Raw genomic sequence first — 71,376 nt, forward strand, 5'->3', positions numbered from 1 at the left:
CTTGAGTCGGTCCCCGCTGGTCTGGGCGGTGGAGCAGCGCTCACTACCGGCCAGATCTATTAGGTTTATGCGGCTTGTTATCCTGTGGTCATGTTCTTCCCCCTCCACGAATTCAGTCTACAGAAAAAACAGTATTAGGAGAATTTAGTCCTCTATGACTTGCTGTCAATGTCTTTAAGAGGGAGACATAGACAAGATTACAAACAATTAATTTAAAAGCATCCATTTTTAAATTGCAGTCATTTATAGTGTTTATAGTGCCCAGATATCCACAGGATCTACTAGGAATGTATCAACCAGGGGCTGGATTGTGACAAAATGAAACAGATGAAATGATAGAGATTAAAACTCCACCCTACTGAGTTCTAGTAAGCAAACAACTATAAATGGAGAAAGGCTTAGTGCACCAGAGTATTGTTGTCTAGCATAACAGGAGAACACTTAAAATCAATACAAATGTCTAACAGTAGAGAAAAACTTAGAAACTGTAAATTAACGGGATATTACACTATTTAAAAAATTATCTCTGCAGGCTGGAAAGGTGGCTCAGTGGTAGAGCGCTTGCCTTGCATGCATGAGGCCCTGGGTTCAATTCCTCAGTACCACATAAACAGAAAATAAAAAGCCGGAAGTGGCGCTGTGGCTCAAATGGTAGAGTGCTAGCCTTGAGCTGAAGAGCTGAGGGACAGCGCCCAAGCCCAGAGTTCAGGCCCCATGACCGGACCAAAACAAAAAATTATCTCTGCCTAGAATTTTTTTTTTTTTGGGTCCGGTCATGGGGCCTGAACTCTGGGCCTGGGCACTGTCCCTCAGCTCTTCAGCTCAAGGCTAGCATGCTACCACTTGAACCATAGCACCACTTCCGGCTTTTTTTTTCTGCTTATATGGTGCTGAGGAATCGAACCCAGGGCTTCATGCATGTAAGCGCTCTATCACTGAGCTACCTTCTCAGCCCCTCTCTGCCTAGAATTTTAATGGCATAAAATTGTTAGAGATTTTCTGAATTTGCTTGTGATTATGAGACAGAGCGTTGAATAGTGGAAACTATGGATGAATTTTAAAGTCTTCTACTTTGTAATGTTTTCCCAAATACTGTATAATTACCATATATTACTGATATTATCTTATTGATATGATCTTATCAGTTATATATTAATTAGTACTAGTGATTAATTTGTATTAGTACTAGTTTTTAAAAATAACAACATATTGCTAAATATAGTTATTCAAAGTAATTATATAATTTCCTGAAATGCATTTGTGTCTATATAGTTTTATGACTGTGTTTTAACCTTTAGATTTACCAAAAAAAGAGTTAAACTATAGAAGTCATGGCTTCACTATCTTCCCGAGGAAAGTACTTGACAACCACAGTACCTTGGTCTGGGTCATCACCAGGGTAAAAACGGAGTGGGAGCGGGAACTTTTGTCATTCATGCCGGTAGCAGCGGTGGCTCTTTGCTTGTTTCCCAGCTCCAGCCAGCTCTAAGGAGAGAAAAAGAAGGTCACTAACATTCAGAGATGGTAATTAAAAAGAAAAAGAAATTAAGAAGCAAAGAAGTTAGGAAAGCACGTTTGTTTCTTATACACATTTGTAACATATACAGTGTGTAATTAGCTTAATAATTTACATTCCCATTGACTGTTTTTTTGTGTTGTTATTTGGTTACCTGAATCAGGATATAACACCCTTAAAAAGCTACTCCTAAAACTCTTAAGGTAACATGATATTTGGTGTTTATTTTCAACTCAGGAGCCATTTTTCTCATATTAGCATAGATAAATTGTACGACTTCATATATTGTGTTGATTAAGGTGTTACAAAAGCAGTTCACAAAGCATTAACTGGATTAACCCCTTATGCATGTGAACAGCAAAAAAGAGACAGTCGTAGAAATATTCATGAGCATCCTCTATCTAGTTAAAAAAGACAAAATGCAATCAGTCTTACCTGGATATCAGAATAAGAACTGACAACGTTCCTAATGTTTAAGAAGTAAGAAGATAAAATCAATTTCATTATTCTCACAAACCACTTATCTTTCAATATATAAATACTCTGGAGATACCAATGGGCTGATTCATAAACATTTCTATACTTTACTTTTTTTCTTTTGGTGATGGTACTGAGGCTTGCTCTCGACTTTGTGTTTGCTAGGCATTCTACCCCTTGAGTCATACTCCCATGCTTCATTTTCCCTATTCTTAAAGGGCAGGAAATGAGATAATACTTGTACTTTATCAAAAAATATGACTTTTGAAAATCAAGCACCTCCCAGACACTGGTGGCTCACGCCTGTAATCCTAGCTACTCGGGAGGGTGAGATCTGAGGATCACAGTTCAAACCAGCCTGAGCAGAAAAGTCTGTGAGCCACCAGAAAACTGGAAGTGGTAGAGCTGCTAGCCTTGCACTGAAGAGCTGAGGGACAGCGCCCAGGCCTAGAGTTCAAATCCCATGACAGACAAAAAAAAGAAAAAAAAAGAAAATCAAGCACTTTAGTATCTTAACATTATAATACTCAAATAAAAATCATACCACCAAAGGTTTGATTCTAAGATATACACAGGTGTACGCATGTGTAGCGAAGGTATGTAGAAGTCCCGGCTAAGATCTGAGAATCACAATTCAAATCCAGCCCAGGCAGGAAAGTTCATGAGACTGGTATCTCCAATTACCACCAAAGAAGCCAGAAGTAGAGCTGTGGCTCAAGTGGTAGAGTGTTAGCCTTGAGCACAAAAACTCAGGCTCGAAGTTCAAGTCCCAGGAATGGCACATACACACAAAAACAAACAAAAAAACAACCAAACAACAAGAAAATAAAGCAAAAACTTCCAGTGGCTCATGCCTGTAAAGCTAGCTACTCAGGAGGCTGACATCTGAGAATTAAGGTTCAAAGCCAGCCAGGCAGACAAATCTAAGAGACTCTTATGTCCAGTTAACCAGCAAAAAAGCCTGAAGCTGGAGGTATGGCTCAAGTGGTAGAGCATCAGCCTTGATTAAAAGGCGAGGCCAAGAATGTGAAGACCTGAGTTCAAGCTCAATACCAGCAAAAAAAAAAAAAAAAAAATAGCATCTTAATACCTTCCTTTCTTCACTTTTCAGCTTAAAGGAATAGGTATAAAAATCAGGTTTGAAGGAAGGTTTCAACTTAATGGGGAAAGAAAAGGTAAAAATAGGAGAAAAAGCAAATATTTTATTTCACACTCAGTTTAATCAATATGCTAAACCAGATGCTATGAAAAAAATACAAATATAAAAATGAACAGCTAACTGCACCCTGGTTGGAAAGAGCTAGAGCGGTCATCACTCCGGTCTCTCCCAATACGCAGTAGTCTCCTCCCCTCGCTCTGCCTGTCCACAGTGGTCTCCTCCCCTCGCTCTCTCCCTGTCCACAGTGGTCTCCTCCCCTCGCTCTCTCCCTGTCCACAGTGGTCTTTCCCCCAGGCTCCTGCTAAGCCAGACACTTACATGGACAATCCCTCAACATATGGTCCAGTCACAGGATGCTCTCTCACCCGCAGCTGGAAGAGGCAAATATGAGTTTGACACGTACTTCAGGAGATGCAATCTTAAATGATCACTTTTTCTACATTTTGAGTTAACTATGTGTCTTGACCCAGAAATAAATACAAAGAACCATAAAAGCATATCTGTATGTCACAAAGAAACTGCTTTATGACTCAAATTATTGATATACGCACAATATACAACAACATATGTCACATCACTGTTACTAATTTTTACTTTTAACTTAAGTCCTACTGTACCTATTTGCTTATGTGCTTTTAAAGTTCTCTAAAATACATTGACTAACTTTCAGACATTTATTTTTTCTTCCTTTTTACACTGGCATTTTAAGTTTTGTGAGCAGAAATTTTTGAACATTATCAAAGTCATAAAAGACAATGTTATTTGAGTTTCTTGATTTTTTTTTTTTTGAGTTTCTTGATTTTTGTCACGGTAAACTGCATGAGCTTGGGCAAAGGAAGTCACCTTATACAGTCATGTATTGTGCTGCAAATTTCCTTTGCAAAATTAAAACCTTTCCTTTATAAAAAGCTGAAAGGTTTTAAAACGCTGAAAGTCTATTTCTCAGACTATCTACAGCATATCAAATAAACAATCCACTGAAATACATTATTCGCCAATAAAAATACAAAGTTTGAAAAAATTTCACTACCTTTTGGCTGATAGACTATGAGTCTGTTTAATTTATATGAGCCAAAACAACATTTTAACATTTAACAACATTTTAATCTCTAACTTTTACACAATACTTGAGTGATTAGTTTTCCACCAGCGATAATGTTCAGTTTATTTCAATACCAATTAAGACTGGCGATCTTAAGCACTTGCTATCAATAAAAATATTTTAGTAAAAACTTAAGCCAAGGTATCCAGAACTCACATAATTATAAACCTTTATAAAAACAAAAAGAAAAGCAAATATGAATTATTTAAAACTTACTGGTTGCTTTCTCTGCCCATTATCACCTTTACAAACCAGAAGGTCATGAATTTTTTCATTATATACTTCAAAGAAGCTCATTTCAAGGTGATAGCTGACCTAGCAGAAATTGAAACAAGACGTTATATTTACTTTCAAATTCTTGGAATGGCTTATAAGTCACATATCTGACATGAGTCTAGTATCCAAATATATAAATTCTTGTTGGGCAGCAGTGGCTCACACCCATAATCCTAGCTACTTAGGAGACTGAGATCAGAAGATCGAGGTTCAAGGCCAGCCTGATAAAAAAGTTTAGGAGACTCTGTCTCCAAACTAACCATCAAAAAGGAGGCAAACTGAGCAAGCTGTGAGGCTCTGAGTTCAAACCCAGGTATTGGCACAATTTTTTTTTCTTTTTTGTTTTGCCAGTCCTGGGGCTTGACCTCAGGATCTGGGCGCTGTTACTGAGCATCTTCGTTGCTGAGCCACAGTGCCATTTCCAGCTTTTCCTGAGTAGTTTATCAGGGCCCAAGAGTTTCATGGGTTTTTCTGCTGGACTGTCTTCAAACTGTGATCCTCAGATCTCAGCCTCCTGAGTAGATAGGATTACAGGCGCGAGCCACCAGGACCTGGCTTCTTCTAGATCTTATAACAGGTGATAATTTAGCAGTTATGACTCTGATTTGTATTTGAGCATACCTCTTGGGTTTGTTTTTTGGCTACTTGAGCAAAAAGATCTTCACAAAATCTTGGAATTATTCCTAGTTCTTCACTAAATCCCATCATCCTGAAAATACATTATAAATAAGAAGAAAGTAACACAGATTAGGGATTTTAAAAAAATTATTTTGGGGAAAATGAGTTAGTTTCAGGGTTTTTTGTTGTTGTTGTTGTTGTTGTTTTTCTTTTCTTTTTTTTTTTTGCCAGTCATGTGGCCTGAACTCTGGGCCTGGGTGCTGTCCCTCAGCTCTTCAGCTCAAGGCTAGTGTTCTACCACTTGAACCACAGGACCACTTCCTGTTTTCTGGTGGTTTATTGGAGATAAGAGTCACAGATGTTCCTGCCCAGGCTGGTTTTGAACCTCGATATCTCAGCCTCCTGAGTAGCTAGGATTACAGGCTTGAGTCACCCAGCAGTTTGGGACCTTTTTGGGGGGAAATGGGTTAGATAGGGACCATGGGACAAGCTAACTACTTAAAAGTTCACCATTAATAGTTAAGCATCAGATTGGCCCAGATCTAAGACGTGACTCTAACCTATTATTAGTTCAGTGGCCCCGAACAAGACACCTGACCTCACTAAATCTCAACTACCTCATCTGCAGTGTGGGACAAGCAGAAGCCTCTATTCAGAGGCTGTGACAGAACACAGCAAAGCCTTCTAGCATAGTATGCGAAGACCTCAAGGAAGGCTAGTCCCTGTGCACATTCAGCCTGCTTCCCTCTACCACAGCTCCACTCGCCTTGGTGTTGTAGTATTTGTAATTGGCACTTGGTAATGGAGCACATTTATGGTGTACGGTGGGACCCTTCTGTACTTATACATAATGTGCCACGGCACCACACAAGGCAAGCAGCACCTCACACAGGTGAGAAAAGCGTTTTCTGTCTAAGTAATTTGCTTTTTTTTTTGTTAATCTGGAGAGAATCCTTTTTCTGAAGAGGTCCTGCTTTGGCCAGTTGGTTTGGCCCTTGTTAATTACATTTAGTTACAGCCTTTTCCTGAATACTTTAAGACATCCTGTTTCAAGCTCCTTGAATTTTAGTTACATCCTGTTAATTATGCCACATGCCTTTATAAATTGTGAACCTGAGCTCAGCCAATGTGAGCAGAGGGGCGGGGCCTGCTGGGTTAGGGGTAAAAAAGGAGCAGCCTACCCGCTCTGTGTGCTTGGTTGCCAGATGGTTGGCTGGTGGCACACCCTTCTGCAGGAAGTGGACTTTCCTTTTGTTGTCCTTATTTTTATGTAACACCCCTATATCCCGAGCTATTTCTTTTTTTTTTTGGTCCGGTTGTGGGGCTTGAACTCTGGGCCTGGGCGCTGTCCTTCAGCTCTTCAGCTGAAGGCTAGCACTCTACCATTTGAGCCACAGTGCCACTTCCGGCTTTTTTCTTTTTGCTTACGTAGTGCTGAGGAATCAAACCCAGGGCCTCATACATGCAAGGCAAACACTCTACCACTGAGCCACCTTCCCAGCCCCTCCCGAGCTATTTCTAGCACACATTATCATTCCTCTGAATTGGAAACAGTCCAGGGCCTCTCTGTTGGTTGTTTTGAAACTCACAGTTCACCATCATCAAACATAGTTCTCTTACGGTGCCACAGATGGCTTACTTTTTAAAAATTTGCTTTAAAATATTTTAGTGGATTTTTGAAAAAGGAAATCAAGTACTTTTATAAGGCAAAGTACATATAAGGAAGAGACAGATATCTAAGTGTCCCTAAGTTTGGTTTTGGTGGTTGTTGTTGTTGTTATAAAGGGATTTATATCAAGGGATTTACTTAAGTCAGGTAAAGAGTACATTTCTTTTTGGACACTGTAACCCTGTCACTCCTTAGTTCCCCCCCACATGCCACCCTCTTCCCCATGCACAAGTTCCAAAGCTTTTTTGGTAAGGTTTTACCCAGTAAACTGCTCACAGATTCTAACAAAGGAAAGATTTAAGTTACTAGATCTACCCAACATTTAAGATGCCTTACTGTTAATCATCCCAATAGTATTTACAAGACACCCTCTCTGGGCTACATTTATACAAGGAATACCAATTGTAGTAAAGTGGAGCCAAAGTTATTTCTGGGATAAACTGAAGTGCAGAGGTTCAGTGGCACCCAAGTTTGCAGAGCTGTGAGAAGAATGGGTGAGCCCTGCATCCCGATCTGAGTGGTTTCATATCTATGTTCTTTCTATCCAGCATGCTGGGTGGCCGTGTGTGCGACACAACTTACGTATAGGATTTTCCAGAGCCAGTCTGACCATATGCAAAGAGACAGGCATTGAAGCCTTCGAAGGCTCGCTCCAGGAGAGGCGCTGCTAGCCTCTCGTAGACAACCGGCTGGCTGGCATAGTGAGGGTGCCGGTCATCAAAAGACCAGAAGGAAACATCGTAAGTAAACGCGTAGACTCGTCTCAAGTCAGGGTGTTCCACAGTGACTTCTTCTCCGTTCATGAAGACTACCTGGAATGCCTTCTCTGTCTGCTCTCTTTGCAAAGAAGGGCAAAGGAAAAAGCCAAGTTACCGTGTGCGATCTATTCCCATAGAATGAGTAAATTCATCATTTCTCTAAGGTGAGAGAACTGTGGACTTTAATATGGAAAATTAGAGAACTTAACTCAAGTTGGTTTCCAAAATACTAATTCTATAAGATTCAGTGCTAATATCCTGAGAAAATGGAATTTACATTTTTTTTTGTAGAGAAATTTAACTTACTTTTACAAATCGTTTCCCCTTTTCCATTTTCTTAACTACATTTTGTTCCACGCCACTGACCAGAATTGACCTCTATGCTTCAGTACTAATCTGCAAACCTCTTTGTGTAATGAGGAAATTTGGGGGCTGCAAATCTACATAAAGCTGGCCTAAAATAGAAATGAGTTTCAACAAGCTGAATGTAGTAAGTTTAAATGCTAAGTCTCTTTGGTTGAGATTTTTTTTGGGGGGGTCCGGTCATGGGGCCTGAACTCTGGGCCTGGGCGCTGTCCCTCAGCTCTTCAGCTCAAGGCTAGCACTCTACCACTTGAGCCACAGCGCCACTTCCAGCTTTTTTCTTTTTGCTTATGTGGTGCTGAGGAATCAAACCCAGGGCCTCATGCATGCAAGGCAAGCGCTCTACCACTGAGCCACCTTCCCAGCCCTGTAAACGCTAAGTCTCTTTGGGCTACTGGCTGTCATTGTTAACCCATTAGTCCCTCTTCCACTAAATTTTCTTCCTTTAAAAAAAAAAAATTCATGTCAAATTCACTTTTAATTTATTGTATTTTAAGTTTTCAAAGTTCTTTAAAAGCCAGGCCCTAGTGACTCACACTTGTCATCCTAGCCACTCAAGAGGCTGAGATGTGATGATCAAGGTTTAAACCAGCCTGGACAGACAAATCTAAGAGACTCTTTTCTCCAAATAACTAGACAAATCGGAGAGACTATTTCCAAATAACTAGTGGAAATGGAGGCATGGCACAAGTAGGGGGGGAAAAAGTCAGTTTTAAGCAGAAAAGCTGCGCCAGAGCAACACGCTCTGAGTTCAAGCTCCAGTACTGGCACAAAATAATTAGTTAATTAATCAAATGCAAAACGGTACCTTTTGCTAAGAGGCCTCACTCGGACCGCCACGGTCACCTGACTGTTCTCGACTTTGAAGGGGTCTGTTTTGGTGGAGCTGTTGTTCACAACTGAAGTTGTGCCTTCAGGAAGGAGTGTATTTTCTTGGGACATGTCCCTTTTATTTGCAAGAAGAGAACTTTGCGACCTTTGAAGACTGGGCCCCCTGCTTCTCACCGTGGATGCACCTGGGCTTTCCGGCAGAGGCAGGCCGCGCTTCGGTGTGGATTTGTGCTCTGGTGTACATGGCACTGGGGGTCTTTTCTCCAGGCTTCCAAGTGTGTTCGAATGGCTGGCAACGACATTCCCAGTACTCCCATGTTGCACGCTTCCTGCTTTGCTCTGGAGAGGTTTCCCAGCCGAGTGTCCCCTGGTTTGACCCTGGGAATGGATAGGTACACTTCTGCTTGAGGACTTCAGTGCAGCGTTTTCATTTGTTCCCCCAGGGGTAGAAAACATTTCTTTGCGTTTCTCATCAGCGGCACTGGAGTCTTTGGTGAAACTTGCAGAGGAGGTGACAGAAGGGTTTCTATTACTACTTAGAACCTTTGCGTTTGTCCCAGTTTCCTGCGGCAGGCCTGCCTCGCCAGCTACCTTCTGCGTTCCCCTCCACCTCTCCACACAATCTGTTCTAGCACCCCGACGTTGCAACGTAAGACTGGCGTCTGCTGCAGGTCCAATTGTGTCCCCCAACTCACTCCCAAGTAAAGTTGACTCTTTGTTCCTCGTAGCTCTTCTCTGAAGGGTCAGTCTCCCCACAGGGTTGGGGGAAAGGGGCAGATCTCCTGATCTGTTACAGGCAGAAATAACGTAAGTGCTGTTTATGTCTCTGATTTTACTCGCAGGTGTCTGTGATGGGTCATGGTTTTCGCACTGTGAGGTGTCAGGCTTGGAAAGCAGCTTCGGGCGGCTGCTGGCGCTGACAGCACTCAAGGAAGAGCATTTCTGGGAAGGAGGCACTTTCAGGAGGGTACCAGCATTTCTACCAGCAGTAGTCTGGACTGACATCTTGGCAAGTGTTCTTTAAAAGAATGTGAAGAATCTAAACCCTTCTTTGGATGTTCATTTGATTTCTGGACACTTTGTTCTTGAAAATATCTGGTAAAGAAACACACACACACAAAGTAGATTGCATAAACTTTTAGGGGGGATCTCCCACTGAGAAAGTAAATTCCCAGAGGCACTTGTTAGAATCAGTCACAATCTCTATCTCAGCTACTGCTTCAAAGCTGCCCAGACACATCTTCAAGTCACCAGTCAACAAATATTTCCTGCCAGGATCTCTGATAAGATACCATAGACCTTTCCTTAGTCTTAGAGAGGAAAACACAGATTACCTTTGTATTAGGGCAAATATGTCCTAATCTCAGAATTTGGGGAGGGGGAATGGGCAGGAAGGATCTCAAGTTCAAGGCCAGCCTGGACAACAAAGCACAACTTGCCTCAAAACAGTAATAACCAAGTGTTAAAAACTGTGTCAACAGTTTGTTGTTTGTTTGTTCATAGTTTTGTGGTACTGAGGTTTAAATTCATGACCCTGTACTTACTCTACCCCTTGTGCCACTGTTCAGACATTTCTGTTGTTGTTTTTTTCAGAGAGGGTCTTGAGCTTTTTGTCCAAGGTATGCCTTGGACTGCCATCCTCCTACCTACTCCCCCCTCTTGAGAAGCCGGGATTACACATGTGAACCACACCTGGCTTCTTTTAATATTTTGCCCAGGTTGATTCTCAACTTAGGCCTCTAGGATTACTGAGTGTGAGCCACCAGACCCACACTGAGGACTAAGGGAAACTTTAGCACCTAAAGCAGGGTCTGGAGCAAAGCATTTTATAAACACTCATTGAATACTGGAATGACTACAGGAAAAGTTAAATCCTTGTCACCAGGCAGATTACCCACAAATAAGTATGCTGACTTTAAGTAGTATAAAGTAATTGCTTGTGTAAGGAAAACTGACTCCTCAAGATTAGGTAAGTAGCTCAGTATAGGGGTGCACACCTGTAATCTCAGGTTAAGGCAGGAGGAATCTGGGCAACATAGCAAGACTCTCCCCTTCAAAGAAAGGTAAGTAGACACCCTGCCCTCCATCAGGCAACAAGCTACACCAGGCAAGGATTAACCTCATCTATTAAGCAGGGAAGTTGAAAAGGAACAGAAGGTAGTGACAGCTAAAGCCCTGGGGCTTGAACTCAGGGACTGGGTGCTGTTCTGGCACAGTTCAGGAGCGTTTTTGCTCAAGGCTGGCGCTCTATTGCAACAGCTCCACTTCCGGCTTTTTTTTTTTGGCTTAACCAGCCAAATTGCAGATAAAAAGTTTTTACTAACTTGCCTACCTGCCTGGCTTCATAACTCAAGTCCTCAGATCTCAGCCTCCAAAGTAACTAGGCTTATAGGTATAGATCAGAGGAAGTGCCCACCTCTAGGGCAGCTCTTTAACATACGCCTCTGTGTAGTAAAACAACACACAGGCTCAACTCACTGCTGTAGAAGAACAGAAGCTCATTTTTCAAGTGACTCTTGGAAGGTTGTATGTGAACAGTCATCATCAAACACACAGCTCTTCAGGTCATTTTAGCATCTGGCATCGGACCTGCAACTAAACGTACAGAAAAGTACAGAATGCGAAGGCAAGAAGAGGGTCTGGAAAGTCGGCTCTTCACACAAATCAATACAGGAGGACTGTCGGGACATGGAGAAGAGGAAGTAGCCCAGGGTCCCACGGCTCTGCCGCTCCCCATTGGGTCTCCTCAAAGGGTCTCTCCACGCCCCGACTCGGGGACCCCGGACGGGGGAGAAGGGGACCCCCACACACCCCGACTCGGGGACCCCGGATGGGGGAGAAGGGGACCCCCACACACCCCGACTCGGGAACTCCGGACGGGGGAGAAGGGGACCCCCACACCCCCGACTCGAGGACCCCCACACACCCCGACTCGGGAACTCCGGACGGGGGAGAAGGGGACCCCCACACCCCCGACTCGGGGACCCCCACACACCCCGACTCGGGAACTCCGGACGGGGGAGAAGGGGACCCCCACACTCCCGACTCGGGGACCCCGGACGCGGATAGGCGAGGCCTGGCAGACCCAAGTCGGCTTCGGGACCCCAGGCCGCGTCCTGGGGACACAATGGGGGTCCCCCGCCAACGCCACAGCGGCCACCGTGGGGAAAGCACCTGCGAGCCCCCCCCGGAAGGGGTGTCACCCCTCCTCAGCGTCCCCTGCCATCTCGGGGACCCCCCCCACTCCCAACCCCACCCCATCTCCCAGCCACTCACCGCTGATAGAGCCGGCTCCCGCGACGGCCGCAATTTGAATGCGCGCCTCGCCTTCTGATTGGCTGCCGGACGTGCGTCAAGAGCCGCGCCCGGAAGCGCCGCGGATTGGGTTCTAGACGCCAGGTTCGCCCCGTCCCCGCCCCGCAGAAAACGTCATGAGCCAATGAGCGTGGAGCTCCGGCCGCAGGGCGTCCCGCGTGGGGAGGGGGGCGGGGCCGCAGCGGGAATCCCGCCAAAACGCGCGTCCGAGGACCATTGAGACTGGGGCGCCCGTGCGGGTCCTTGATGTGAAGCAGCTGGAGCCGGGCGCCGTGGCCCAGGCCGTGATCCCAGCCACTCGGGAGACTGAGGATCAGGGTTCAAAGCCAGCCCGGGCATCAAGGTCCGTGACTGTCTTGTTCTGGTTTCTCTAATTAGCCCGCAAGAGCTGGACGAGGAGCTGCGGCGCAAGTGGTCGAGCCCCAGCCTGGAACAAAACGGCTAAGGGTCAGCGCCCAGAGCCCCCCACAAGTCGGCCTCCCACCAGGACCTCACGTCCACCCCAGGAAGCACACCATCTGTGCAAGGCGGTGAGCTGTGAAGCGTGCTAAGTACCTTACGTGGTGTTTTTTTCTAATGTAATCCTGGAAATCTTACGAGGTAAATATTCATATTATTCCCAGTTTATAGATGAGAGGTGAGGTTCTGCATTAATAAACGTAAACGATCTAACAGCCTGCGAGTGGGATGTCTAGAAACAAGATTTAGTCCAGTTTCAGTACAACCTGGACAGAACAGAGAATGAGAAGAACCAGCATAAGAAAAGGATTTTAGGTAAATACATATTCTAAAGTAACAACATCTTAATGGGCAATAAGTGCAGATAATCAAAGTGTTTTGAAGGATAAAAAGAGAACCAGAAGTAGCTGCAACTGTATAGAAAAACTGGATGGGTAATAGTCATTCTTATCTTCCTAAAATTAATTAAAATCCAGCTATCCAAGGCAAACACACAAGTAATTCATATGAACATACATACAAGTGCAAACATTCAGATATTAAATACACGTTTTTAAAAAAATTAGGAATGAGTAAAAAAATCTCTTGTTTAGGTATTATGAATTTTGCATCAAAATTTAAAGTACACATTTCTTTCTTCTTCTTTTTTTTTTTGCTAGTCATGGGGTCTGAACTCTGGGCCTGGGCGCTGTCCCTTAGCTCTTCAGCTCAAGGCAAGCACTCTACCACTTGATCATAACACCACTTCTGGCTTTTTCTACTTATGTGGTGCTGAGGAATCGAACCCAGGGCCTCACGCATACAAGGCAAGCGCTCTACCACTGAGCCACCTTCCCAGCCCCTAAAGCATATGTTTCTAGGGTCACAAATTATCTGTTTTGAGTGAATCCTTTGTGTTTAGTACAAGGCCTGGTATACAGTAGATGTTTAATAAATGCCTTTCTAGAAAGGAGAACAATGGTGTATTGGAAGAGCTATAAAGATAGTCATCCCTTTTGAACAAGGTATGTAACCAAAAAGAGTTCTTTCTTTAAAAAAATTTTTCATGAATCAAGAGTTTGCAGGAATATTTTCTCTCTGTATTTAGCTTTAAACTGGGAAAAGTCCAAATGCCCAATTTCAAAAGCTTACTGAACGTTTGGAAATGAGGACAACTTACAACCATAATGCCCACTGAAGTTACGCAGTAACTAAATAAATCGAGTAGCACCAGACAAGGCCTGGTCTGTAAGCCCAGTGGCCGGGTGCCCCCGCAGACTGTGGGCTCTAGGTGGCGCTCTCACCCTGGTGTTCCTGGCAACTGGCAGGGACTCCATGGGGCCTTCACCAGGCCACCAGCTACCCACACTTCCTGCTTCCTTCTTTGTCTGTCTCAATGCACTCCAAGTTCAAGTCCAACGCCAGGATGCATACTCCACAAGCTCAAGGGCCACACATGAGCCATCTCCACCTTACTCAAGAGGAATTTTGATCTTTTGAGGTATTCTCCCTGAGATAGCATTTTCCTCTGCAAATCCCATCCAAAGCTGACTAGCAGAGAAAGCCACTTAACCTCTCGCAGTGACTCAGGCTCCGCCTTGGGAAATCACAGATGATGAGTGCACCCCACCCCGAAGACTCACTGGGAGGCTTAAACTAGATTATGTCTGCAAAGTGCTTGGCCCCGAGCCTAGTGCAGGATTCATGCTCAGCAACCGCTAGCTGCTGCGAAGAAAAGCCCCATTCAAGGCCGGCACTGAGGAGCGGGGCTTGTGCACTGCGGGGCTCTCTGTAATAATGATAATGGCACATTGGATGAAGGATGTGGATTATGATTTTTAATCCCTAGAAATAGCTGCAAGACGGAATAGTAAGTCCTTTTGTGAAGCGATTTCACTGAGCTCTAGTAAAAAAGTAGCAGAGAACAATGCAATACTGTCTAGGGGAAAGCTGTACTAATCTCTATTTTGTACCTGTTTGATTAAACTTAGAATGCTTCTTGAGATAAAGGGCCATATCTGTTTTGTGTGAATCCCTTGTGTTTAGTACAAGGCCTGGTATACAGTAGATGTTTAATAAATGCTCTTCTAGAAAGGAGAACAATGGTGTATTGGAAGAGCTATAAGGATAGTCATCCCTTTTGAACAAGGTATGTAACCAAACAGAGTTCTTTCTAAAAAAATTTTTTTCCTGAACCAAGAGTTTGCAGGAATATTGTCTCTATATTTAGCTTTAAACTGGGAAAAGTCCAAATGCCCAATTTCAAAAGGTCACTGAACATACAGACTTTGTATGGGAAAAAAGGAGTCTAGAAAATAACAATTTAGGCCAGTGCAAGTTCTGTAGAACAAACCACCAGACACTTCTCTATTATGTTTTTAAGCCTTGGCCAGCATCCCTCTGGTCTTTGGAATGTAACACTTTCTCCAACACTGCAAAGCAATCAGTGTCTTCCAGCTGCACACAGAGCAGCTGTTTAAATAATCATGTAGTTGGATGCCGGTGGTTCACACCCATAACAGCAGCTATTCTGGAGGCTGAGACCTGAGGACTGAGGTTTTAAGCCAGCTCAGGCACACAAATCCACTTGACTTTTATCTCCAATTAACCAGCAACAAGCTAGAAATGAAGGTGTGGAGCAAAAAATGACAAGTTTTAATTTCAGAATCAAAAACTTATCTCTGCTATCCAGTTAGGCTCAGAAGGAAGGAAGAAAAGATAGGTCCCAAACACCTGCAGTAAGAGCATGGAGGTGAGCAGGTGCTGGACTGGGGAGGGGGAGGGGCTTCCCCTGCTCAGACCTCCTCTTAGACCAGACAGGTTCTGTTGCAAGAACCAGACCAGCACACATGAACACTTCAGGTAGCCAGAACTCGGATTTGAATTCAGGGCCTTGATCTTGCTAGGCAGGTGCTCTATCATATGAGTCATGTCCCAGACCTTTTTGTTTTAGGTTATTTTCAGTCAATGTCTTGTACTTTTTACCCAAGCCAGCCTCATGCTAACATCCTCCTACCTATACCTTCCCGTGTAATTAGGATCACAGGCATAAGCCACCACACTTGGTTTATTCTTTTTTTTTCTTTATTTTTTGCCAGTCCAAGCTAGCACTCTTACCATATGAGCCACAACACCACTTCTGGCTTTTTCTGTTTATGTGGTACTGAGGAATCAAACCCAGGGTTTCATGCATGCTAGGCAAGCGCTCTACCACTAAGCCACATTCCCAGCCCACTTGGTTTGTCCTTTGGCATGGGGTCTTGCTAACTTATTTGGTCCAGGTTGGTCTCCAGTCATGATCCTCTCTCTATTCCTCAAGTAGCTGGGATGACAGACAGATGCCACCATGCCAAACCAACAGAAAACTCCTTAACCTGTCCCAAATCATCCTTACAGTAATTATGAAGGTAAAAGTAAGCAGTTTTATCAAAAATCCACCAGAGGGAGACAAACTGAAGGGGAATATGTGAAAAGAGTTCAGTAGCCAAGCCTTTTAGAAAAGGTAAGATTTAAAGAACATTTAAAGAATGTATTTGTGCGAATAGTCTCTTGTCCAGGTCCCCTCGCCTTGTTTGTTTTTCAGTCATTGAAATGGAACCTGGGGCCTGGCACATCGTAGGCCAGCTCTCTATCACTGAAACAGGTCTTGGTTTTTGAGACAGGAGCTCGCTGTGTGGCACAGCTGGCCACAGACTCCCAGTCCTCATGTCTTAGCCTCTGGAAGGCTGAGGTTATAGGTATGCACCACGATGCCCAATCACAGATTTTAAATGAGCAAATTGTGAGGTTTGTGTCCCTGCTTTGTAGGTGTTTGTACAATAACTAAAAGTAATGACTTCAAAATTCAAAGGACAAAAGCAGGAAGTAGAGCTGTGGTTCAAGCAATAGAGCACCAGCCTTGAGTGGAAAGGCTAAATGACAGTGCCCTGGCCTTCCCTGAGTTTATGCTCTAGCACTGGCATCAAAGAAAACGCAAAAGAAAACACCCCCAAGGACAAAGCCGAAGGTATAGGGAGTGTTAGAAGCAGTGCGCTTGAACCCGACTGCAGCTGAGACTCACGTTTCACAGAGAGATCTAGGGACGGTAGACAGGTACACTTCGCATAGGAGCCGTAGACAAGTTCCCTAACCATCCTAGCAAGGAGTTCCATCCCTTCCTGGCACAAGACACATAATCCTAGGGGCTGGGTGCCGTGATAGTGATTGCTTCTTTCCAGATGGAGGAAACTCATTTTCCAACCAAGTAACTTGCTTGCTGGCACACGCCTATTAAAGCATAGAGCCTGCTGGGAACTCAGGAGATTGATGGCCACGGCCTGAGCTCTCTGCCCCTCCCCTGAGTAGCTGCTTCCACGAAGGTTCTTCCTGCTTCTCACATTTCTGAGACACAAGAGTTAAACTGGAAGGACAGGAAGGGAGTTTTGATCTGTTACCGTTTGTCTTTTCCTTCTATATTCAAACCCCTGTTTGACCAAGAGTCGGGAGCCCTGTGCTAGGCTATGATTATGGTGTTTGTTCTGGTCTGGCTGCTGAGGTCTTTATTAATTCAGTTGTTGATTACCGAATGAAACCATCTAAAGACTCCTGTCAGTAATGTTAAAAGAAGCAATTATACTGAATAATCCTTCTTCATGTATAAATGAATTAACTCAGGGATTAGAGAGCTATTACAGAGCACTCTTTTGCTCTTTGAATTATGCTGGATTTATTCCAGGGAAGATTAATAAGATTTAAAAATGACTGTCAGTCCCAGAGCCTTCCAAGTAGCTGATTTTTACATAAAGGATGCTCTGGGCTTACAGAAAGCTTGTGTAGGAAGGATTGTTCTGGAAAGCCAACTCTGACCTCTTTTTGGGGGTCTTCTCCCTACTGGGCTTGGGCAACCTGTCCCAGGTCATTTTTGACATCCTGCCAAAACATGCTGCTGAATCCACTAACCAGAAAGGTAAGTTGTTCTCCAACAATAATTAGACTTATAGAGTAAGAGTGTGAAATGCATTTGGATCAGTCAGCTATCCCCTAAATAGTTTGTAAATTTTTTTTATGCAGAGACTTGGGCTTGAACTCAGGGCCTAGGTGCTGTCCCTGAGCTGTTTCGTTCAAGGTTAGTGCTCTACCACTTGAGCCACAGCTCCACTCCCAGCTGTTTGGTTTTGTTTCTGTAGTTAATAATTGGAGATAGGACTTTCCTACTCAGGCTGGCTTTGAAACATGCTCCTCAGATCTCAGCCTCCTGTCAAGCTAAGATTACAAGTGTGAGCCCCCAGCGCTCAGCAGTTTGTAAAACTGTTACTAATAAAGGTTACTACTAGTCTAGAATGTATTCATAGAATGAAGTCCTCTTATCACCGTGTGTGTGTGTGTGTGTGTGTGTGTGTGTGTGTGTGTGTGTGTGTGTGTGTGTGTGTGTGTGTGTGTGTGTGTGTGTGGTGCTGAGGCTTGAACTCAGGTCCTTGTGAAAGAAAGCAGTCTACTCAGTCAAATTAGAGTCTCTTCATCTTGTAACCAGTCACCATTTTGTACTTCTGTTTTCCTGATGCTTCTATTTCCTGGAATTATTTGCTTCTTGACTTCAAACTGTCAGCTGTGTTGCTTGTTACCAGACAGCTGTGCCAAGGGTAGAGTCCTGCTAATGGGGTGAAAAAAAGAAACAAAAACCAGATTCCCCCATCCCCATGGGAACTTTCCGCGGATCGCTGGAGTGCCTTCTGACTTCCTGTGTCACCCCTCACTCGCGAAGCCGAGGGGAACAGAATGAGAGCCAGCCTCCTGCCGAAGGCGAGGGGCCGCGTCACCAACGGGGCTGACAGAGAAGCAGAGCCGCCCCTGCGTGCCTGCGCTGCTCCGCACACTTCTGTGCAGTAAACAGCCTTGGCTAGGTCTTTGATATCTTCTGTCTGTTTTCCTGATGCCAGAGAGCTACTTTCTTTTTTTTTGTGGGGGGGTGTCCGGTCGTGGGGCCTGAACTCTGGGCCTGGGCGCTGTCCCTCAGCTCTTCAGCTCAAGGCTAGCGCTCTACCACTTGAGCCACAGCACCACTTACGGCTTTTTTTTCCCTGCTTATGTGGTGCTGAGGAATCGAACCCAGAGCCTCAAGCATGCAAGGCAAGCGCTCTACCACTGAGCCACCTTCCCAGCCCCAGGGCTAATTTCTTGAGCATCTCATTTCCACCCAAGAGGTCTATCTATTTCCAACTGAGTCAGTCTTGGCCTCTTGTCTGGCTTTTTGGTTCAAGGCTGGCACTCTACTGCATGAGCCACACCTCCACTTCTGGCTTTTTGCTGGTGAATGAAGTAATCAGAATCTCCTTTTGAATCCACACCTCAGCTTCAGATACGGGTGTCCTCTGCCCATCTCAGCTTCCTGAGTAGCTAGGATTATATAGGCACAGCTGCCTTTCTTTATTATTTTTATATCTTGCTTTAAACTGTGTATTCATTTAACTGAATTTTCTCGTGTGTGTGTGTGTGTGTGTGTGTGTGTGTGTGCGCGTGTGTGCGCGCGTGTGCTCTGTACTCCCATTTAGCTTTTTTTTGCCCAAGGCTGGTGCTCTACCACTTCAGCTCCACCTTCACTTTTGACTGTCTGGTGGTTAACTAGAGATAACAATAGCATGGACTTCCCTGACCGGGTTGGCTTTAAACTGTGATCCTCAAATCTCAGCCTCCTGAGTAGCTAGGATTACAGACATGAGCCACCAGCACCTGACAATTTCTCCTTTTAAATAAATTGCATAAAACTGGAAGAGAGGGAGAGGAGTGACATTGTCCAAAAAGAAATGCACTGTTTACCTGACGCAACTAAAACCCCTCTGCAGAGCACTTTTCAAATAACAATAAACTGTATGAAAAATATACTTATAAAGCTTGCTTTGTTATCTATTGTCTGCATTTTTCCAGTAGTTTTTAACCTAGATTTCCTCTGTCTTTCTAATTCATCCTCACCAACCCAATGTTCTCCTTACTTCTATGTTGTACATAATAAAAGGTCAGACAAATTTTTAAAGATCCCATAAAAAGACTTTTGTCAAGGGATTGCTTTTGTTGTGTATAATTATGAAAGGGGAGCTGCCAAGTAAGAAGCCACCTGGACTATAGGACATCTACATGAGCTCAGCCTCCCATTGGAGAGAGGGATAATGTCTCCAGTCTGCAGCTTCATGAATAATTCCACTCCCATCCACAGGCCTTTACCCGCTGACATAAGCCTTACTATTACTTTTTTTTTTTTTAATTTAGACCACAGTCAGTGCTCTGGCTCAGTGGGGGGGATTCATCATCAGAAAGAGTGATCCCCACCCTCACCCCTAGAAGCAGCAGCCCGAGGCACAGCGAACCCAGTGTCTGCTCTAGCTCTTCGCCGTCTCTTCTGGCACCCCGAGGAGCCCGGGACTGTGTGTGCTGTCCTCTGTGATGAACGCTGAGGGGTGGACTGCCTGGGGCCTGCTCCCTTCCATTCTCCCAGCTCAAGTAGCGCCCAGGGTGCCACATGCACTGGCCACACCCAGATGGCCATCACGGGACCCTCGGCCCTGGGGCTGGATTCCCTAGGAAAGAAAGTGAAAATGACGGCTGAGTTCATCGGTGGTCACAAGGAGACGGAGAAGCCAAGCGCCGGCCCCAGAGTCTCCCCGGCCTTCAGAAAGCCGCACCAAGGCCTTGGCGGGGGGCGGGGGGGGGGCGCAACCTGCCACGGGAGGAAACGCATCAGAAAGTCATCATCGACTTGCTTCTTTTCAGATTCAGTATACGTTTTACTCAGAACTCTGAGTGTATGGGAACAAACACATTTTAAGTGCCCAGTGGCAGAACAGATACAGAGCACTCTCTCTTTCCCTCTTTCTTTTCCTCTTGTTCTCTCTGTGTATCTCTCTTTCTCTCTTCCCTTGTTCTCATTACACTGTTCAGAAGGAAACAGAGTCTTAGGATGTGAGTTCAAAATATATATAGAGGGCTGGGAAGGTGGCTCAGTGGTAGAGTGCTCGCCTTGCATGTATGAGGCCCTGGGTTCGATTCCTCAGCACCACGCAAGTAGAAAAAGCCGGAAGTGGTGCTGTGGCTTAAGTGGTAGAGCGCTAGCCTTGAGCTTAAGAGCTCAGGGACAGAGCCTAGGCCCAGAGTTCAGGCCCCACGACCGACAAAAAATAAAAAATATATATATATATATTTATGACATTCTGGTGGAGCACGGTAGCTTGGGAGGTAGAAATGAGGAGCCCCTGGGTTGGGAGCATCCTGGGCATACAAGCCTAAGGGACTCAACCAATGCCTGGGCTCAGGAGTGTGTGCTGTCAGCTGGGCTGTGGGGACCCCAGGGCTGGGCTCAGTGGCCCAAACCTGTCGGTGACACAGAGAAGCAAAACTGGGACTGCAGCCCAGACTGGCAGGAGAATAAAGCAAGACCTTACCTCGAAGATAACCAACGCAAAAAGGGACTGGGGGTGTGGATCAGGCGGTAGAGTGCCTGCCTAGCAAGCACAAGGAAATCCAAAGTCCAATCCCCAGACCCACCCAAACCAAACAAAGAATTGCTTTGGGGCTGCAAGAGAGGGGCAGGAGTTCTGTCATTCCGGGTCCCCCTTCCCCGGCCTAGGGTTGATCTCTTGCAGGACACCAGTGACTTGCACTTGTGCTACTAGCTACTTGTGAGGCTGAGATTTGAGGATTGAGGTTTGAAGCTAGCCCAGGTAGAAGAAGCACCTAGAACTCTTGATTTCCAATCGACCACCAAAAAGCCTGAAGTGGAGCTTTGGCTCAAGTGGCAGAGCACCAGCTTTTTCCCAAAAAGCTAAAGGACAAAGCACAGACCCTGAGTTCAAGCCCTAGTACTGGTACAAAATACAAACAAATCTCACATAGATGTGGCAGGGTTCAAGTTTGTTCACTTCAGCCGGGCACCGGTGGCTCACGCCTGTAATCCTAGCTACTCAGGAGGCTGAGATCTGAGGATCGAAGTTCAAAGCCAGCCCGGGCAGGAAAGTCCATGAGACTCTTATCTCCAATAAACCACTAGAAAGCCAGAAGTGGCGCTGTGGCTCAAGCAGTAGAGTACTCACTTTGAGCTGAAGAGCACAGGGACAGCGCACAAGCCCAGAGTTCAAGCCCCACGACTGACCCCCCCCAAAAAAGTTAATGTTCACTTCAAATTTATTCCATTTCCATTCTCTCCAACCCAAGGCTCTCTCCTTATAATACATCTAGAAGTTTTATGGACCAATATACATCGGTAAAAAGAGAAAGACAGGGCTAGGAAGGTGGCTCAGTAGTAGAGTGCTTGCCTAGCATGCATGAAGCCCTGGGTTTGATTCCTTGGTACTACATACCCAGAAAAAGTCAGAAGTGGTTCTGTGGCTCAAGTGGTAGAGAACTACCCTTGAGCAGAAAGTGTAGAGACAGTGCCCAGGCCCTGAGTTCAAGCCCTAGGACTGGTGTGTGTGTGTGTGTGAGAGAGAGAGAGAGAGAGAGGTGGGGGGAGGGAGGGAAGGGAGGAGGGAAGGACATGGAGAGGGGGAGGAAGAGGGAGGGGGGAGAAGAGGGAGAGAGAGGTGGGGGAGGGAGGGAAGGGAGGAGGGAAGGACATGGAGAGGGGGAGGGAGAGAGGGGGGAGAGAGAGAGAGAGAAAGAGAGAGCAAGCACAGGCCTAAAAAGAATTGTGGGGCCTCCTTTCTGATCTTTCTGATTCCTGTAATTCTGCATATCCTGAGCTCAGAAAAAGCCAGAGGTGCCCCCTTAGGGATGGCAGAGAATTCAGCCAGACCCGCCCTCCTCCCCTCCCTCTGCTTCCCTTCTAATGCAGTTTGTTTTGGGGGAACTACACACCCAAGCTGGCACGAAGGATCCTAAATGAGACAGAATAATAACAGAAGCCGTTACTTCCTCCCTTCTAGAAGGAACTCCCTGGTTTGCAGGATGACTCTGGGTATCATTATCTCACCCGAGGGTGCTTTTCTCATTGTGTTCTGCAATTCTACCTGTTCAGGCTCCACCGACAACCGTGTTTTAGGGAATCGACTTTAAAAGCCTGACTTTCTTCCTCTCTGTGGGATTGAATTGCACTAGCCTCCTTTCTGCCCCCGTTTTCCTAAATCATTCCAATCTTTGGTAATCTGGTCCATTCCTGGAACGAAGCACCTGACTGCCCTTCACAGGGCCCTCTTGTAAACCTAGCTTCCTCCCTGGGGACCAAAAGGACCGGATGAGGTGATGAGAAAGAACCATGCTCCCGGGACAGGACAGGGCGGTCGGGGACGGGATGGGGGTGGGGGGCTGCTTTTCAGCACTGGGGGAGGCCTCGGAGTGGGGCCTTTCCTGGCCTCTGGTCTATTGGGTGCTGGGGGCTGTGTGAAGGGGAGGGGTTCTCACTCAGAGACAATTTCTTCTCCTGCATGCAGCCCTCCATCCTGCTCTAAAGGAATCTGCTCTGAGCTACGCGCTCCTTTCTGTTTCCTTTGCTTGAGAAGAGAAAGGTTTTGGCTGAGAAGTGAAATAGACATTGAGCATGGGGCTCCTTCTTCACCCCTCCCCCTGTGCCTCTCCTTCCTCCCCTCCCTCCCCTCCATCCTCCCCCCCTCCCCCCCAGCACTGTCCTGAGCACAGAGAACCCTGCTGGGTCGCATGGCAACTTACACCTCTGCATGCTGCATGGCTGTTTTCTTTTTGAGATAGGCTCTTGCTATGTAGACCAGGCTGGTCTCAAACTCATAATCCTCCTCCCTCAGCCTCCTGAGTGCCAGGATTACAGGTGTGTGCCACCATGCCCACTTGGCATTGGTTTTTCTTGGTGAGGTTGCTGGTCGGCGCCTGTTGCTGTAGATGGCTGCTTGTCCCCGCTCAGAGCCACAGACTGAGGCTCTGCCATCTGATTCTGTGCTTAACCACAGGGTGGTATCTGTTCCATGAGAGAACAATAAAGTGGAATTTGAATCCAAGCCCTTGTACCCCAGATTTGTACTCCTTGTAAAGCCAGCCTTTGAGGACGGTTGGAGAGAACGAGGTCTCAGAGGCCAGAGAAGGTGCTGGTTGGATGGGAGGTCATGACCTTCATAGCTGGAGGTCAATAAATCTGGGACCTACCTGTCTTTCTGGTACAGGTGGGGTGGAAGGAGGTGATGAGCTGACACCCAAAGATCACCCGTCAAGCCTCCAGGTGTCAGCAGGTGCTGGAGCCATTCAGCCTCTGCGTGTACTTCTTCCCTGGAGAATGGACCGAAATCGTCCATGGGGAGACCTTCTGACTATGTGTCCCGGCTTCAGTCCCACTCTGTGTCCATCGTCCTTTGGTAGGCAACACTTAGGAGGCTTATCACTAAGCTTTGTCCCCAGGGCTTTGGGGGGCTCTACGGTGGCTTAGGATAGTCCAGGAAATACTGTGTGCTACTGTGGACTCTTTTACAATGACACTCTAGAGCACACTGCCTGGGTTTGGTTCCAGCTTTACTCCTTCGCTGAACAGCTCTGGGTAACTTCATCCAGTCCCTTTGGCCTGTTTCCTCATCCATAAAGATAATAGTACTCACCCTAGCGAGTTGTTGGGAGGACTAAATGAGATCGTATGTTTGCCTGACACATAGCATTTAACGACTCCCCCCCTTGCTTCCTATTTCTTGACTCCTGAAACCCGATCATGTATAATCTATCCAAATAGAACATGTAATTGTTCTTTTAAGAAACAAAGAAAGAGAATTCGGGAATGGTGGGAGTGGCCTGTGGCCCAGCACTTAGGGACTTAGGAGTCAAAGGCAGGAAGAGTTGAGATGGAGGAACGAACCCACCGGTTCCTTCTCCAGCTCTAGTCACCTTGCTTTTCAACAGAGGAAATGGTCCCTGCTTTGCGGAGAAAGGAGAATGCCAGGCCCTGAGGGCAGCCATCTTGTCTCAGTGTATCAAAACCAAGCAGGGATGTGGCTCTGTGCCCTGTGCTAAAGGTCAGATCCCAGCTCTGCCTCTGACTTGAATGTGCGGAGGGAGCCGCTCTGATCCAAATCATGACGATTAAAAATGGAACCTAAGCCAGGGCTGATCCTCCCCGACCCTCCCTCACCAGTACTGGGACTTGAACTCAGGGCATGGGTGCTGTCCCTTAGCACTCTCTCTCTCTCTCTCTCTATGTAACTATATATATATATATAGTTATATATATAGTTATATATATATATAACTATATATATATAACTATATATATATATATATATATATAACTATATATATCTTGCCAGTTCCTGGGGCTTGCACTCAGGGCCTGGTCACTGTCCCTGAGCTTCTTTTACTCAAGGCTAGCGCTCTACCACTTGAGCCACAGCACCACTTCTGGGATTTTGCTGGTTAATCAAAGAGAAGAGTCTCTCAGGTTTTTCTGCTGGATCTGGCTTTGAATGGCGATCCTCAGATCTCAGCCTCCTGAGCTGGAATGGGTCCTCACAGGGTTCTTGGGAGGATGTAATGGGTTCATCGCCACAGGGCAGTACCGCTGGATGCCAGGACATGTCACCTGCGTTACCAGGATATGTGCTTCACTGCCTCTCCAATTCCTTAACAAATTGCTAAGTACATTTCAGTGCACAATAGTTCTTTCTCATTTGTCAGAGAAACGGGGCCTATTATTAGTTAGGAAGGAGCTCTGAGTGTATTATCTTAGCAGTAATTGAATCATTAGCATCTCTCATCGTGGATAATAACCTGGATCTACCTGAGAGCTCAATTAGCTCAACCCTCCCTGGTCCTCACCTCCCCCTCGCTTGCCTCCTGCTCTTCCCTGTTGATTGTGTTAGCAAAGTAATCCATCAGATCAGAGAATCAGTCACCCTTTGGGTTGTTACATTGCTTGTTTGCTTGCTTGCTTTTTTGCCAGTCCTGGGGCTTGAACTCAGGGCCTGGGCACTGTCCCTAGCTCCTGGTCCTTCCTCAGCACCTAAAGCCTAAGGCTGTATAATTCCAATGTGAAGAACATCAGGATTCAAAACCGGGCCTGACAGGGGTGGGAAAACATCCCTGAGCAGATTGCTTTGCTTTCTTTCAGTCACTATCTTTTAAATAAATATTGTCCCTGAAACCAAAGGGCAAATTAATGGTGAAATTGGAAAGAAAGGTAGTCAAATTGCTACACCTGGAAGAGCAGGTGGACCCAGTGTGCCAAGTCCTGTCTTTGGGGCCCTGACACAAACTTCGGGCATGGGTAAGGGAGGGACTGGAGCAAGGTGAAGGAGTCTTGGCCACACTGTGGCCACCTGGTTTCACACCTATACACTGCACTCAGCCAAGTGTTGCCGCTTCAGCCAGGCAATTTGGTTCCTGTCAGGAGCTGATGGGTAATGCTCAGGGGAGCTGATGGGCCTCTGTTTCCACTGTTCTAGCTTAGGGGCTCCTCCTGGGTGATCTGCCTGCAGGGCTCCACTGTCCCTGTAATTCAAGATGGTGGCAGCAGAGGGAATGACAGCACCGGTGGCGGCACAGGGCGTCCTTCAAGCTGGGGTTCACAATCTGTTGACTAAGATGTCCCCGCACATCTCAGCAATCCCTCCGTTCCTCTTCCCTTGGTGTCTTCAGCCTGGAAGGGCAGTGGCCAGCTTTGCAGGAACATTCCTTCAACGATTAGCATGGCTACTTGCAGAGTGGAGCAGGAGTCTGACTCACAGATTGAAGGCAGTAAGAAAGACAGACACAAGCCAGGCTCTGTGGCTCACGCCTGTAATCCTAGTTATTCAGGAGGCTGAGATCTGAGGATTGTGGTTTGAAGCTAGGCTGTGAGACTCTTATCTTCAATTCACTACCTGAAAACTGGAAGTGACGCTGTGGCTCAAAGTGATGAAACCTAGTTCTGAGCAAAACAACAACAACAACAAAAAACTCTACAACAGTGCCCAGGTTCTGAGTTCAAGCCCCACTACTGGCTAAAAAAATAAAAAAGAGACAGATACAAAATGGAGGGAAAGAAGCCATATCTCCTTTGTTTCTTCCTTTCTTCCTCTTTCTTTCTTTACTTCCTTCCTTCCTTCCTTTTTCCCTGGTGTGTGTGTGTGTGTTTTGTGTGTGTGTGTGTGTGTGTGTACTGGGACTTGAACTCAGGGGCTAGTGCTGTGCCGTAGCTTTCTCTCACGGCTAGCTCTCTCTACCACTGGAGCCACAGCTCCACTACCATCCTTTTGTCCATTACTTAGAGATAACAATCCTGGGCTGGCCTTGAACTGCGAACCTCAGATCTCAGCCTCTTGAGTAGCTAGGATTAGAGGTGTGAGTCACAGGCTGAAGCTATACTTTTACTCTGTTTTTAGCTACCCATTGGGCATATGCGAGCTCACCTGGAGACTTCATGCTTTTTAATCAAAGCTAGCTGTAAGTCCTGGCTACACATCCTCAAACCCAAAGCTTTGAAAGAACTTATTAAACTGGTCAATAAGTCAATAAGAAACCTAAGCAATATTTTAAAAGGACACACAATAAAAGTCTCTCAACTCTTCCCCCAAAGTCTATTCCCCCCAAAATGCAGTCTTTATAGAAAACGTTCTTTTATTTTTGTGGTTTCCATTTCCTGGAGTTCACTTAGAAAAGGTTATTTTCCATCCAAACATTTCTGCAGAGTTTATATTTTTGCAATTAAGACAGTGATAAATTGCTCTGATGGTTCAAATGTCTTCAAAAATCCTAACGCATTTATAAATCTCCTACCTTCCTCTTCCCAGAGCACTGAATTGCCTCATCCATGACAACAGAACAGTGAGTTCTAAAACATAGCCCTCGTTTGTGAACCCCCCTTCCCACCAGCTCCAGATTCTCACCCAGCACCTAAACTCGCTGTCATTCCATGTAAATATCCCTGGGATTCGAAGTGGAAGGGCAAAGAAGTGTAGGAGCCACAGGACTCACCCCTGTGGAATGAAAACTAGCTTTCTCTGAGCAGATTCCCTGGTTTCCTTTAGTCCAGAGAGCTCATCAGTGGAACGTCGCTTCCTCCTGCCAGCAGTTAATTGCTCCCCAGAAGTCCCGCCCAGGAATGAATGGGAGCCTAGGAAGCCAGAGGGATCCAGAATTAGGATGGGGGATTCTGAGTGCAATCTGGAGGCGAGGTGGTGCTTTGGAGAGGTGGCCATTCTGAAGGAAACCCAGGCAGGGTTTGGTGACTAAGCGGATCTGGAGACTAAGGAGAAGATGAGTCACCATTGCCTGGACCTCTAGCATGTCAGGGGTGGAGGCTGGGGAAGCTGTATGGATGGGGTGGGGGGGAGTTGGGAAAGAGGAATTGAGCTTTTTCAGAAGTTGCTAAATGTGGTGACTTAGCTGAAGGTGGTAACTTAAGGTGACTAGTGGAAGGCTGTGACCGGAGGTGATAGACACAGATGGAGCATCTGGAACCTGAAACCCCAAATTCTGAAATGTCCCAGGGCCCAAAACTTTGCATGCACGGACACGTGGATCCGAGGGAAATTCTACACCTTAAATCAGCCATGAGATGGTTCCCAGAAAGTCAGGGCAGCTGCTCAACCTCCATCTGTGTTGAGCGGCAAGAGAAGACTTCAGGCATGACAGACGCAACTGTTGTGAAAGTTGATTGGGAAAGTTTGTAGGCAAATTAACTCAGGACAGAATGACAGTGATTTTTATCCTGGACAAGTGTGAAGTATCAGGGGACTTACAGAGTCAAGTCCCTCCTCAGGACCAGTCTCCTCACCCCCCACCACTGTGAGTCTCCATCAAAACACAGGTACTCTAAACATGTTGCACAAAATTTCCCTCAGGCTATGTTTAAGGTGTCACCTCCTGAGTCGTTAGGATTACTGGGGAGCTCCTGTCTAATCTTGCTCGTCTACCCTGCCCAACCCTTCTTTATTCTGAAACATTCCATATATAGAGATAGGGATTTTAAAATATGGCCGGGTGTCGGTAATCCTAGCTACTCAGGAAGCTGAGATCAGAGGGTTGTGGTTTAAAGCCAGCCCAGGCAGGAAAGTCCAGACTCTTATTTCCAATAAACCACTAGAAAACTGGAAGTGGTACTGTGGCTCAAGTGGTAGAGCTCAAGCCTTGAACTGCAGAGTTGAGGGACAGCGCCCAGGCCCAGAGTTCAAGCCGAACGATCGACAAGAAAAAAAAAAAAAAAAGATATGAAGTATGGCAAACAATGTTCAGGCCAGGGGACAGTGGCTCACATCTGTAATTCTAGCTACTCAGGAAGCTGAGATTTAAGGATCACAATTCAAAGCCAGCCCAGGCAGAAAAGTCCCCCAGAGACTCTTATCTCCAGTTAACCACTGTAGCTGTAGCTCAAAGTGGTAGAGCTAGCTAGCTGGGTGTTGGTGGCTCATACCTGTAATCCTAGCTACTCAGGAGGCTCAGGTCTGAGGATCATGGTTCAAAGCCAGCCCGGGCAGGAAACTCCATGAGACTCTTATCTTCCAATAAACAACTCAGAAAACCAGAAGTGGTGTAGTGGCTCAAGTGGTAGAGTGCTAGCCTTGAGCAGAAGAGCTCAGGGACAGTGCCCAGGCCCAGAGTTCAAGCCCTACAACCAACCAAAAAAAAAAAAAAAAAAAGTTCAAGCTCCATAACTGACCCCCAACCCACTCCGAAAAGACTTGAGAGAAACTTAAGGCAAACCTTCTTCTCATTTTATAGATAAACAATGCAAAAGATGGAAATAGTGACTAATTTTCCCTAAATAAATGTAGAAAAAAAAACAAACCCTTGTAGGCTGTATCACAGGAACCCAGCATGGCCAAGTATTTATCTCCCTGAGATGAAATGAGAAAAATAAAGGTGTTATGCACATTTTTCCACAGTGAAAATTCACTCTAACCATTATTCTCGTGAGCCATTACCAAAGTAGACATTTGTCTTAAGTCTTATTCGTGATTTGGTCCAACGTCACGCACATTATGTAACGTCACGCACACGTGCCGCACATTATGTAACCGCTGGCGCTGCCAACAGAAGGGAAATGTGCTTCCTTATCTCCAGCTGGTTTTCACACTTTAACCTGAAGCCTCGGGTCACTGCAAGCCTGTCTCAGCTGCAACAAAGGAGTCTATCTGTCTGGAGTCGTCTGAGTGGAAGCTGCCAGCAAAGTCACCTTGGATGACTTTCCCCTTCTTGTGGTACACCTCTGATAACAGAACGAACTTTGTGTTGTGATGTGATGTATTTTGTGGTAATGGAATATACAACAGAGTTGTCCACAAATGGAATGTGTTGACATGAGCCCCACAGAAGAGCACTATGTGAGTAATCATATGGAGCCACCAGAAGGAAGTGGTATAGTTTTATCAGAAAACGCAATGGTGGACCCAGCTTAGATTCATTAAAGCAAATTAAATGGACCAATGTGAATCATAAATAGGTGCCAATGTGCAGTGTTTTGTTTTGTTTTGTTTGGTACTGATGTTATAAAATCACAAAAGAAAAACCTTTTAATTGTTGGGAAAAAAAAAACTCTGATGTGACAAATGTGCTTAGTGTTATTAGTAGAATGGTACTAAATGCCATTGGCACAGAATATTCCAGACTCTAAAAGCTACTTGTAATTAAAGCGTTTAATATATGAAAGACATTTGCTTCATTTGACAATAAGGCAGTCTAAAAGTTAATTCAATACAATTAGTGGGGGAGTAAAATGGATGTGAATCTATGTGGTTACTCATTTCAGCTAGTTAAAATTGCACAAACAGGCTGGGAGGAGGCTCAGTGGTAAAGTGCTTGCCTGGCACACATGAAGCCCTGGGTTTGATTCCTCAGCACCACACACACAGAAAAAGCCAGAAGTGGTGCTGTGGCTCAAGTGGTAGAGTGCTAGCCTTGAGCAAAAGAAGCTCAGGGACAGTGCCCAGAGACCCGAGTTCCAGGACTGTAAAAAAAAATTGCACAAATAATCTATCTCAAAACTGTATTTTATTGGTCATGGGGCTTCAACTCAGGGCCTGGGTGCTGTCCCTGAGCTTTTGTGCTTTAGGCTAGCGCTACCTCATTGAGCCACAGTTCAACTTTCAGCTTCTGGTGGTTAATGGAGATAAGAGACTTACAGCCTTTCCTGCCTGGGCTGGCTGTGAACTGTGATCCTCAAATCTCAGCTAGGATTGCAAGCATGAGCCACCAGCACTCAGCTTCAAAAATTTATAATGTAGTACACTGGTGTTCTTTCTCAGGAAGACGTAGCTCCTCTTACTCAGGAGACATGTCCTTAGCTTATATCCTTTCTTTCCTGCAGTGATACTAATTTTTAAAGTAATATTTTAAAATTATTTAAAAATTTTCCCCATCCTGGGCCTTGAAATATGGGCCTGGGTTCCGTCCCTGAGCACCTTTTGTTCGTGGCTAGTGCTCTACCACTTGAGCTACAGTACCACTTCTGGATTTTTCTGTAAGTAATTGGAATTAACAGTCTCATGAACTTTCCAGCCCAGGCTGGCTTCAAATTGGGCTAGCTTTGAACTGTGATCTTCAGATCGGAGCCTCCTGAGTAGCAAAGATTACAGGCATGAGCCACCCGTGTTTGGAAAAGTAACATTTTTAATTAATTAATTAATTATGCTTAACAAATATCAGGTGTTGAACTGAGGGCCTTGTGCTTGTTTGGTTTGCTCATTCAGCTGGTACGCTACTACCAGAGCCATTCCTCTAGTCTGGCTTTTTTGGTTATTTTGGAGATTTTTTTTTTTTTTTTTTTTGCCCAGGCTAGGACACAGACATGAGCCACCAATACCAAGCAAAGAATTAATATCTTAAGCCAGGTGCCAGTGATTCATGCCTCTAATCCTAGCTACTCAGGAGGCTAAGATCTGAGGATCATGGTTTGAAGCCAGCCTGGACAGGAAAATCTGAGACTCTTATCTCCAACTTTGAGCTGTGGCTCAAAGTGGTAGAGCTCTAGCTTTGAGTGAAAAAGCCCAGGGACAGTGCCCCAGGCCCTGAGTTCAAGTTTTACAACTGACCAACAAAAAGAACAACAAACAGAAAGGAGTAGCTTTAATTAGGGAAAAATAACAGTAGTATCACAGTTCTTTTTAAGGTTTAATACCAGATCTATAAAATTTGTAACAGAGCAAAACACCACATCACCGTACGCTGGAGGTCAACAGCTGAAATGTGGAGAAGCGGAAGAAGCAGGAGGAGGCGCTTCAAGACAGCAGGGAGGGAAGTAAGTTGGAGGAAAGCACTCCTGGCAGCCTCCTGCATCTCGCTATCTATCACCACCACCTCATTTACCTGCTGCCCTGGAGAAATGGGAGTTTCCAAAAGGGCGGCCCAACACACCCAGTGCCGTAAGCGTCAAGGTGAGAGCGGCACAATGTCATCGAAAGGTCAGGAACAGAGGCCAAACGGCCAGCTAATGACAATGACCAGTGAGGGCTTGTCTACCCAACAGTCCCTATTTTTGTCTCAATCAAGCCTCCTAAATGCTGGTTCACAGAGTCACCTGATTTTTCTGGGTATCCCACTTGTATTTATCAACAAGTGTGAGTCTAGTGAACCTCTGCCCTCAGAGCCAGGAGCATGGCTGCGTAGCAAGCAGGAAGCACTGAGTTCAAACCCTACCACCACCACCATCACCCCCAGAAAAACAAGCAACTAGTCTCTGCTCAAGTATTATCAACTTCTTTAAGGCACTTGATATGCATGAAGCATCGTGTTAATGTTTTTGACTTTAATCTTCCAATTCATCTTGGCTATAGGACTCTGGGACCTGAATAGTTGCTTATCCTTGACCTTTTGAAATCAAACACACTTGCCACTCAGCAATGAGCAGAGACCCAGAAAAGGTGTGGAGCAGAGTCCAGACAGTACATACACTTGGGGAGCTTCTGCCTTTCTTTGGTCCTTGGATAAAGACAATATGAACCATCTGCCTATGGTTCATCACCCTCAACCTGATCGGATGGGGAAGCATCTAGAAGATGAGGAAAGCACACCTCTGGGGTGTTGGTGAGAACATTTCCAGAAAGCAATAATGAAGTGGAAGACCTGCTCTGAATGTGAGTGGTGTCACCTCCTAGGCTGGGGACCCAGGTGCTATAAAAGCAGCAAAGGAGAGCATCCTCTTTCTGTGCTTTTTGCTGCCGTGCAGTGAGCTGCTCCACCCGCCTCCCCAACGCGACACGATGAATTGAAACCTCTGGAAGTGTGAACTTGTCATCTATGTCACAGAAGAGAAAGCCAACACAATACATATACTAGAGGTCCTGTGAGAGAAGACACTCCCACAACTCTCGAGATGATGCTGGAACTATAAAGCTTGTCTCGGGGTTAGATTCTGTGAAACGTGAACCAACGATTCCAGTTCCCCCAATGAGACCAGTCTGAAAGGGAGGAAAGCATAGAAATATGAAGGCTATTCTTCCTCCCAGTCTTTAAAGCTGTGTTGACTTAGCCAAACAGCATAAACCCAAAAGTGGCACAGAAGAGCAGCGTTAGCGTAGCATTCTGATAAGCCGTTTGTATTAAGTATACACAAAAGTCAGTTAATCAAACTGAAGAATATGAACATTCTGTACTTGTGTTTTAGAGTAGTTCTGACTGATTCGTTTCGGTTATTTGCTTTGGAATAATACTGACTGAGGCGCAATGCGCGTGTCCCGCGCTCACAGCACTGTGGTGATGTGAGTTTGTGAGGGAATGCCCTGCTGTACAAAGCTCTGGGCCTGACAGTGGCTCCGAGGATTACTTATTAAAAACAAAAACAAAACTTGTTCAGAGGAGAAAAAAAAGTATTTTATTTAACAATATAGCTTCTGAATTTGTCTTTGATTTATGAGAAGTAGGAAGAGAAATAAATACCATACCCAATAGGAATCTTAGCAATTTTAAAAACTCCCATCACGAAGAATTATTTGTGTCATGTTAATTCTCATTTCCAGCAGGGAGTAGTAATTCAGGGAAAGCCTGTTGTCCACAGAGAAAACGATGTCTGAGAGCCGCCTAGCACATCACTTTTGAGAACTGCTTTTATCGTGTTTCCTAATTATGTCCATGAGGTTGGCGCCCGTGACCAGATCACTCTGTGCCTGTCTGTCCTTCTGCTGCTCCTTCCTCTTCTGCTCGTGAAGGTAGGGGGAGTTTAGGAGCTGCGGGGGGAGAATGGATCCTGTGGGCTTTACCCTTTTAGCGACATCCCAGAAGAGCCTTTTGGAGTTGTTATTGATGAAAGTGATCGCCGTTCCACTTTGGCCCAGCCGCCCCACTCTGCCCACCTGAAAGGAAACGCAAGGGTGTGTGCAAAAGGCACGGAAACATCTTCCTGGCACCGGAAGGAAAAGGAAGACTAGTATTTAAAGACGTTTTATGCAGATGAATGCTCATTCAGAGAGATTTATTTGTGCTGGGAATCAAACCCAGGATCTTTTTTTAAAACAACTGTATATATATATATATATATATATATATATATTATTGTAAAGATACTGTACAGAGAGGTTACAGTTACATGAGTAAGGTAATGAGTACATTTCCTATAGAGCATTGTTACCCCTCCTTTGTTTTTCCCCTCCCCAGGATCTTTTGCAGGCTAAGCATGAACTCTACAGACCTACACCATCGACAACATCTTTTGAACTATGTACCGAACTATTGAGACGTCAATTTAGTGGACTGACATGAGCATATCTTTTACCAGCATGTGTGGTGTGTGTGAGTGTGTGTGAGTGTGTGTGTGTGTCCATGTATATGCATGAGAAAGGAGGCACAAAGCAGTGTTAGCAGGTGCTCAGGGCAGCATTATCTAATAACAAATAACAGAAACATCAATCAAGTGCTTGTTAAATAAACAATAGTACATTCCTACAACCCATTACCTTGCATTTGTTGAAACAGGACAAGACAAACATTTAGCAAGCCTGGCCGTGGAGTAGGGGACCCACGTGACACACTCACATTTGTCACATGATACCTACTGTTTACTCTGGCCTGGAGAGACATCTAGAGTACATTCAGTATGACAGGCTGAGAATAGCGGTGTGACACGATCCTCTTTCCATGCGTGAGGTTAAGTGTTCCTGTGTGTACCTGCACCTGTGTGCAGTTACTTGTGGGGCATGTATGTTTGGGGTATGTGTATCTATATTGACATTTTCTGCACAGTTACCATGGTAACCACTTCTCTGTAGAAAGGGACAGAAAAAGGTTTTATCTTATTTCCAGCCAGAGTTATTAAACAGTTGACAGAAAACAGACTTCCAATATTTGAGCAAATAACTCTGGGGGTATTTTCTGATGGGCATGTAAATGAGAGAAGAGAAAAAAGAATAAAGAGAGAACTAGAAATTGGGCACCAGTGGTTCATATCTGTAACCTTAGCGACTCAGGAGGCTGAGGACTGTGGTTCAAAGCCAGAGTGGGGAGGAAAATCTGTAAGACTCTTTGTTTTTTGTTTGTTTTTGGGTCTGGTCGTGGGGCCTGAACTCTGGGCCTGGTCGCTGTCCCTCAGCTCTTCAGCTCAAGGTTAGCGCTCTACCACTTGAGCCATAGTGCCACTTCCAGCTTTTTTCTTTTTGCTTATGTGGTGCTGAGGAATCGAACCCAGGGCCTCAGGCATGCAAGGCAAGCACTCTACCACTGAGCCACCTTCCCAGCCCCATCTGTAAGACTCTTATCACCACTAATCAACTACCAAAAAACTGGAAATGGAATTGTGGCTTAAGTGGTAGAACACTAGCTTTGAGCAGAAAAGCATAGGGACAACGTTCAGGCCCTGGGTTGAAAATCCAGTAAGGCACAAGACAAAAAAAGAGAGAGAGAAAGAACTAGCATCCCACTGTAGCATGGAGTCTGAGGAAACACCAGAGCCAGCAGAGCATTCCAGACATCAAGTGTTCTGAGGGAGATTCAAGCAACTGCACCTGGGGGAGTGACTGAGAACCCCAGGGTGAAGCTTTCCTCGCAGGGTTTGGAGAGGACACCGGGAAGGATGCCGAGGGAAGACAGCCACAGCTAGAAAGAGAGAAGCCATTGTTGTCTCTGGCAGCAGAGGAAAGAAAGGACGCTGAAGAGGTGACAGACGAGAACAAACAAGGACATGAGAGGAGATGGAGACAAGATTCCTAAAAAAACAAATACTTAGAAGGATCAACTTGATTTTGGCCAAGTATAGCAACTTAACACAAGCCTTCCAAACAAGGCTTTCTTTGATGACTCATTGGGAAAAAAAAAAAGAAAAAAAAAGAGAAAGGGAAAAAAATAGAGCACCTAGTCTCTAGTCTTTTTACACTATTTTAAGTTACTTACAGTTTTTTGGGTTTTTTTGTTTGTTTTGTTTTTGCTGGTCCTGGGGCTTGAACTCGGGGCCTGGGCTCTGTCCCTGAATCTCTCTGTGCTCAAGGCTAGTGCTCTACTACTTGAGTCAAAGCACCACTTCTGGCCTTTTCTGTGTATAAGGTACTAAGGAATCGAACCCAGGGCTTCATGCATGCTAGGCAGGCACTCTACCACCGAGACACATTCCCAGCCCTCCAGTTTTTTTTTTTTTTTAATGCATTTCAGGCACACACATGTAGCTATTAAAACCAAAACTGCTTGTATAAATATATATTTTAAGAGCAAAAACTATATAAAATTTTTGTACTCTTTTTTTTTTTTTTAGTGGTAGTATACTTGGGCTTGAACTTAAGAGCCTAGAGCTTGCAAGGTGGGTGCTCTGAAGCGCAGCTGCGCCTCCTGGCCTGCTCCGTGTCACTTGCTAGCATGCTGACCGTTCCTTCCCCAACACAAGCCCTGTGGAGCTAGAGGGTGACTCACCTGGTGCACATACTCGTCCATGCTGGGAGGCATGTCAAAATTCACCACCAGCTTCACACTGACCAGGTCAAGGCCTCGTCCCAGAACCCCGGTGCTCACCACCACCTCGTAGTCTCCGTCCAGCAATCCCTTTCCAAAAGAAAGCAACGAGGTACACTAGTATGCACAATTAGTTTATGTGGCTTTCTATAATTCTGATTTCTGCAGAGGTGTAGGTATGCATTCATGCACACATATACATATTTATTTCCAGTTCATTATCTTTGCTGGTATGGGGGCTTAAATCCGGGGTTTAACACTGTTTTTGTGCTCACTGCTGGAGATCTACCACTGGATCCACATCTCCAGCTTCATTTTTTTGCCAGTTAACTGGAGATGAAATCTTGAAGACTTTTCGGCCTAGGCTGGCTTTGAACTTAAGTCCTCTAAATTTCAGTCTCCTAAGTAGATTTCAAGCATAAATCATCAGCCTCTGGCTAGGATTACAACTCAACAGAAAGCAGCTGTGCGTAGTGGTGCTCACCTGTCAGTGTAGATACAATGAGAAGCTTAAAATAAGCAGACTGCAGTCCAGGCATACGCCTGGTAATACCCTATCTCAAAAATAACCAGCACATTCTGGGCATCTACCCAGGACAACATGAGGCAGGATACCGTAAAGACACCTGCACATCCGTGTTCACTGCTGCACTACTCACAATAGCCAACTTATGGAAACAGCTAATATGCCCTACAATAGGTGCGTGGATCAAAAAAAACGTGGTACCTACACACAATGGAATTTTACACTGCCATTAGAAAGAATGTCGTTTGCAGGGAAATGGATGGACCTGGAACAAATCGTGTTAAGCAAAGTAAGCCAAGCTCAGAGAGACCAATGGCACATGTTTTCTGTCATATGCTAGATCTAAAATACACGGGGACATGCTGAATTTTACAGGGCTCTAGGCCTCCACACTGAGACCAAAGGAGGGGGCACTCTTACAGGAAAAGCCCAAAGTGCGATGCCTGTGTGCCTCCGATCGTCTAAAATAATGTTTATCAAAAGGAAACCTAGGAAATGGAAACAAGCTCACTTTTCCTCTGCTGCTGTTTTCGTTTTGTCTTGTTTGTTCATTTATCTGTCTTTGAGGTAAGGGGCACAGAAATGAAGGGAGAAAGGGTGAACACAAATGAAGCAGTGGTACTCAAAAGACATCATGTTGAAATGAGCTACACAACTTGTGGGTGGGAGGGAAGGGGAGGGACATTGTCCAAAAAGAAATATACTCTTGACTTGTGTAACTAACCCTTTTGGTCTATCACCTTTATAATAACAATAAAAATTTTAAAATGTACTCTACCTGACATATATAAACTGTAACTCTTCTGTGCATCATCTTTATAATTATAATAATATTATAAAAATAAGCAGCACAAAAGAGGGGTTTGAATCTTGGCTCAGTAGCAGAGCACTTGCCTAGCAAGCATGAGGCTCTGAGTTCAAACTCCAATCCCTCCAAAAATACCCACCCCACGAACCGAAGCTGATAATATGGCATCTCCTGGAAATGAGTCAGAACAGATTTGTCAGAAAGAGAAGACAGAACGTCAAGTGTCTGACCTGCAGTATGTTTTTTCTCTCCATCTGTGGCTTCTCTGAATGTATAGAAGTGCTTTTTAGTCCTGTGATTTTCTCAACAGCTTCACTTAGCAGATCAGCTCCTAATTTGCAGTCCACAAATACTAACACCGGAGGATGAAAGAGCTTCTTATCCTGAAAAACCAGAAAGGTACTTAAAATTATTAACAACAAGACAGCATTTACAATGGGAAAGTTTTCCTGAAAGCTCGTATGAGCTAGTATTGAAGTTTATAGAATGACGGCAGAGGTGACCGTGATCAAGATGTACTGCACTCACAGATTGAAACCCCTCCATCCAACTACTTTAAAGATAGTAAGTAAATAAAGTTTATAAGCACAGTCTTAGGAAAAAAAACATATGTTGTTAAAATGAATACTTTCTTTGAAACATGTAGAAACAAGCCAGGCTCTGGTGGCTCACACCTGTCATCCTAGCTACTCAAGAGGCTGAGATCTGAGGATCATGGTTCAAAGCCAGCACTGGCAGGAAAGTCCATGAGACTCTTATCTCCAATAATCCACCAGAAAACTGGAAGTGGCGCTGTGGCTCAAGTGATAGAGAGCTAGCCTTGAGCAAAGCCCTAACTCTTAATTTACCCAACATGTTTTCACATGTAAAAATGTATCTGATCTTCACAGAATTTTGACTTGGGTAAAGCAGTTTATTATTTAAACATCTATGCCAAATTCCTCCAAAAGCTGCATCCAAAGAGCGTTCTCTGAGCCCCGTCTGCAAACATGGTGGCCCACTTTGCTTCGTGACTCACATTCAAGATTTCAAACAGTTTTTTCTTTTTGGCGGGGTCTTCCACCCACAGGATGATCTGGCGCACAGTGGGGCAGGGCAGATTCTTCTGGCCCGTGGTAATTCTCACGGGGTTGTGCAGCAGCTGGCCGGCCAGCTGCTCTATACTGGCTGGGATTGTGGCAGAAACCAACATGGTCTGGCAGTCATTAGGGACGTTTTCCAAAATGTCAAGCACTTGCTGCTGGAAGCCCATCTTTAACATGGTATCCGCCTAAGACAAAAGAATTGTAAAGTTAGGCGTGCTTGCCTCGGAAACCTAGAACCAACCAAGACAAGACTGATGTGAGTAATGACATTAAACAATGATAAACTCTTACACAGAAGAAGACCTTATCACAATGTCAAAAGATAAAGGAGGAACTAGTTGTTGTTGTTGTCTAATGCTGTTACTGGAGTCCTCAGGTTCTTGCTTATTAGATTTTTTTGCTCAAAGGCTGGCACTGTACCACTGAGCTACAGCTCCACTTCTGGTTTTTCGCAGTTCATAAGAATCTCACAATTTTTTTTTTTGTTTTGGTCCAGTGTGGGGCCTGAACTCTGGGCCTGGGCACTGTCCCTCAGCTCTTCAGCTCAAGGCTAGCGCTCTACCACTTGAGCCACAGAGCCACTTCTGGCTTTTTTTTCTTTTTGCTTATGTGGTGCTGAGAAATCGAACCCAGGGCCTCAGGCATGCAAGGCAAGCGCTCTACCACTGAGCCACCTTTCCAGCCCTCTCACAAAAAATTCTGCCTGAACTGGCTTCGAACCTTGATCCTCAGACTTTGGCCTCCTGAGTAGCTAGAATGACAGGTGTGAGCCACTGTCTCCCAACCAGGAAACCTTTATATAACTTAATAAACTGAAACCTAAATGCATACAAGGATATGCAAAAGATTGTTACTGTGGCTATGTTGACTGCCAAATACAATCCAGGTTCCTGTAACTTGGAAATAATAGATATTGAGATACTGAGTTATTTAAAAAGTCACTGTGTTATTTCTGAAGTGTCCACAAAGGTGGACACTTTAAATTCTGGAATACTTGTTTCAGTATTACTTAGGCAATGACAGTGTTGTGTCTCACTTCTCTGGGACTTTTAGTCTATGAGATGTTTTTGTCATCTTCCTTCTTTTCCAGCCATGCTCTAGAGGATGAGACACCTCGCCCATCTCATGGATGGTGAAAACAGACACACTTTGGTCTACATTGTCTCTCCATGCCCATTGGCACTGACTGCCACTCAGGGGCCCACAGGGCCACCAGGGCGCTGTCCTCCACCAGCACCCGGCACCATGTCCTTCCAGCACAGCTGGTGGGAGGTGTGGGAAGGTACACACGCTCTGCCTGCAGGAGCGGCCCATGCCAGGAGGGCTGGCACACAGGCGTGCACACTGAGCCTTGTCTGTATGATGGGATATCATCTAGTAAGTATAATCATAGACTATATTGTACACTTAAACTTCATTTTAGTACAAAAGCACCTGCATGGTACATTAACAGAGAAAACCAAGACCATGGATGCCCACGTCCACATAGAGAAAAAACAAGGCCCTCTGATTACGTATTATCAGCTACTTCTGCAATTCTTGTTCCTGATGATTTGATGTGAAGCATCGAATGTTTTGGAAAGCTTACCACTGAGACTATGAAACCTGCAGAATTTGTGCTTTGCACAAATAACGGTTTGCACTGGAAAAGACACTGACTAAATTGCAGTGTACTGCTGGGTACACAGGAAATAATTTTGGAGCCACTTCTGGTTAGAGGTGTGGCTCAAGTGGAAAAGCACTTGCCCAAGAAGTTTGAGGTCTGAGTTCAAACCCCAGTACTGCCCCCGCAAGAGTCACATCTATAACTTTTTAAAAGTCTCTGAATTTGTTTCCTTTTGGGGGATAAAAATGCTCCAAATATATAATAAAAAATTATATGACTAAGCCAGGCGCCGGTGGCTCACACATGTAATCCTAGCTACTCAGGAGGCAGAGATCTGAGGATCGAGGTTCAAAGCCAGCCTGGGAAGGTAAGTCCGTGAGACACTTAGAAAATTGGAAGTGGCACTGTGGCTCAAGCGGTAGAGCACTCACCTTGAGCTGAAGAGCGCAGGGACAGCGCCCAAGCCCAGAGTTCAAGCCCCACAACTGACCAAAAAATAAATGAAAAATAAAGATAAAAATTATATGACTATATTTTTCAAAAATTACATCACTAATGATTTTTGAACACTTACTTCATCAACTATGACCACTTTTATACCCGAGAGGGCTACAGAGCCCTGCTTTATGATATCCAGAAGCCGTCCAGGGGTTGCTATGATAATCTGAAAAAAAAGAATTTAAGAATTAGAAAACATTCCCTCACTCTATTTCTATTGAGTAGCTGTGTGAAATAAGCAGACCTAGTTCCTGCTCTCTGAAAACCTGACAGACTCCAGTCTGACCTAAAGCACAAGCTCATGTGTAAAGGATTAGTGGCAGTGAGCAAGAGTGGTCCAGGCAGAGGGAAAGTGTCAGCCATTGTTGAAACTAGGAGGCTGGGGAGCCTTACAGGTGGAAAGGGAGGAAGGGGTCTTGAGGACTGACAGGAACCAGGAACGTCTCTACAGGCAGTCCAACAACAATGGTATTTGGTTCTCAACAGGCCTAGGCCTAATACATTAAGAGAATGGAGCTGGGCACTGGTGGTTCACACCTGTAATCCTAGCTACTCAGGAGGCTGAGATCTGAAGATCACAATGCAAAGCCAATTCAAAGAGTCTGTGAGCCAGAAGCAGAGGTGTGACTTAAGTGGTAGAGCACTAGCCTAGAGAGAAAAAAACTGAGTAAAAGCTTAAGGTCTTGAGTTCAAGCCCCAGTACTGGCCCAAAACAGATGGGGGTACTAAAGGCTCTCAAAAGTTTTATAATGCACTAAGTGAAGCAGTGGCTTAACGTGGGGGCTCTTTGGTGAAAGGAAGTTCAGGAGCAATCCTGGCTGGAGCGTTTAATAATGGTGTATCTGTGCGCTCATCCATGAAAGGGAAATGACAGTAATTATGGCAGGGTTAAATGAGAGAGTACCTGCTGCAATGTGGCATCACAACCGATCTAGTAAATTCAGTTGTACTCGCACAGACTCTCAGATTCCAGGATCTGAATCCACAGAACTGTGGCACTCATCACAAACACTCCAATCAGTTTAAATCAACTATTCTCAGCTGAGTCTGCTCCTGTTTCTTTCTCTTTGCTCTGCTGGCTTGGAGGTTAAAAGCTTTCTTTTTTTTTTTTAATTAAACAAATTCATTCTTGCCTTACTTTCCCCTGGATTTTTGTTTGTTCTAAAGACAGGGATGTGTTTTGTAACGCAGGTTAGCATGGAACTCTCTATGTCGCTGAGATTGGTCATGAACACTCAATCTTCCTGCCTCTGCCTCCTCCCAAATGCTGCGATTACAAGCCTGTATCACCTTGCCAGGCAATATTCATGTAATTTAATAAAGTATATAATAATTAAAACTCCCCCTCCCTTTTATTTTGTCGGTTGTGGAGCCTGAATTCTGGGCCTGGGTGCTGTCCTTCCGCTCTTCAGCTCAAGGCTAGCACTCTACTACTTGAGCCACAGCGCCACTTTTGGCCTTTTCTATTAATGTGGTGCTGAGGAATTAAACCTAGGGCCTCATGCATGCAAGGCAAGCGCTCTACCACTGAGCCACCTTCCCAGCCCTTTTGCCCCTTTTTATTGAACGATCAAGGACAAATGTTTTAACACCAATCACATCGGCCCTCTACTTTCTTGCTTCTTTTGTTGACCAGGATTTTCCTTTTTTTCCTAACTCACAGATTGTTCATTGTTATTACTGGTTTGTTTGTTTGCTGATAGGATCTGAACTCAGGGCCTCACATTTGCTTGACTTGCTTGCTTGGCTAGCACTCAATTATTTGAGACATGCTTCCAGCCTGGCATTTTGCTAATTAATTAAAGATGGAGTCTCATGGATTTTTCTGCCCAGGTTGGCTTCAAATTGTAATCCTCCAGATCTCAGCCTCCTGAGTAGCGAGGATGATAGGTGTGAGCTACAGATGCCTGGCTGCTATTATTACTATTTTTATCCAATCAACATTTGTTCAGTTTTACCCACCTTTATCTGTTACCATGCCACATGCTCTGGAATCATCTTTTTTCTACAGCAGATCTTTGTTTCAAAGCTTTTTGAGGAAGTTATTGGTAGACAGTTGTGTTTATCTGAAAAGCACTTCATTTTGCCCTAGCTCTTGAATGATGTCTCGGGCGTCTTTTCTCAGAGGGAACAGGACTGGTGTAAGGAGTAGCAGAAGGGGAGGGTGACTTCTGGCGGGGGAGGGGCGTTGGCACAGGGGCTGGGGAAGGAGGGGGGAATGTAATGGGCATCACTGTCTGAATGGGGCAGGGGTGATGCTAGGATCCAGTCACAAACGGGAGGATTAGGCAAACCAATAAATACCTAAAGTGAAGCCAGGTGCCGGTGGCTCACGCCTGTAATCCTAGCTACTCAGGGGACTGAGAAATGAGGATCGAAATTTGAAGCCAGCCCAGGCAAGAAGATCTGTGAGAATCTTATCTCTATTGAACTACCAAAAGCTTGAGCTGTTACTCAGGTGGCAGAACATGGCCTTGAGCCAAAAAAGCTCTGGGATGGCACCCAGGCCCCAAGTTCAACCAAAACCTAAAGTGAAGTAGGTGGCAGGTTTCTTTCTGTCTGTTACAAATATGGAAACACAGAATTTGAAGTAAAATCCTGTTGTATACGATTAGAATTGAATTAGCCCTATGCAGGGAATGGACAGCACAAAAGCAAGGAGCACACGTACAGCCCAGATTCTGGTGTCTAAATACTGCTGTCAACCACAGGAACTAAGGTTCCATGGCGTAAGGCAGGATTCTAGGCCTGGGAAGGACACGGGACAGTACTGGAAGATGACGGGCAGAGGATCAAGAAGCCACCTTGAAGATGCTTCTGCTGATTAAGTCAGGGACCAGTGGGAAATCGTAAGTCCATACTGATGGAAGTAAATCAAAAAACTGTAAGTTCAGTCTCAAAGTACTCCTCTCAAAATATTTACTAACTATAAAGGTATTAACACCACCAGGAAAAGACATATTGCAATTTGCTACCTAACTGAACGCAATGGAAACAATAAAGTATCTCTTCTGTGATACTCTGTCAAAATACACAAGACAGGTGCCAATGGCTCATCCTGTGATCCTGGCTATTGAGGAGGCTGAGACCTGAGGTTCGTGGTTCAAAGCTAGCCAAGGCAGGAAAGTCCATGAGACTCATCTCCAATTAAGCCAGAAAGACAGAAGTGGAGCTGTGGCTCCAGTGGTAGAGTGCTAACCTTAAGGGGGTGGGGGGCGGGGGAAGAAACAAAAAAACAGAGAGACTGAGAGGAACCATTGTAGACTGGAAATAAAAGAGAGACATAGTAACTAAACGAAATATACAATTCTGAATTAGATTCAGGTTTCAAAGAAAAAACCAGGACTGCAGCAGTGTAAAAACCTGAATAGAGTCTGAGGCATGGTTGATATCAGTGTTAATTCCCAATGGATCCCAATGTGGTCATGTTAACCTCCCAAGTCCGTACTTATACTGCAAGTTTGTAGAATAATATCCTTGCAGAAATTACACTATAAAAAAACATATGGATGGGGTTGGGAAGGTGGCTCAGTGGTAGAGCACTTGCCTTGCATGCATGAGGCCCTGGGTTCCATTCCTCAGCACCACATAAGCAGAAAGAAAAGAGAAAGCCAGAAGTGGTGCTGTGGCTCAAGTGGTAGAGCACGAGCCTTGAGCTGAAGAGCTAAGGGACTGTGCCCAGGCTCAGAGTTCAGGCCCACGACCGGACACCCCCCCCAAAAAAAAAACATATGGGGGTCAAAGAGAAAAATGTTCTTTATACTGTACTACTACCTTTAAGTTTTTTTTTAATAAAAATTTGTGAAAACCACTGTACCCAATTGTATCTCATTAAATGTTGTGACCGAGGTACTATCATCAATGCATTAGGACACGGAGACACACACACACACACACACACAATTTTTGTGTGTGTGCCAGGCTTGAGCTTGGGGCCTCATACTCTCACTTGACTTTTTCGCGCAAGGCTAGTGCTCTACCATGCGAGCCACAGCTCTGCTTTTTGGTGTTCACAGACTTTCCTGCCTGGGCTGGCTTTGACCATGATCCTCAGCTCCTAGTTTCTTGAATAGCAAGGATTAAGTGTGAGCTACCACTGCACAGTGTATTAATTTATAAGAATGGCAATACAAGATAAACTACTAGATTTCTAAAACGAACAAAGAAAGCTGTTAGAGTAGCTAAGAGCTCTTGTATTGTGGGCTGGGGTTGACTCTATGGACTCAGGTGGTAGAGTGCTAGCCTGACAAAATATCACCTTTACATGTTTTATATGTTGGAGGTCCACATTAAAAATCACTGATCCAATGTTCCATTATCAACCTGTAATATCCTTTTTTTTTCTTTCTTTTCTTTTTTTTTTGCCTGTCCTGGGGCTTGAACTCGGGGCCTGGGCACTGTCCCTGAGCTTCTTTTGCTGAAGGTTAGCACTCTACCACTTGAGCCACAGTGCCACTTCCGGCTTTTTCTGTTTATGTGGTACTAAGGAACTGAACCCAGGGCTACATGCATGCTAGCAAGCACTCTACTACTAAGCCACATTTCCCAACCTCTCCCCTCTCTTTTGGTAACATATTTTCTCTTTTCTCTAGATCTGGGGACTGAAGCCAGGCGCTCACCCATGTTAGAGAAGCACTCTACCACAGAGCTACATTCCCAGTCTATCATCTTGTAATTTCTTTTTTTCTTTTTTGCCGGTCGTGGGACTTGAACTCTGGGCCTAGGCGCTGTCCCTCAGCTCTTCAGCTCAAGGCGAGCGCTCTACCACTTGAGCCACAGCGCCACTTCCTGCTTTTTCTGCTTATGTGGTGCTGAGGAATCGAACCCAGAGCCTCATGCTTGCAAGGCAAGTGCTCTACCACTGAGCCACCTTCCCGGCCTCATCTTGTAACTTGTTGAAATTATATTGTACATGTCTTAACTCTGCCACATCCATTTCATGTGACCTAGGTAAAAACTGAAAAGCTACCTAAGATCAACATTGTTCTTCAGGAGTGACAGAATCCCATCAGGTGCCTCAATTGCTCTCGAACTTTCAAAGCCCCTCGGTCAAAGGGGTGCTTACCTTCACATGCTGTCGCAAGCGGTGGAGCTGCGGGGGCAGCGGCAAGCCCCCCACGAGGAGCACGGTCTTCATGCGTGGCAGACCCCTCATCAGCTCCTTGGCCTGCCTTTCTATCTGGACGGCCAGCTCTCGTGTTGGCGTAAGGATGAGTGCACACGGAGTTTTGTTCTGTGAAGATGTGAAACGCCAGTCAGAAACACCACCCATTCCCGCTGACATGAACGAAAGCGTCACAGTGACTCCAGGAGCGTTTACCTCTTCAAAGCACTTCATCATTCACAGTCAACAAAATGAAGAACAGTAAGGGGAGGGGAAGGCTTGGGAGGGATGGGGGAGAATGTTGACAGGGGTGCTATCAATCAAGATCCGCTGGATTTATAAACTGCTTTGTTGAATGCCAACCCCTGTGTAAAACTACTGAAAGATAATACAGGTATAATAATCATTTTAAAGTTCCCCCATCAAAGAGGGCAGAGGTGGCTCACACCTATAATCCCAGCTGCCCAGGAGGCTGAGATCTTAGGATCACAGTTTGCAGCCAACTCCAAGCAGGAAAGTCCATAAAACTCTTATCTCCAATTAATCACCAAAAAAGCCAGAAGTAGAACTGTGGCTCAAGCAGTAGAGTGCCAAACTTAAGCAGAAAAACTCAGGACTAGTACTCAGGCCCTGAGTTCAGATCCTAGTGCCAGCACAAACTAACTAAATTAAATGAGACAATTAAATGCCCCCATATAACTAATATAAGCTGATAAAAAAATAGTTCAAAAAATTTCCCCATTAACCCAACTAGTTTGGGGCCTCCCATCTTTTGCTCATCACATGCAGATTTTTCTTCCAAAACCATCATAAATTGTCAAAATTAAAAAGTCATAAAACAGTCTGAGCATGCAGAGAGACAAACAGCACATTTCATATGGAGAAGCTAGATCTAAAATATACCCAGACATGATAAATTATACAGGGCTCTAGGCATTCACACACAGTGACACCAAAGGAATCTTACTCTTAGGGAAGGAACACAAAGGTGTAATGTCTTTGTGCCTCTGATCATATAAAGTAATATCGAAATGAATTCCAGGAAATGGAAACAGGAGTTTTTTTCTTTTTGGCCTTTTTGTTCATTTATCTGTCTTTGGGGCTGGGTGGGGGTGGAAAGGCACAAAAGTGAAGGAACAAAGGGTGGACCAATGCAGCATGGTACTCACTAGACACGGTGGAAAATGAACTGTACAACTTGTGGGTGGGGATGGGAGGGAAAAATTGGGAGAGAGCAAGGGAAGAGGTGACATTGTCCAGAAAGAAATATACTTATTATCTGACTTAGGAAACTGCAACCCCTCTGTACATCACCTTTATAATAACACTTAACCCCCCGCCCCCCCCAAAAAAAACCATTCTGAGCACAAACACATGTTCAGAAGTTACAGATAATGGAAAATTCTCTATTTTTGATTTTTCAGTGAAGGATGTCCAACTGGCAAGGTCTATGCAAATATTCCAAAGTCAGGAAAACTTCAAAATCTGGTTCCAAGCATTTCAGTTAAAGGACATTCAACCTGCTTTTGACAAACAATTTCTCAAAATGTGAAAGTGCTTTATACACTAAAAATTAATACGTCAAATAAAGCCATATTTTAAGATGAACTACGGATTGCATTAAAGGAATATTTTGAAGCCCTAGAGTTACAACTCTGATATAAAACAGCCAATTTCTTCAAAGTACAAAATCTAAGGAGGCCTAATGGACATATAAATCACAGCTGGCAGGGGGAAGATGGGAAGGAGGGAGATGGGAAGGGATGGTAGGGAAAACAGAGGAGGAGACAATACTTGATAAGAAATGCACTCCTTACCTTGCCCATGTAATTGTAACCCCTCTGTATGGTATTTTCACAATAAAAATAAAATAAATCACAGCTCATATTATCAGCAGGATAGCTTACTCTTTTAATAGAAAATATATACTTTTTTTGGGGGGGGGTCCAGTCATGGGGCCTGAACTCTGGGCCTGGGCGCTGTCCCTCAGTAATTCAGCTCAAGGCTAGTGCTCTACCACTTGAGCCACAGCGCCACTCCCGGCTTTTTTTTTGCTTATGTGGTGCTGAGGAATCGAACCCAGGGCCCCAGGCATGCAAGGCAAGCACTCTACCACTGAGCCACCTTCCCAGCCCTTAATAGAAAATATTTTTTAATGAAATGTTTAATAAGGAAAATAATATTTTGGACTTTCAACAGGGAGCTCTTTGGTTCAACCTCATAAAAAGAAAAATTCCATAAAATTATGTTTTGCCTACAAAGTACCAGGGAAAACAAAATCACTAGGAGCCCCAGTAAGCAAAGTGACAAATATTTCTGTTTTGTTCTGCTTAGCTTTGGAGGCACTAGGTTTTAAACTCAGGGCCTCTTGCTTGCTTGACTGCACCTCTTGAACCATGCCTCCAGTTTTGCTTTTTGCTGATGAAGATGGAGTCACCCAGACTTTATTGTCAGAGCTGGTTTTTGATCCTCAATCCTCCAGGTCTCAGTCCCCTGAATGGCTAGGATTACAATTAAGAATCATTGGTTTGGACTTGGCTTGCAAAATTAGCACTGTCAAGGATTAAACCGAGTAAACACTATTTGTGTTTGGGAGAAGACATGTGGACTTCTGAGTTACCTCAAAGACAGCTTGGATGATAACGGGAAGAAGGAAAGCAGCTGTTTTCCCAGAGCCAGTGTCAGCGCTGGCCAGGATGTCTCTGCCCAGAAGTCCCACGGGAATCATCTGCATTTGGACTGGGGTTGGCACCTCATAGCCCGATTGCTTCAAGTTGTGATTTAAGACCTCAGGGAACCCGCAGTGTTCGAAGTCAATAATAGGCCTAGCGACCCCTTCCCCTTGAACTGAAATCCCTAGCTGCTGCTTGAGATTTTCCACCTGGTCCTCCCGAAGGCTCGCAATAAAGGGGTGCTCTTTGTACTCATAGAAGGCAGCAAGAAGAGACTCGGGCTCTGAAGCCGTTTTCTGTGGACTGCTGAGGTTGAATTTCTCTTCCTGTCCTTGGACTTGCACAAGATGTTTGGCTTTGCACTCCAAACTGCACACATCTTCATCCGTCCTATCACAAATATATTCCCCATAACGACCACACACCACACACACCGGCTCCCCGGGTTCTGGCCAGCGCTGGGTTTTAGAAAATGACTTCACAGGCTCTTCAGAAGGCTGGCTGTCCACATCCTGCTCACAAACCTTGGCCAATTGGCCAGCGGGGCCTGATGGACCACTGGGCTTGTCTGCTGCTCTGGCTCCTTTTGTAACTGCAGGATCCACTGCAACATCTCCATCCTTGTCCAACCAAGGGTGCTTCTCTTCTGCCTTAATTTTCTTGGCTACACTACTTTGGACATCATCATTGGAATTCCTCTTGATTTTTAGAGATCTTGGTACAAACATCCTCCAACAGCCTGTTGAGTGAATTACATAATGAGCTTTGTTTTCCCCTCCATTAAGCTCGCATTAATGAGGTACCACGTGATTCTGTACCCCAGGGAGTTACCTCAAAGAAATAAGAGGAGACACGGCCTTATTTATACCAGGCTTTTCAAGAAGACACACACACACACACAGAAGCAGACACACTAACCCAACACAGACCTGTCATTTACTGACTACTTGGACTGTTAAAGTATCAGATATTATATAAGAAATCCTTGTATTACAGCTCACAAAAGAAAACTGGAGGGATACTTCACAATCAGACTCTTTTAACTCAAAACCACAAAGCAGAGGGACTGAGTGCTTTTCATGCCAAGCAGTGTATTTCTTCACCTACTCTTACAAAACCCATATAAAGTGGTTAGAAATATATGTGTGTGTGTGTGTGTGTGTGTGCTATATCACACGTCACAGAGCATGTTCTAGCATGATATTATATACGTACACGTGATACAGGGCACCTGCCTGGGGTCTCCCCACCCCACTATGCATATTTACATATAAAACTCATTCTATACGTGATCTCCATGTTCGAGGCTCTAGAGCAGGAAGTCAGTGCCCGGGAAAGAACACTTTTAGTCTAGTTTCTAGGACCATCCATATCCTAATACTTTCCTTAAAAACAAACACTTAAAATAGAGTTCCGGGGTTCCATTTCCCGCAAGCGTTGCACCGGAGCTGGCGGGAGGGCCGGGTTAGCTGGGCGGGGCCTGCGCTGGAGCCGGGAGCCGGGGACAGAGCCCCAGGGCCGGGCCTCCCCCGGGCCACCGCACAGGCCCGGGCCGGGCGCGCGCCCCCGACCCCGCGCGCGACCCCGCGCGCGCGACCCCACACCCTCCCCAGGCCCCGCACCCCCGGCGCGTGCGCGTCACGGCGCTGCTAGGAGACGGACCGGGGAGGGCGGGGCCTCGGGGTCGGTCGGAGTTGCGGCCCCTGCGTAGACGGCCAACGTGACCTATCCGAGCCGCCCGGGCTGGCGCACGCTCACCCGCCTAGGCCTGAGGCCGCTCCCGCTCTCGCTCCGGGTCGCTGTCCCCGGCGAGCCCCGGTCCCGACTTCCTGCCGACGAGCCCGGACACCGCGCGCACGATCCGCTTCTCCGGGTTTTGCGAGTCTCCGGCGCGTTCGCGCGGCGTGAGCGCGGAGCGGCGCCTGACGGGCGGGGCCCCAGCTCCGCGCTCGCCCCGCCCCTTCCCGGCCCGGGCTGGCGCAAAGCGCGGAAACCGGATGTTCCGGACCGGCTCGGCGCGTCGGCTCCGGAGCGGAGAGCGCACGTCACGGAGCCGCCGGAAAGACGCAACGGGGAGGCGCGCGGGCCGGGCGCGCTGGAGAGCGGGAGCGTGCGGGGAAGGCGGGGCGCCTGGGACCCCCCGGGTGACCCCACGCCCGCGCCCGGCGCCTGGGTCCTGTTCTTCCTCATTACAGCCTTTCCAACAACAACAACAACAATAATAATACCACTCACCTTAAGATTAGTTTACATGACGATTTAAATGCACCTAGTGAGGCCGAAGGAGGATATTCCTGGGAGACTAACCCGAGCGAGGCGCCCTGCCCAGGTGCACCTGATCTTGTAAAATCGTCGTAATGGACCCGAACTCCAGGAAGTGGAAACGAGGCTTTTCTCTCTTCTTTTCCCTTTGTCTTGTTCATTTTTCTGTCTTTGGAAGGGTAAAGAGGAAGCACAGAGACGAAGGGACAAAGGTGGACACATTAGCACTGGCACTCCCTGGACACTTAGGTTGAAAATGAACTACACAAGGTGTGGGTGGGGATGGGAGGGGAAGCCTGGGGAGAGGGGAGGGGTGGCGATGTTTAAAAAGTATTTGCGCATGGATCTAAGATGTATGTCTGTAAAGGTATAAAAAAAAAACTGATTTCCCCTGTTAAGCAAGTAACTGTTTTCATCTTGTCTTTGGGGATCTCAGATTTCCTTATGCATTTTGGAACATGCATTGTGAAAGATCTTAAAGGACTTTTGCAACTTTTTTTTTTTTTAATTTCTGGGTTTTGGTTTTGGTTCTCTGGTAGCAGAGGTTGAACCCAAGGTCTCCCACTAGGCTCATTAGGAACTCTACTACTTGAGACGTGTTCCCAGCCCATGTAAAAGTTTATGTTTTTCAATACATAAAAATGCAAACATTGTACTCACTATCTTGCCCATGTAATTGTAACCCCTCTGTACAGTATTTTCACAATAAAAAAAGAAAAAAATGCAAACATTGTGTGTGTATGCATGCATATGGTAAAACATGTTTTCAATTTTTTTGCAATACTGGTGTTATGTCTGTTAAGTAAATTAAATCAGTAGGTTTAGTTACATAGATGATAAAAAGAACACCACCAAGGGAAGTTTATTGTATTACCGAACTGCTGCTCCCCCGTGCCAGGTGGATGAGCACCTGGTGGAATCACTGGAGGGCTGTTTTGCTGGGCCCTAACCAGGGAAGGGACGGGGGAGAAGGTGTGGCCAGGTAAGGGAAGGTGTGAATCACCTGATGCTGAGACCCTCCCACACTCAGGCTATGACCTCGGAGGAGGAGGAGGGGTGACCGCCCCCAGGTGTACCAGTAACCTGGTACAGGTAACTGTGACACAGGTACTGGGCAGAGAGGAGGGAGGGGTACTCCCCACCTTACATTATCTTCTATTTTTTGGGGGGGGGTCAGGTCATGGGGCTTGGACTCTGGGCCTGGGCGCTGTCCCTCAGCATTTCAGCTCGAGGCTGGCGCTCTACCACGTGAGCCACAGTGCCACTTCCGGATTTTTTCTTTTTGTTTATGTGGTGCTGAGGAATCGAACCCAGGGCCTCATGCATGCAAGGCAAGCGCTCTACCACTGAGCCCCCTTCCCATCCCCAGATTATCTTCAATTTTTTAAAAAAGTTTTAACTTTGAAGAAAACTTACAAAGAAAGTTGCAATTCTGCAGCAAAGCCTATCTATCATCTATGCCTTTCACGTAGATTCTGTTTTCTGTATTTGTGTGTAAGAAGGATTCGTTGAACAGTTTGTATCTATGAAGATGAAGATACTGTCTCCATGTGTCCAGAGAGCAATCTTCAAATATAATACTGATAGTTGTTATACGGTCTATTTGTGTGTGTGTGTGTGTGTGTGTGTGTGTGTGTGTGTGTGTGTGTGTGTGTACGCTGCTGGGCCTCCTGCTCCTGCTTAGCTTTTTTTTTTTTTTTTTAACCAGTCCTTGGGTTTGAACTCAGGGCCTGAGCACTGTCCCTGAGTTTCTTTTGCTCAAGGCTAGTGCTCTACTACTTGAGCCACAACACCACTTCTGGCTTTTTCTGTGTATGTGGTACTGAGGAATTGAACCTGGGGCTTCATGCATGCGAGGCAAGCACTCTACCACTAAGCCACCTTCCCAGCCTGATTAGCATTTTTTCTAAAGTGGCTTTCTATGCCATAATTTATCAAGATTCTACAGCAAACGAGTCTGTTTCAGAACTCTGTTTTCTTCCAAGTTGCCTATCTCTGTACCAATCCATCCTGTCTTTGTGTGTGTGTGTGTGTGTGTGTGTGTGTGTGTGTGCTTGCGCACGCTGTTCCTGGGGCTTCAATTCAGGGCCTATGCACTACTCCTAAACTCCTTTATGCTCAAGGTTAGTACTCTAACACTATAGCCACAGGGCCACTTCCAGCTTTTTCTGAGTAATTTATTGAGATAAGAGTCTCACGGACTTTCCTGCCTGGGCTTTGAATTGTGATTCTCAGATGTCAGCTTCCTGAGTAGCTAGAATGTCAGGCGTGAGCCACCAGCACCCAGCTCATCCTGTCCTAATTACTGCTTCATTGCAGGTTTTGCTATCTGGTTGAGCAAGTTCCCTCACGTTCGCTTTCTGAAAGAGTGTCTTGCCCCACCAGGCAGCATCCATCTGTACTCTAAGGACTTAAGAGGCTGGGGCTAAAGGATCATGAGTTGGAGATGAGCCTGGACTACATACACACAGTGACCCTGTCTTATAATCAAGAAATGTGTCTTGGCTCTTCTTGGGCTTTACTCTTCTGTATACCTTTTAAAATTAATTGTTAACATTAAAGTCATGATGTGGTAACATTTGGAAATGCATTATTATTATTTTGGGGGGGGGTCCGGTCATGGGGCCTGAATTCTGGGCCTGGGCGCTGTCCCTCAGCTCTTCAGCTCAAGGCTAGCACTCTACCACTTGAGCCACAGCGCCACTTCCATGTTTTTTCTTTTTGCTTATGTGGTGCTGAGGAATCGAACCCAGGGCCTCAGGCATGCAAGGCAAGCGCTCTACCACTGAGCCGCCTTCCCAGCCCCTGGAAATGCATTATTTCTATGGAATGAAGAAGATAGAAGAATGTTAGCCTGGTATGGTAGTATGTGCCTATAATTGGGGCTGAGGCACAACTGCAAGTTCTAGGCCAGCCTGTCTACATAGGAAGACCCTGTTTCAAAGAAAGATAATAAGAAAGAGAAAAGGAAGAAGAGGAAGGAGGAGAAGAAAGAAAAGTTCTGCTCATCAATAGATGGATGCGTCGATGTGTATCAGATAAATTAAGATAGGTTGTTCAGGGTTTTTTTCCCCTCCATCTTTACTAATGTTCAGATTTTCCACTCACCCATTAATAAAGTAATTAGTTACTTTCCCATTAACATTGTAGATCTGTCCGTTTTTCCCCAGTGGTACTATTTAGTTTTCTGTATTCAAAGACTACTTTTTTTAAATGTTTTGTGCTGGGGCTTGAACTCAGGGCCTTTTGTCCTCCCTTGGCTTTTTTCACACAAGGCTAGAGCTCCACCACTTGAGCCACTGCTCCATTTCCACCTTGTGGGTGGTTAGTTGCAGGTAAGAGTCTCACAGACTTTCTTCCCTAGACTGACTTTGAATTTCGGTCCTCAGATCTCAGCCTCCTGAGTAGCCAGGATTACAGGCTTGAGCCACCAGCACCTGGCATGAAGGTCGTATTATTTTAGATCAATGTGTGAAGCACGTTAAACTTTCATGTATTTTAGTGTTAGATGTGAATGTGCTCACCCCCGCTCTTATGCCTGCGGGTGGAACGCTCTTACACCTCCCTCCTCCATAGCCAGCTGATTTGGGGATGCTTTTAGAGGTAGGCGCTTACCTGACAGGGCAGTCCAGTTCTTCATTGGAGATCTCTGTCTGGCTAGGCATTGTGCAAAGCACTGTACCAATGGCATGTTTACCTAGCAGTTGAATCACACAAGGTAGGTATTTTATTCCTAATGTGCTATGAAGAAACAGGGTCATTAATCAATTTGCCTGGTTAGAGGCAGTGGAGGAATTTAATTCCAGGCATTTCGTCCTAACTCACTAGATCACACTGCCCCAAGGTCTGCTTTCTGTCAGACCTAAAACTATGTCTCTCTCATTTTCAATCAAAGGATGTGGTAACTACCATTTTTACCTTTCCCCATACTTCCCAGCTCTTTGAAAACTGGGGAAAGCACTCCAGTTAAAACATGTTCCCCAGGAAGACCAGCTTCCCTTGATATCAAGCAGATTTCAATGTTTCCCTCTGATTCATATTTACGTTACCTTGGGGAAAATTGTCTGTCTTGATGGATGGAGTGATTTAATATGTGTGTGTGTGTGTGTGTGTGTGTGTGTGTATGTATGTGTGATTTATTCTTAGTGCAGTCTAATAAACTCATTTATGCATGTGAATCATTGAGGATTAGGCTGGGTGAAGCCAAAAGGTTAATATCAAATCCTTCACTTTTCAGGGCTAACAATCAAATCTCAGTACCAATCAGGTCTCAGTGTGGCTTGTGTGGCTTGTGTTGCTCTACTCCCCATGATATTCTGTCTACTGCAAAGCCCAGATTCAGATTTCCCAAAGGTCTCATCCAAGAAAGCTCTAATGAAATTTCTGTTTTTGTTTTCTTCACAAAAAGGTCTTCTCTGAAATAGTTTCATGGTGGTCTTTTCATTGTAGACCTGCAGGAAAATTACTTGCAGCCGTAATACCACAAGGTAGGTCACATGGAAATCTCAGATGACATTTCTGATACTTTCTTATTAAACTCTATGGCAAGAAGAGACAGAAAAATACAGAGGAGTGACTCAACTAGACGAGGGTTGTGGAATGCACACATGCTCTGTATCCAGCCTGAGAATTTCCCTAAGCTGCGGCTTAGAACAGGAAATGCTGCAATAATGTGGGCTGACCTGTATGTTACTCTGATATGCTGTTGAGACATGTATCAAATCATAATGGCTCACATTCTTTCATCCCAGGACCTTTCAGACTCATACCTATCAGCTTATAGCTACTCCTTACTCTGTTCGTCTATGACACTTAGAAAGTGTGTCTGAATTTACATCCGGGTGGAGACAGGAAAGCACAGGTTGATAGCATTGGGCTTGCCATTGAAAAACGTTTCTACTTGTTTTTCTGTAATGAATCAGAACAGAACTTGGCTTCTGTTCTTTCTGCTGGCAGCACTTTTTCCCGATCACTATTATAATCAAGACTTTAAAGTCTAAGCACTGAGTTATGTTCTCATTCGGCAGATTCATGGACTCTACCGAGTAGCAGACCTGAAATAAAATGATATTAAAGAAAGTCAGCCAGGCCCTGGCAGCTTATGCCTGTAATCCTAGCTGCTCAGGAAGCTGAGATCTGAGGTTTGTGGTTCAAAGTCATCATGGGCAGAAAAGTTCATGAGACTCATCAATAATTAACCACCAAAAAGCCAGATGTGGATATGTGGTTTAATTAGTAGAATAATATTCTTGAGTGAAAAATCTAAGGGACAGTGCCCAGGCCCTGAGTTCAAGCCCCAGGACTAGCATACACAAAGAACTTATAGGATGAACAAATAAATAGATAAAAGAGAGAAAAGAAAATGTTATCTAAGCTAGGCACTGGTAGCTCAGGAGGCTGAGATCTGAGGATTGAGATTTGAAGCCAGCTCAGGCAAGAAAGCCCACCAGATTCTTATCTCCAACTAAGCACCAAAAAAGTCAAATGTGGATCTGTGGTTCAAATGGTAGAACTAGCCTTGAGGGGGAAATGAAAAGCTTAGGTGCTGCCCAGGCCCTGAATATAAGCCCCAGGATGACAACAAAAAACAATTCACAAAAAAAAAATTAACCATCTGAAGGATGAAGAGGAATGGAGACAAATGATACAGGAAAGTAAAAGAAGCAAGAAGGACCTAAAAGTAACCATATGGCACATCCAAGGAACTGAAGGAAATTGGGTATCAATCAGTCCATGTAAGTCAAGTCATACTGCAGTAACAAATGATCCCGACAGCTCAGTGACAATAAAGACGTGTTTCTTATTCATGCTATAATGTGGACCGAGGGTTGGAGGAGGTTCTAAAATGGGAGAACTGATTGTAGGAGATAAAAGTGGGGCAGAGAAGTAGGAAGTGGAGGCTGTCTAGAGAAGGGGACTTGAACCCAAGCCATTCTGGCAATGAGGATGTGAGAAGCGAACAGAATCTTCATAGGAGGAGGAGGCACTGACGGGGAAGGTGAAGACACTCACACTCCGCCAGCCCGCAGCGCTTCAGAAGGACCACAGAGCAAGGCATGACAGTTGAAACATCGACGGAGCTGAACATACTATAACATGATCGATACTTAAACCACAGACCTCAGGGAATTTATGATCTCAGTATATTCACAGAAGTGCACAGTTTGGCAGTGGAGTTTCTAGGTGCTAAGTCAGGAGATGCCTAATGTCTGTTTTACAACTCCACATTTTTGTGGTGGTTCTGGGCCTTGAACTCATGGCCTAGGCACTGTCTATTAGTTGTTGTTGTATGTTTGTTTGTTTTGCTAATGTTACTCCTGTACCACTTGAGCCACACCTCCACTTCAGGCTTTTGGGTGGTTAATTAAAGATAAGAATCTCATGGACTGTCCTGCCTGGTCCTCAGATCTCAGTCTCCTGAGTAGCTAGGATTACAGGTGTGAGCCCTGAGCCCGGCTAGGATTAGTCTTCATTGCTTTCCATACACAGCCTCTCTGGCACTTTATCAACATTTTTCAAGTATGATCATCATTTGGGTCTGCTCTCCACTGACTATAAGACAAACCAGCCTTCTATGTAAAACTAAGAAAGAAAAACACTCTGCCAGTTAGTTAAGATGGCACTGATTGTAAGATGAATCCCAACTTCAGAGATCTAAAATAAATAAAAATGAACATCATAAAAATTAAGACATTAGCATCTTCCTCCTTTTCCTCCCCATCCTCCCTTCTCCTCCCTCCTTCCTTCCTTTTCTCTTTTCTTTTTTCAGTTGTCCCCTTTTTTGCCTTGTGAATTTAACCTGTCCTTCTGTATTACTTAGGATTAGGCTTTCATACAATAAGGAACTTAATGGATTTGTGGGGTTTTCTCATATTTTCTTATTTTTTTTGTTTGCAATTATATAAAATGAAAATGCATAACAAGTGCTTAAGTGCCATTTGGAGCTACAGAACTGGGTCTGGTGTGGTGGTACATTCCTGAAATCTCAGCATTTAGGAGACTGAGGTAGGAAAGGCGGATCATAGTCCTAGACCAATCAGGGCTACTTAGTGAGACCCTGCATAATACTTTAATAAGCAAGCAAGCAATCTATTGGATTAGGTAGGAGTGTGTGTGCACACGGAGAAGAGAGGGGCTTTGGGACCAACCTCAGCACTTACCAGTGGAAAGAAAGAATTGGCAATGTGTCTGGAATTGGTTTCATTGGAGAAGAAAATCCTGGAGACTTTGGCCCAAAAGCCAAAAGAAGAAAGTGCTCAGAGAAAATGAGAGTATCTAACACTGAGAAACACAAGTGGCCACAAGCTCTGGTCACATGGAATCTGCTGGAGGCTTGGAGGGGAGGAGGCTCAGGGGAAATGGAGCAGGGAGAAATGGGAGGTGAAAGGTGAAGTCCGCTCTGGTTCTGTTGGGGAAGGGAGAGGAGGAGCTGGTCTGAGCCTGGACAGATGTAGGAGATCAAGGCCCTTGTTTTTCTCTTTAAGATTGGAGCGCTTCTGGCACACTGTGTGCTGGTGGAAGTAAACCCTGGAAAGGGGAATGGGGAGACATGGATAATAGAGGAAAGAGAGGATCATTACCAAAGCCCGCAAAGATGTGAGCTCTGCGGGGCTGTGACACACGCGAGAGCATTTCCCTCAGAACTAGATAGCTCAGGAGGAGAGGCACAAGGTGAGCAGGTGGTCCTTGCCTGCTTTTAGGTCTTATTTACCCCCCCCACACACACACACGCACGCACGCACGCACGCACGCACGCATGCATACTCAGCATTGGGCTGTAATTGGGCCTGAGGAGAAGTGGTATATTCAAATAGTTTGAAACACTAAGGTGGGAATTGATTTTTTTTGAAGAGTGGAAAAGAGAATATTTCAAGAACTCTTAGGATTATGGGATGTGCGGGGCACGCGCAAGCGCAATTCGGGCTGTGAACTTCAGGTTTTCAAGGGACTTGCAAGGGGGTACTATTATTTCTAGGGACTTCAGGATGTGAGAGCATGGGTAATGGGTAATAATAAGGAAAGTGACAGTCTGTTCTATTGATAGAGACGTGCACATGTGCACGAGCAAGTAACTGTGTGTGTGTGTGTGTGTGTGTGTGTGCTTGAATTCAGGGCCTTGCTTCACTCTCAATTAACTTTTTCACTCAAGGCTAGCATTCAACCACTTCAGCCATACCTCCACTTCTGGCTTTTTGCTGGTTAGTTGGAGTTAAGAATCTCACAGACTTTTCTTCTCAGGCTATTTTGATCCAAGACCCTCAGATCTCAGCGTTCTGAGTATCTAGGATTACAGGTGTGAGCCACCAGCAGCCTACTAACAAAGATACATGTTGAAAGCTCTGTGCTAGCTAAGAAGTCACTTATGAAAGACCATACATCCATGGTAAATCTATTTTTATGAAATGTTCAGGAGAGGGGAACTATGAGAAAGTAGATTGGTGTTTGTTTAGGACTAAATAGGAGGGAAAATGGGAAGGGACTGCAAAGGGATTTCTTTTTGGGGGTGACAGAATGTTCTAAAATTAGGTAGTGATTGTACAAGTCTGAAAGTACAGTTAAATGCACTGAAATGACACTCTTTTAAATGTGTGAATTACATGGTGTGTGCATGTCAATCACACTACTAAAAGTGTTAATGGTACTTATGTCCAAATAATGGGCTCGTGGTGGGTTTTTTTTTCTCCCATCTATATCTGTAATTGTAGGAAAAAAGAAAGCTATTTGTGCTTAATGATTTAATCTCAACAAGGTAGTTTCTTTAGGTATTTACAAAGGTTCATTGATCTAAGAACATCCTTCAGTTATTTTTCCTTCAAGAAAACTGCTCCAAGGCCAGGGGCCAATGGCTCATGCCTGTAATCTTAGCTACTTAGGAGGCTGAGATCTGAGGGTTGTGGTTCAAAGCCAGCCAGGGCAGGAAAGGCTGTGAGAGTCTTATCTCTAATTAACCACCAGGAAGCCACAGGTGAGGCCATGACTCCAGTGGCAGCAGGCAAGCCTTAAACGGACATGGATTAAGGCCTGAGTTCAAGCCCGGGACCAGCCTCCCCTGTCCCCCAAAGTAAACGACTCCATTTTCCATCCCATCTCCCACACGGTGGTTCTCTACTGTAAATTAAAGGAAGTTTTTTTTTTTCTTAAAATAATGGAAATCTGTGGGTGTTTCTATTTTTCCCACTTTCTGTGGTGATTCATTGCAGGCTGAACGCCTCTCCATTTCTGACTTCTCATTGCTTGCTGCGTCATACAAACCTTCTGCACGTTAAGATTCTAACTTAGATGGCAACACCTTGAGTGTGTGTCCTCAAATCGAGTGTAATGCTTTAATCCCACTCAGCACGTCACGTCCTTGCCTCTTCCTTTCTCCTGTGAGCGGTTCTCCTCTGGATATAATCCCTTCACAGTGACCAGTACAAATGGCAGTGAATACCGGATGCAGGGGCGGGGGGCGGGGGGGGGAAGCTTCCATTTAAATTTGACAGTATAATAATATGCTATGAGAATTAAAATCTACTGTGCTCAAATAGATTATTTATGGTCTTGAAAGATTATGTAACAGCACTAGAATCAGGGATTTCCTCTTAATTATAACGTATGTGGTTGTACACATTGATTACTTTATTGAGGGTGGATGGATCAATCAGTATTAACTAACTGGACCTAAAGAAAATAACTATTAACTCACGTTTGCCTAAAGAGATTTGCCTCATTGAAAGGGAATACTACCAAAACAATGAGAAAAATCCAATGTCATAGTAAAATACCTCATTTTCCTCTTAGACATGGAGCATGAAATTAAAGTTGCACTGAAATTGGAGAGGACACAGTCCACAGTTCTGAGATAACTGATGGAAAAGCATTTGCAAAAGTGAAGGGCAATATAAGATATGAAATATTATCATTATTATCACCCAAAGCAAGTAGACTACATAACTCCCACTACCCCTTTTATTGATGGTACCTGGGTTTGAACTTGGCCTTGTGCTTGCTGGTCTGCACTCTACCACTTGAGTCATACCACCAACCTAGCTTTTTGCTGATGTTTAAAATTGTTATATAAAGATGATGTACAGAGGGGCTTACAGTTAAGTAAGTCAGGTAATGAGAACATTTCTTTTCGGACAATGTTACCCCTTCCCTTGTTCTCTCCCAGTTTTTCCCTCCCATTCCCACCCACAAGTTGTATGGTTCATTTTTAATATGGTATTAGTGAGAACCCCTGGTGCATTTGCTCACTTTTTGTCCCTCCATTTCTGTTCCCCTCTCACTACCCTCCCAAAGATAGATAAATAGACAAACAAGACACAAAGAAAACACAAACAGCAACAAAGAAAAAAAACCCTCTTGTTTCCATTTCTTGGAGTTCATTTCAATAACTATTATTTTATGTGATCAGAGTTTGCTGATTATCTTGAGATGGAAGCCGATGGATTCTTTTTTATTTTATTTTATTTTTTTTTATTTGTCTGGTCGTGGGGCCTGAACTCTGGGCCTGGACACTGTCCTTCAGCTCTTCAGCTCAAGGCCAGCGCTCTACCACTTGAGCCACAGCGCCACTTCCGGCTTTTTTTCTTTTTGCTTATGTGGTGCTGAGGAATCGAACCCAGGGCCTCATGCATGCAAGGCAAGCGCTCTACCACTGAGCCACCTTCCCAGCCCATCTGGCAGAAGTTTTTGCATAACATTTTATAGTTAAAGATTTTTTTTTGTTTTATTTGAATTTTTGCCCTTGAAGTCCATGTTAGGCAAAGCAGCTGTTTTGTAGAAAGACCTAGAAATAGGATATCAAGATAGTACCTCCAGTTTTATACCAAAGAGATTTCATTGGGCGAAAGTTAGGGACATCAATGACTATTTTGGTCCATCTTTAATCCTTCCTGTATTGATCGGTCAGCTCTGACTTCTGCCTGGCTTCGAAAGTGGAGCAGGGAGACGTGGAAGCAATGAGGTGGGCAAACTGAGCTGCCATCAGGAAGTGCTTGACACTGGGCGGTTCCTCCCATTCATGGGTGGCTTGCTCCAATACTCCCAGAGGCTGCCTAACCCACACACTGCAAAACCTCATGTACACGTATGCCTGGATAATGTGTTTTGGATGTGTGTGTGTGAGTGCGCGCGTGTGTGTGTGTGTTTGCCAGTGCTAAGGCTTGAACTCAGCATGTTGGGACTGTCCCTTAGCTTTTTTGCTCAAGACTGGTTGGTCCTCTGCATTTGAGATGCAGTTCCCCTTCTGGCTTTTTGGTGGTTCATTAGACATAAGAATAAGAGTCTCACAGACCATGATCCTCAGTTCTCAGCCTCCTGAGTAGCTAGGATGACAGGCGTGAGCCACAGTGTCTGGTTGACTTTTCTTTCTAATAGCTTCTTTTCTAAGGGCTCAAACTCTCTTCTCACCCAGGCCCAGGATGCTCAATCTGTGGTTCTCAAAAAAAAAAAAAAAAGCAGTCCATTTTCTTACCACTTAGAGGGAAGAAATAAGTCAGAGTAAGATAATAGCGAATGTAACATAGAACTAATCAAGCATCTTCCCAGGCCCTTTAGAAGTATTTGCAAAATCATAATAATGCTAATGTCTTAACAACAAAAAGCATTTGTACTTCATGATTTTTGTTGGGAAAAGTCCCACTTCTGTCAATGGATGGCTCTGTACAGTGTACTGTGGTTACGGTACACTGAGCCTAACAGCTCCAGTTTCCCAGATGATCCTCTGATCTCAGCCTCCAGAGTGGCCTGGATTGTAGCCGTGAGCCACCAGTGCCCAGCTTCACTCTTCACTGGTAGAAATTTTTTTGGGGGGAGGTCTGGTCATGGGGCCTGAACTCTGGGCCTGGGCGCTGTCCCTCAGTTCTTCAGCTCAAGGCTAGCGCTCTACCATTTGAGCCACAGCGCCACTTCCAGCTTTTTTCTTTTTTCTTATGTGGTGCTGAGGAATCGAACCCAGGGCCTCATGCATGCAAGGCAAGCGCTTTACCACTGAGCCACCTTCCCAGCCCTTGACTGGTAGAAATTTTATAGTGTGCCATTTTACTACTAAATGAAATAATATCCTGTTCATTGATGTAATTTTGTGGTCTGTTTATAAATATTAACTGTATTTCTTATTTGTATTTATTTTATTAATTGTATTTCTTATATGTATTAATTGTATATATTACACAATGAGCACATGTAATGTATTAAAGGCTACTATTATGTAACTGCAGATTTATATCTCATTTCTTATGAACATACACAAAGGCTGATGCTTTCAGTGTTACGTTTTGGAGGTTCTGGGGTTTAAACTCGGGGTTTAGCACTCGTTAGGCAGGTGGTTCCCCAGTCCTTTTTGTGCGTGTTATTTTGGAGATAGGATCTCGCTTTCTATCTGGGCCAGCTCCTGTTTCCACTCCCTCCATAGCTGGGGTAACAGGCACGCACCACCACAGCCAGCTTTTTCTGTGGAAACGAGGTCTCACAATGATTTTTCCCAGGCTGGCCTGAAACCATGGTTCTCTCAAATTCAGCCTCGTGTGGAGCTGGGATGACTGCTTGGGCCACCAGAGGCAGCTCATTTCTAAACATTAAGGCAAAAGCTCCTTCTTATGCTAAATATCTTAACCCCTTTCACACAAAAATGGTTATTACTTGGCAATTTTACCCCAATGGATATTGAGCAATATTCACAATGTCTCAGTCATTTTTTGATTGTCACAACAGGAGAAATGGTATCTAGAGGGTGGAGCCTGGCTCAGCGCTCAGCATCCTACACGGTACAGGGCAGTTACACACATACCACACTACACACATACACACACACACACCACACACACCACACATACCACACACACACACCACACACACCACACCACATACCACACACCACACACATACCCCACACACCACACATACACACACACCACATAACACACATACACACACCACACACATACCACACATACACACACCACACACACACCACATATGACACATAGAACACACCCCACACATACCCCCACACACAATACATACACACCACATACATACACACACAACACACACATACAACACACACACAACACATATAACACATATACATACACCAAAGGATATTTTTTTGGGGGGGGTCCGCTCGTGGGGCCTGAACTCTGGGCCTGGGCGCTGTCCCTCAGCTCTTCAGCTCAAGGCTAGCGCTCTACCACTTGAGCCACAGCCCCACTTCCGGCTTTTTTTTCTGCTTATGTGGTGCTGAGGAATCGAACCCAGGGCCTCATGCATGCAAGGCAAGCGCTCTACCACTGAGCCACCTTCTCACCCCAAGGATATTTCTTTGGTATTTATTTTCTTATGTGCTTATCCTGGGACTTGAACTCAGGGCCTGAGCACATCCCACCTCCAGCTTTTTGGTGGTTAATTGCAGCTAAGAGTCTCACAGATATTCCTGCCTGGGCTGTCTTCGAACCTCAATCCTCAGATCTCAGCCTCCTGAGTAGCTAGGATTACAGGTGTGAGCCACCAGCATCTGGCAATATCCCCCCCCCAACAACTTAAAAAAGAATATAAATAAACTCTGACTTGTTTTCATTTAGTCTTTTCTTCTACCCTTTAATAAAGTTTTGAATAGCTTTGAAGTTCCTCTTACTCATGTACATTATCTCATGTAGATCCAAAGCTCTGAATCATACCTGGGCCTGACCATTGCTGGGAACTAAGGATAGATCACTCTATAATTCCTTCTGTCTGTGATACTTGCCAGACAAGAATTGAAAGTGACAGGTCCTCTGTGAAATTCATAGACACAAAACTCTGGGGATGCAAGTAACTAGCATTCAAATGTTTCTTACCATTTGTGTGGATAAAAATACCCCCAAAATAATGTCTAATTTAAGATGATCTGTATAGCTGAGATTTATAGAGAAGGAGAAGGCTGAAGATGGTGGGTAAAGAAAGGAAGAACACCCCCAAAGGGAGCCATAGAACTAAGGACATAGCAAACAGGAACAGAAGGCTTCCCAAACTCTTAATGTAAGCAATCAAAGAACCAAAACATAAAACAAAAAAGCCGAGCATCAATGCTCATGCCTGTATCCTACCTACTCAGGAGGCTGAGATCTGAGGATCATGGTTCAAAGCTAACCGAGAGCATGAAAGTCCGTGAGACTCTTATCTCCACCATTAACCACCATAAACTGGAAGTGGCACTGTGGCTCAAGTGGTAGAGCACTAGCCTTGAGCTGAAGAGCTCAGAGACAGCGCCCAGGTCCAGAGTTCAAGCCCCATGGACCACCCCCCTGCAAAAAAAAGAGCAGAAGCAGCCCTTGTTTGCAGGAACCTTGAAGAAGCATTTATGGAAGGAAAACTGGATGAGCCATAGCCAGGGAGAGAAGCCACCAGGAACGTCCCTGAGATGGCATAAAGAACTTGGGAAACCAGTGCCAGTGGCTCATGCCTGTAATCCTAGCTACCCAAGAGGCTAAGGTGTGAGGATCAGGGTTCAAAGCCAGCCCAGGAAGACAAATCCATAAGACTCATCTCCAATTAACTGTCCAAAAAGCTGGGGTGGAGGCTTAGCTCCAGTGGTAGGTAGAGTACCAGCTGTGAGTGAAGAAGCCAAGGCCCTGAGTTCAAGCCCCAGTACTAGCATAAGAAAAGACAAAAAGAACTTCAGAATCCACAAAGGGCTTGTGCTGGAGTCTTCAGAGCCAAATGGCCACTCCTGCTTTGCATAGAGCCCTGCTCGGGAGAGAAGCTAATGCATGGGTTTCTGATTTTGATTAGCATTTTGCTTCTAAATACTGCTCTTGAATTCAAATTACAGCTTTCTAGAGGATACAAAAAAAGAAGAAGAAATGTGCTGAGGTTTGCATAGAGATCGAGTAACCATTCCATTCTAAAACCATAGCTTGGTTAGGTTTCCATGCCAAGGCTGACATTTCCCATGTTTGGTGTCTACATACAAATCCTGGCACAGCAGTTTGAACAAAACCCATGTGGTTGGTTTGACTTCTTTAAGGAATATATAAAATGTTCCTTGCAATTATATTCTGAGTTTGTTTTAAAGCCTTTATTTGCACAGAACCCATTTAGAATGAAAGATGATCTGGATGAATATAAAAATTAATTAATTTTAAATTTATGTAACTGGAAAACCATAGTTCAAAGCCAGCCTGGGCAGGAAATTTCATGAGACTCTTATCTCCAATTAACCACCCAAAAACGAGAAATAGAGCTGTGGCTCAAGTGATACAGCACCAGCCTTGAGCACAAAAAGGAGGCGAAGAAAGAGAAGGAAAAGAAAGAAGAAAGAAGGAGGAAGGAAAAAGTAAGAATGAGAAGGAGGAGGAGGAGGAAAGAAGAAAAAAAAGAAAAAGCAACTAAGAAAATATTAACTAGCAAAAAGCCAGAAGATATGTAGCTCAAATAGTAGAGGACTGGATGGAATGCAAAAATCTGAGCAAGAGCTCAAGATCCTGAGTTCAAGTACCAATACTGACACAAAGAAAAAAGTAAAAGCAATAAAACTGTTGGATGTGGTGGCTCATGTTGGTAAAGCCAGTTACTCAAGAGGCATAAAGTAGTTGAAGTGCAGTTCAGGCTGGTCGGTGCAAGAAAAGCAAGAATCTATCTGAAGAATAACTAAAAGCAAAAACGGAAACATGGCTCAAGCAGTAAAACACTTACCTAGTGCAAGGCTCTGAATTCACACTCTGGTACTACCAAAAAAGAAAAAAGACAGAAAGAAAGATTGAAAGGGGGGGGAGGGCAGGGAGGTATTTGGATGATAGATTTAAGAAGGAAAAAAAAGAAAGAGCAGTTGGAGAAGAGATAATAGAAGAAGAAAATATCCTTGTGTTGAAAAAAAAGACCTGAATGTACAAATGCAGGCACCATTATTGAGAAACATATCTACACAAAATTCCTGGACTTCAACATGAACACATTTCCAGAAAAGGAAAAAAAGAATAGTAAATGACAAAAAAAAATCAAGACAGGTGCATGATTTATTTTCAGCTGTGGTGGTTAAAAAAAAGTGGAATAAGGGTCAGGTATAGTTGCATGCACCTACAGTCCCAGTACTGGAGTTGTGGCTCACTTGAGCCTGGGAGGCTGAGGGAGATCATTTTTTTACCTTTATTTTTCCTTACGTATGAGTCCAAAAGGAAGATATTTGTAAACATTCAAGGCCTTAGTGAACTCTCACAGCCATACTACCAGATGAGGAAATGACTTTAAATAACAAATGAATCTAATTATAATATACCCACTGCATCACAAAGTAACTGGAAACAATGGTAAGCACTTGTTATGTTCCATAATGTTGGTGGGCCAAGAGCGGCCTAGCCAGGGCGCTCTGGCTTGAAGGGATCACAAAGCCAAGCTTGTGACCTGGGCCAGGGCAGCAATCCTGTGAAGGCTGGCCTGAGGCTGGCGGATCGGCTTCTACCTGGGTGACTCCCATGCCTGGCCGGTTGTGTGGCTCTTAGTAGGGCGTCTCAGATCCTCAGCATGTGGCTCTCCTTGGGCTGCGTGAATGTCCTCCTGAGACAGTGATGGTTTCTGCTTAAGGAGATAGGCAGGTAGAGCCTCAGAAGTCATGTGACATCAGGCTACGTTTAAGAAGGGGGAATCAGATTCTGCCTCTAAAGGAAGCAGTGTTAAAATATTTGTGAATGTATTTCTAAACAATTACACAAGGCAAAAACTAATAGAATGCAATGGAAACTTAATAAAAATTCAATCAAGTTGATAAACTTTAATATATATATATACTAAACTTTAAATACGTATATAGCATATATGGTTATATACATAAAATGCATGGAAATCTAACAATGAAATCTCTGTCTATATAACTAATATATGCACACGTATATGATATAATATATACTATATATATATATATATCACTTGCATGAGCAAGAGGATGTAATGCAAGCATGTAAGCCCAGATGAACATTAGAGAATTTAAAATTTATATGAGCATTAGCATTTCATTGGTGGGCAAAGAAAATATACACAACAAAATCCAACATCCATTCATGATTAACAACTTTCAACAAGACAGGGATAGAGAGCAATTACTACCTCTTGATTTAAAAAAAATCTACAAGAAACTTGCAATTAAAGTGATATATATTGGTGAAGGGCTGAATGGTTTTGTTGGGAACAAGACAAGTCTGTCTGATCTTAGTCACCAGTTGAACCTCATATAGCATTAGAAAGAAGAGTCATTGCCATAGGTCAAGAAAAAGAAATTAAAAGCACATGGACTGGGAAAGGATTTACAGATGACATAATTTTCTGTATTAAAAGGTCTCTATAATTTTGCTATAATGACAAAACAACAAAATATTATTAAAAGAAACAAAAGCCCTCTGGAACTAGCAAGTTTAGTAGGATCACATACAACACAACATCAACATGCAAGAATCAATTGCATATCTATATGCTAGTCACAACACATGGGAAATCAAATTAAAAACTTGCTCCTGTCAAAGTTCATAGGAACAGGAAGAAGAAATAATGTACCAACTGGGAACAAATATTTTCAGACCCCCTATCTGTCAAAATATTAGCAAAGAGAACATATAAAGAATCCCTTTGAACTCGAGAGCAATGAGTCAAATGATCCAGTTAGAAAACAAACAAAGGCAGCTGGCTGCAAGTCCCTCATGCCTGTAATCCCAGCTACTCAGAGAATACAACCCACAACTGTAATCGAATTTCATTGCGCACCTATCAATATTATAAACCTTCAAATGAATGCATCTGCAAAGGCTGGTGAGGATGCATTACTCAGTTACTGGGGAAAATCGAAAGCAGTAATGTGACTCTGGGAGTTTCCAAAAATAAAATTGAGCATGAAAGTTTACACAATCACAATGTCACTTTTGTGTGTGTGTGTGTGTGTGTGTGTGTGTGTACACGCACATTGGCACTAGGGCTTGAACTAAGGACCTCACACTCTTGCTTGGCTTTTTCACTTAAGGAGGGTGCATTTGACCTGTACTTCAGCTTCTGGCTTTTGGGTGGTTGATTAGAGATAAGAATCTCTCAGATTTGTCTTCCTGGTTGGCTTCAAACTGAGATCCCAACCTCTGGAGTAGCTTGGATTACAGGTGTGAGCCACCATACTCAGTTGCAATTATACTTGTATCTCAGAGAGACAAAAATTTACATATCCACACAAAAACCTCCATGTGTGTGATCAGTCAAGCTTTATTCATAAGAGCCACCACAAAACAGAACCTCGGATCTGGGAGCAGTCAGGTGTCTCCAACAAGTACCTGTTGGAAGGATCCGGCTCATCGGCATACCATGAGACACACCAGGATACATCCTACAACAATTTCAATGAGTTGGGGAAGTATGCTGAAGGGAGAAAGCCATTCTCCAAAAGCGACAGGTACCATCATTCCACTCATAGGCCATTTGGGCATGGAGAGTAGTTAGTGGTTGCTAGTACATGGGGTGAGGAGGGAAGGGTGGGCCAGAGCATTATAAAAGAGCAGCATGAAGGGTCCTTGTGTTGAGGGAACTGTTCCACATCTTGGCTGCAAAGATGAACAAATGGTCCACACACAAAATGATATTGTATGAAACGAAATGTACACATGGGTTAATACAAGTAAAGCCAGGGCGATCTGAATAAAACTGGTGGATTGTACAATGTGGATATTCTGATTCTGATAATGTGTTAAGAGTTCTGCACTGTGTTGCTATTGGGGAAAATGACTAACGGTACATGGAATCTTGACATATTACTTCCTTTTTCTTTTTCTTTTTTTTTTGCTGGTCCTAGAGTTTGAACTTAGGACCTGGGAGCTGTTTCTGAGCTTTATGCTCATGGCTGGCACTCTGTCATTTGAGCTATAGCTCCACTTCTGGCTTTTTGGTAGTTAATTGGAGATAAGAGTCTTATGGACTTTCCTGCCCAGGCTAGCTTTGAACCGTGATCCTCAGATCTCAGCCTCCTGAGTAGCTAGGATTACAGGCGTGAGCCACCAGCCTCTGTATTATTTCTTATATCTGCATGCTAATCTATTATTCTCTCAATTAAAATTTCAATGAAAACAATAGACTCCAATATTCTTCAATATTCCAAAAGGCACTAAAAGTAAGAGAAATAAATACCATCTGTTATGAGACATATATAGCTCAAGAGCTTTGTTTTTCCCCCCCACGAAGATGAGATATCATCCCCACTCGTTGCTAGATCAATGTTTTCAACTTTTATTTTCTGAACTCCAAAAGGTAACATCACGGTGTTGTCACTTAACATGTCCATCTAAGTGTCCAGTTCTTTTTTTGTTTATCTTTTGCCAATTTATGTAAATTAAGTCGTTAGGCACAGGGGTTTCAGTTGCAGAAGTCAGTTATGAGTTCGCTGCCTCTTGATCCGCGCCACCCCTCCCCTCATTCTCCCCCACCCCATCTGTTCACTCCCCCACAGCAGCATTTCACAGTGCCACTTCCTCTGTCACAGATGGACATGGAGAATTCTGGTTGTGTTTGTCTCCTACTCCCTTTTCCATTCATCCAAGCAACGTTTCATTAGTCACTCCCTTTCCCCACCTCCCCCCTCCATACACACACCCTTTTAGAGGAAAGTTATTGCGATGTAGTCCAAGCAAGCCTGGAACCCAAGAACTTCCTGCCCCCGCTTCCTGAGGGGTGGGATTACAGGTGTGTGCCACCATGCCTATCAGTTTTTGTATGTGCCAGTACTGCTTCAACTCAGGGCCTGGGCATGTCCCTTAGCTTTTCCACTCAAGGCTAGTGTCTACTATTTGAGCCACACTTCTACTTGCAGCTTTTAGGTGGTTAGTTGAAGATAAGAGTCTCAGGGGCTTTTCTACCTGGGTGGGTTTCAAACTGCGATTCTCAGATCTCAGCTCATGCCAGTAGCATGAGATACTGGCCCCTGGCCCAATCATGCCCATCTTAATGTTGGATTAATCTTAAAGTTCATATAGAATACTAAAATTCAAAATATAAAATATACATTAAAAATCAAAACAATATAAAATATACATAAAAAAATCAAAACAAAGAATCCATCTGGGTGCCAGTGACTCACACCTGTAATCTCAGGAGGCTGAGATCTGAGGATCATGGTTTGAAGCCAGCCTGGGCAGGAAAGTCCATAAGACTTTTATCTCCAATTAACTACCAAGAAAGCCAGAAGCAGCTCTGTGGCTCAAGTGGTAGAGTGCTAGCCTTGAGCAAAAGAGCTCGGGAACAGCACCCAGGCCCTTAGTTCAAGTCCCAGGACTAGCACCAGAGAAAGACAAAAGAATATTGCCTGAAACTCTGCCTTGCATGGTATCAGAACACATCCACATAGGCTACTGGGCGCAATTCCCCATGCCTTGTTCTGAGACTAGACAATGGTTAGTGAACACATTTGTGTGCTTAGCAGGCCCTAGGGCACATTCAACTGAAGTTAAAACAAAAGTGGTATTTCTATGTAGAGAATGAGAACAGCTTAGGAGCACATGGGTCTGGCACAACTGGTTATCCATCTGGAAAACGATATAGTCAGACCCTATGTCATACCATATAAATT

General features: G+C 44.7%; 2 protein-coding genes across 4 annotated transcripts in view; both read right to left on the reverse strand.

The window, feature by feature from the left end:
* Kif14 (kinesin family member 14) overlaps positions 1-11,342 on the reverse strand; it is a 47,663-nt gene extending 36,321 nt beyond the window's left edge. Inside the window, exons 1-9 of the mRNA XM_013017301.1 lie at positions 11,248-11,342; positions 8,747-9,864; positions 7,400-7,654; positions 5,152-5,239; positions 4,471-4,569; positions 3,471-3,523; positions 1,952-1,982; positions 1,378-1,485; positions 1-117 (exon numbers count right to left, since the gene is read on the reverse strand). Of these exons, the coding sequence (XP_012872755.1) occupies positions 1-117; positions 1,378-1,485; positions 1,952-1,982; positions 3,471-3,523; positions 4,471-4,569; positions 5,152-5,239; positions 7,400-7,654; positions 8,747-9,774 (1,779 nt within the window). The 5' untranslated portion in view covers positions 9,775-9,864; positions 11,248-11,342. The remainder of the gene's footprint in view (positions 118-1,377; positions 1,486-1,951; positions 1,983-3,470; positions 3,524-4,470; positions 4,570-5,151; positions 5,240-7,399; positions 7,655-8,746; positions 9,865-11,247) is intronic.
* Positions 11,343-33,204: 21,862 nt separating this feature from the next.
* Positions 33,205-50,502, reverse strand: Ddx59 (DEAD (Asp-Glu-Ala-Asp) box polypeptide 59). 3 transcript variants are annotated; one of them, XM_013017533.1, is made up of 8 exons: positions 50,328-50,502; positions 49,094-49,308; positions 45,859-46,026; positions 40,870-40,959; positions 38,623-38,874; positions 37,835-37,987; positions 36,232-36,360; positions 33,205-33,692 (listed from the first exon to the last, which is right to left on the reverse strand). In XM_013017533.1, exons 2-8 carry the CDS (start codon positions 49,295-49,297, stop codon positions 33,429-33,431), a joined length of 1,260 nt encoding a protein of 419 aa, XP_012872987.1. In that variant the 5' UTR covers positions 49,298-49,308; positions 50,328-50,502; the 3' UTR covers positions 33,205-33,428. The 3 variants fall into 3 exon arrangements, with proteins under 3 accessions (XP_012872987.1, XP_012872986.1, XP_012872985.1); XM_013017532.1 differs by having other exon boundaries at positions 33,205-33,566; positions 48,518-49,308; XM_013017531.1 differs by having other exon boundaries at positions 48,518-49,308.
* Positions 50,503-71,376: the final 20,874 nt, after the last annotated feature.

The sequence above is a fragment of the Dipodomys ordii genome, unplaced genomic scaffold (genome assembly GCF_000151885.1).
Source record: "Dipodomys ordii isolate 6190 unplaced genomic scaffold, Dord_2.0 Scaffold35, whole genome shotgun sequence".
NCBI lineage: Eukaryota > Metazoa > Chordata > Mammalia > Rodentia > Heteromyidae > Dipodomys > Dipodomys ordii.

Bases quoted from the DNA above. Each gene is read 5' to 3' on its own strand.
- Ddx59 (XM_013017531.1), bottom strand. From the start codon at position 49,297: ATGTTTGTACCAAGATCTCTAAAAATCAAGAGGAATTCCAATGATGAT. The intron at 38,875-40,869 runs GTAAGTGTTCAA...CTTTTGTCTTAG, and splicing joins AAGTGGTCATAGTTGATGAA to GCGGATACCATGTTAAAGAT. The intron at 36,361-37,834 runs GTCAGACACTTG...TCTTTTGGAAAG, and splicing joins AGAGAAAAAACATACTGCAG to GGATTGCTGGACGGAGACTA.